This window comes from Hyperolius riggenbachi, chromosome 4, assembly GCF_040937935.1.
Source record: "Hyperolius riggenbachi isolate aHypRig1 chromosome 4, aHypRig1.pri, whole genome shotgun sequence".
In the NCBI taxonomy this organism is placed as follows: domain Eukaryota; kingdom Metazoa; phylum Chordata; class Amphibia; order Anura; family Hyperoliidae; genus Hyperolius; species Hyperolius riggenbachi.
Genome location: NC_090649.1, coordinates 476,113,222 through 476,178,771, shown reverse-complemented (window position 1 = coordinate 476,178,771; position 65,550 = coordinate 476,113,222). Strand labels below are relative to the sequence as shown.

General features: G+C 45.4%; 1 protein-coding gene across 1 annotated transcript; it reads right to left on the bottom strand.

Annotated features, from left to right (window-relative positions):
• Positions 1 to 7,456: 7,456 nt before the first annotated feature.
• Positions 7,457 to 35,118, bottom strand: FLVCR1 (FLVCR choline and heme transporter 1). Its single transcript, XM_068279699.1, has 3 exons — positions 34,467 to 35,118; positions 18,206 to 18,347; positions 7,457 to 7,532 (listed from the first exon to the last, which is right to left on the bottom strand). The coding sequence occupies exons 1-3, from the start codon at positions 35,058 to 35,060 to the stop codon at positions 7,528 to 7,530; spliced, it is 741 nt and encodes a 246-aa protein (XP_068135800.1). The 5' UTR covers positions 35,061 to 35,118; the 3' UTR covers positions 7,457 to 7,527.
• Positions 35,119 to 65,550: the final 30,432 nt, after the last annotated feature.

The window sequence follows — 65,550 nt, the reverse complement described above, 5'->3', positions numbered from 1 at the left end:
CACACACACACACACACACCTCCACACACACACACACCTCCACACACACCTCCACACACACACACACACCTCCACACACACACACACACCTCCACACACACACACACACCTCCACACACACACACACACCTCCACACACACACACACACACACACACCTCCACACACACACACACACACACACACACACCTCCACACACACACACACCTCCACACACACACACACCTCCCACACACACACACACACACCTCCACACACACACACCTCCACACACACACACACCTCCACACACACCACTACCTCCACACACACACACCTCCACACACACACACACACACACCTCCACACACACCTCCACACACACACACACACACACACACCTCCACACACACACACCTCCACACACACACACACACCTCCACACACACCTCCTACACACACACACACACACCTCCACACACACACACACACCTCCACACACACACACACACCTCCACACACACACACACACCTCCACACACACACACACACCTCCACACACACCTCCACACACACACACCAACCACCTCCACACACACACACACACCTCCACACACACACACACACCTCCACACACACACACCCACACACACACACACACACACACACACACACACACACACACACACCTCCACACACACACACACACACACACCTCCACACACACACACACACACACACCTCCACACACACACACACACACACACCTCCACACACACACACCACACACCTCCACACACACACACACCTCCACACACCTCCACACACACACACACCTCCACACACCTCCACACACACACACACCTCCACACACCTCCACACACACACACACCTACACACACCTCCACACACCTCCACACACACACACACCTCCACACACACACACACACCTCCACACACACACACACACCTCCACACACACACACACCTCCACACACACACACACCTCCACACACACACACACACACACACACACCTCCACACACACACACACACACTCCACACACACACACACACACCTCCACACACACACACACACACCTCCACACACACACACACCTCCACACACACAACACACACACACACACACACACACACACACACACACCTCCACACACACACACACCTCCACACACACACACCTCCACACACACACACCTCCACACACACACACACACACCTCCACACACACACACACACCTCCACACACACACACACACCTCCACACACACACACACACACCTCCACACACACACACACCTCCACACACACACACACCTCCACACACACACACACACCTCCACACACACACACACACACCTCCACACACACACACACACACCTCCACACACACACCTCCACACACAATAATGAAATACTAAAAGAAGAAAAAAAAATTATAAAATAATTATGTATAAATGATTTAGTCAGTGTTTGCTCATTGTAAAATCTTTCCTTTCCCTGATTTACAGTGACATTTATCACATGGTGGCAGTTGATGCTGCTTGCTTTTTTTGGCAGTTGGAAAGGGCTGTAAAAAGCGATTTCCCACAATGCAACAAGATTCACAGACCGGAAACTGCCAGGACCCTGGTCCTGACATCCGATTGTGGGAGGGGTTTCACCACAATATCAGTCATACAGAGCCCCCTTTGAGAAAAGGAATAGATTTCTCATGGGAAAGGGGGTATCGGCTACCGATTGGGATGAAGTTCAATTCTTAGTTATGGTTTCTCTTAAACGGTTTCCCCCCCTCCCCCCAAAAAAAGATAAATATTGGCACGGTCACAGGTGCCCATACTAAATCTGGCTAAAGAGATAAAATAGCGGAAGAAGTCAGGGCCATCCGCTATGCAAACGGCAGCTACAAACCGAATTTAGTATGGCGGTGCCCACAGTTCCTGCATCTAGCGGGGCATGGCATAGGCAGGAGCGAGTAGAGAAATTCAGGCAGCTGCCAGGGCTCAATAGAGCATAGACCTTCTCATATCTCGTCTGCTAGGAACCCTGCAGAATGTATATTACATGCTAACAGGTAACAGGCTGGAATAAGGCTTTCCACTAATCTCTGCAATGCAAACAGCTGAAGGCAAGAAATTCCTAGCTCAGCATTAGCAGAGTCTCCCTTTAAGACAAGCCTGCATCGCCCTCTTCATTGGATACTATCACTTCCTCTTTGCGATCTTGTTAGAAATACCGTCACTTATTCTGAAGCGCACAGATCACTCGCAGCTGTTGAAGCTGCCCAGAGGAGTAATCCAGATTCACTCATCCGACCACAGATTAACCCAAATACACGGATTATAGACACCTGTCAAGATTCCTTGAGAGAAGAGTTTATAGCAACCCCCCAAGCAAACTCTGGTAGCAAGAAAGAAACAACCCACTGAACTGTGTGCTAGTGCCAGAGGAGGCCAATGAGATTGTAACAGTCATGGTGTGGATGCAAGTTTAATGCCAGCTCTATGCAGCTTGATATTAGGCCAATAAAATACACTTCCTGCCAGTTTTGATTGGCTAAAGGCCAAGTTGTGTACTATTTGCATGCAAGTCTTAAGGCTCATACACAGACTGTAGTCTTTGGAAAATGAAAGATCACAGACCAATCTTACCCCCCTTCAGGGCTGGAACCCACAGGAGCGCTTTTGGCAGCGTTTTGGCAGTGCTGCGATACGCTTGTGCTGCCAAAACGCTGGGCTCATGTTAATGGATGGGGCAACTTCCACAGGAGCGTTTGCGTTTTCCAGAAACGCAAACGCAGGACCTGCAGCATTTTGGGAGCGTTAACGCTTCAATGTAAAGTATTGAAACGCTAGCGGAAACGCTCAGCAAAACCTAAACTAAACGGTTTTGCTAGCGTTTTGCGGTTCAGCACACTAACAAAATGAAAAATAATTCACAGGACCAATCAGGATAAAAACGCGAAACGCAAAATGCTACGCAACCGCTGAGCAAAAAAATACAATGTTGCAAAACGCGGCCGAAAACGCGCATTAATCCACTTGCAAACCGCTCAGACAAAACGCTAGCGATAGCGTTTCGCGTTTGCTGATTTCAGTGGGTTCCAGGCCTCATGTAGTATGAGAGCCATACCTTCTCAGTCTATTCTATGGAGCTGAACTCCCCATCAGATAGAAATCTTTGCAAGATGCTGCACACACAGATGCTGTACAGACACAAAAGATCAGTATCTGCAAAAGATCTGTTCCTGCCAAAAATCCATTCCTGCAAATTGCAATGATAGTCTATGAGATCTGCAGATCATCATACACACATGATTTAACTGACATTCATCTGCAGATCAAGCAATCATCTGCAGATCTGAAAATCCATCCTGGTGGATCTGTTCTGCAGATGAATGCCAGTTAAATCGTGTGTATGATGATCTGCAGATCTCATAGACTATCATTGCAATTTGCAGGAATGGATCTTTGGCAGGAACAGATCTTTTGCAGATACTGATCTTTTGTGTCTGTACAGCATCTGTGTGTGCAGCACCTTGCAAAGATTTTATCCTGATGTGGAGTTCAGCTCCATAGAAAAGACTGTGTAGAGTATGGCTCTCATACTACATGAAGGGTGGTAAGATTGGTCTGTGATCTTTCATTTTCCAAAGACTATAGTCTGATGTGTGTATGAGCCTTTATAATCAGCATGTCTAGCGAGGAGACTAGGCAGGGGATGTATGCTAGGCATGGTTTAGATAGAATCTTACAGTGAAAATTTGCACAATTTAGGCTTCTTGCACACCAAGACGTTGCATTAGGTGGCACGTTAAGGTCGCATAACGTGCACCTAACACAACGTATGGTGCTGCAAGAGCCGACGGTAGAGTGAGCCGCGTTAGGCGGCTCGAGTCCTATAATGTCTCCCAGAGTGGCGCTGATTGGCCAGCGGGACCACGTGATGCGGAGCGAGACACTCCGCATCACGTGGTCCCGCCGGCCAATCAGTGCCCGCCAGTGCAGTGAATATTAAGTAGCCATGTGCGCGGCTACTGTAGCTGGCTCTCCCCGCCTCCTCTCCGCCCCCCACTGCGCATGTGCAAACAGTCTAACGCGGCTATAGCCGCTCTAATGCCGTAGCATGCTGCACTTTGCACAGAACGTGCAGCGTTACATGTAACGCAACGTGGGCTGTGTGAACAGCCCACTTGTGTTACATTGCTGTGCGTTGGGGGAGCGTTACAGTAACGTCTTGGTGTGTAAGCAGCCTTAAAGTACAAATTTGTTAGTTGTACATTTGTCCACAAGTAAAATGCACTACAAAAATGTCATACTCCTACGGTCACTTCCAGTAGGAAATTAAAAGTCCAACAGATCTGACATTTTGTACTAGCTGACACAGCAGCCGGAAGGTTCTATATACTCTGACGAAGGACTATTTCCGAAACAACGCGCTGTCAGGGTATATATCAGGCATTATGGGGATATCATTATGACTGTTTGCACTAGCTACTTTCTCATGCATTTCCTTGCTGTATCAAACATGTATGCTGATACTTTGAACTGATTTCCCTAATGTGCATTTGCTGCTAATTTCACTTGCTGTGGTGTTTGCCTATGTTACAATTGCTGTTAACTTTTTATGACATTTTTGTATGGGCTGATTTATCATCTATAAATTATCTTTGCATATATCTTTGCGCTGGTGTGCGAGTTATTTGTATATATATAGTGGCAGTGTATGGCCTATTTACTGACTCAGCACCCTTTATTGTAAGTCTTTAGTGTTATTGAATCTATTAGGTGTGCATACCTTATTTGTAAATATTGATGTCATACATGCGCCCTTACTAGGTAACCATGTGGGGTGCGCATGTATGTAGAGCGGAGTGCACCTGGAGCCATCGGAGGACAAGCGGAGGCCGGACAGGTAATGTATAACATGTACGGGGCACATTTATTAGGAGGGACAGCGCCGAGGGTTTCGTCACATTTGTCGCTCGACCCAAAATCGCACACTTACCACGGCGCACCCCATCGAGCAAGTCGGCCCTACATCTTGCATGTGTGATCAACTAATTGTCAGTCATGCACTTGAAGGCAGAGATTTTCATCCGATTCAATTATAATAATCAAATCGGATAGTCAATCGGCTGCCAAGTCCCCTGATATATGGTTACTTTTACAGTTTAATAGTTGTCCTTTAAAGAGAACCTGAACTGAAAATAAAAAAAGTCAAAACATACACAGGTCATACTTGACTTCCATGTAGTCTGCTCATCAATCTCTTTCTCCTCTCCTGCGTCCTGGTTGTCCACTTTGATCAATGGAATTTTCTCTCCTCCATTTTGAAAATGGCCATTACCCCATAACAGCTTCCTGGTAAGCACACTGTTAAACTGTAATATCACGAACTTGAGCCATAGGGAAACATGGACACTACCTTGCACATTCAGTTGTAACTGACAGCTGCTGTGATATATGTTATAATTTTAGTAGGCCTCAGTTACTTGGCCTGAGTTTTATGTAAAAGGCTTGTCCGCAGTGTATGCCTTTAAAATCAATAGAGGTTTTGTGATGCAGGCAGAGGCATCTCAGGGTCTGCGTGTAGCAGAGGATACACGCAGATACTGAGAACATGTTCCTAAAAGAAGGCCATCGGCCTTCTCTGACCTCCACGTACACCACAGGAACAGTAAACATCGGCCATATTTACTAAACATCCACGTTCCTGCATTTAGGTCAAATGCCTCATTAATTATTAATCAAGTAGGTGGGTATGATGACACCACGAGTGGGTCCACCAATAATCTGATCTAGGGGGTGGCGAAGATGATGTCATATTTAACTCTTTCCTAGTCGGTATTAAACCCGGAGTGAGCGATGGAGAGAGCATTCTGCTTCTTCCTTCCGCACTAGCTCGCAAGGCCGACTGGGACCTCTAAGCATGTTCTTCCTTTCTGTAATCTGATATAATGTATGCTGTACATAGGTAGTTTAGTGTAACGTAGTTAGGAAGAAGGTACCTGATTGACTTCAGCAGGGAGTCTAATCACGAGCTTGTAACGCAACATGAAGATTGGCATGGCTAGGATATGATGAATGTATCTATCTGTATTCCTGTTTCCTGAATAAATAACATAAACATAGGAGATAGACTTTCTCAGGCTTCTTCAGTTTGCTGTGTGTAGAGTCAAGTGATCTCACAGTCTGAGACGTAACGGTAAGAAGTTACTGGTGTCGAAGCAAGGTGATATAAGAACAGTTTATAACAATATATAACTGACAGCAACTGGTATATTTCAGTACTGACAAAATCTTGTCAGAACTGGAAGGGATCATTGTAAGAAGAAAATGGTGAGCTTCTGAGGGGAACGGATGGTGAGGTAAGTATGTAATTTGCAGCTACATCATGTTTTCATTTTAAATAAATTTTACTCAGTTCAGGTTCCCTTTAAAGTGTGAACTCACACTAGAGACTCTCGACCCAAACGATTGTCTGATGCCAGTCAGGCCTCTTTTCCATGGACTGTTGAGCTGTGTGCTCAGCAAACAGTTGCCAGGCAGCAGTGAGCAGTTATTAGGCTGCAGCAAACAGTTACCAGGCAGCAGCAAGCAGCTGTGAGAGTTTGAGGCATTTCACTGCCTAGCAACTGTCCGTGGAAAAGAGGCCTCAGTGATATGACACACACTCCGCTCACTGCCCACCCTCTCCTCTCCACAGAACAGTGTTCTCAAAAAATGACACTTAAAACAACCCTTAAAAACACAAAGGTCTCTTTCCACGGACTGTTGAACTGAGTGAGCAGTTACCAGGCATCAGCAGGCAGTTGTGAGTTTGAGAGGCAGTGAAATGCCTCTCAATCAACAGTCCGTGGAAAAGAGGCTTTACAAGGAAATCAAAGGCGAGAGGGAAATGCCCCTTTTCCATGGACTGTTGATTGAATGGCATTTCACTGCCTCTCAAACTCTAACTGCCTGCTGCTGCCTAGTAACTGCTCACTGCTGCCCGATAACCGCTTGCTGAGCACACAGTTCAACTGTTCGCGATAGAAGCCTTACTGATGCTGACGTTTGTTTCCTTTTGAACAATGCAAATTGCCTGGCTGTCCTGCTGATCCATCGCTGCTAATACTTTGACCCTGAACAATCATGCAGATCAGCTGCTCTGACTAAATTTGGTGCATGCTCGTTTCTGGTGTGTGATTCAGACAATGGATGCATTAAAAAGGGTCAGCAGGATGCCAGGGAACTGGTATTGTTCAAAATGGAAATAAATATGGCAGCCTCAATATCCCCCTCAGTTCAGGTTCCTTTTAACAGGGATCAGGGCCGTATTTACCATAAGGTACTGTAGGCACGTGCCTACAGGCACCTGATCATGGAAAGGCGGCTCAGTCCCCCTCCCAGAGTGTCTCCCTCCCTCCTTCTGTATGCAGAGTCCTGATAAGAGCGTATGAGCGGTTACTCACCTGGGTCTTTGCATTCCAATGACGAGATCTCCCTTCAATCAGGGGCACCTCTAGCTACTTAAAGGGGAACGTCAGCCTAAACAAACATACTGTCAAGTTACATTAGTTATGTTAATTAAAATATAGGTAATATAATCTCTTACCCACCCTGTTTAAAAAGAACAGGCAAATGTTTGGGATTTCATGGGGGCAGCCATCATTTTGGTTAAAAGAAAGTGAGAGGGAGCATGAGAGTTCCAACTGTCCTGTGTCCTGATCACCCCTCCCAGTTGTGCACGCTAGGCTTCAAATCTCAAAGAAAAAATTTGCACCAAAACAGCAGAATGAGAACATCAGAAATCCCATCATGCTTTGCACAGCATCAGGGGGAAAATGTCCAGGCAGTTTTCTTCTGTGCAGCTATAAAGGAGGCTTGGGTAAGAAAAACAAAGTTCTGATGCTGTGAAACTGTAAGGCTTGAAACCCACTGCAAAACGCTATCGCTAATCGCAAGCGCTAGCATTTTGTATGAGCAGTTTCATGAGCGTTTTAGGAAGCGATTTTCCAAAGCGTATCAATTTGCCAGCGATTGTGTAGCGATTAGCATTTTAAAGTCTGATTGGTTCTTTCAATTAATTTTAATTTTGTTACAGTGTGTTGTAAGGTTAACACGCTAGCAAAATCGCTCCATGCAGGTTTTAATGAGCGATTAAGCAAGCGTTGTTATACTTTACATTGAAGCGCTGACGCTCCCAAAATGCTGCATGTCCTGCGTTTGCGATTTGAGGAATGGAAGTTTCCCCATCCATTAACATTAGCTGAGCGTTTTGGCAAAACGCTAGCATTTTGAATCGTTCCAGAAATTCTCACAAAACCGCTCTTGTGGGTTCCAGCCCTTAAACACCAAGCCTTTTCAGGGCCCGTTTCCACTAGCGCGAATCCGCATGCAGACAACGCATGCGGATTCGCATAGGCCATACAAGTGGATGGGACTGTTTCCACTTGACAGTTTTCATTTGCGTTTTTATGTGCAGGATTTTTCTGCACAGTAGACCCTGCAGAATTCGCCTGCGTCTGGAATGCAGGCGAATCACAGGCAATGTATTTAATAGGGAAATCGCATGCGTTTTTTCCCGCGATTTCGCATTGAAAGTAATGTAAATTGACACAGGCAGGGACATGGTTAAAATCGCATATACCCTGCCTATTGCATGCGAAATCGCGGCAAAATCCGCATGCGGAATCGCATCCGCATGCGATTTCATCAGCGGTGATATGCGGCGATTCCGCACCGCAATAGTGGAAACGTGCCCTCAGTATTAGGTAGCCAAAAGTTCACTCAGTATTTAAAGTGAACCTCCAGACTAAAAATCTACTCAGCAGCACTAAGGGACACCTGTAGGTACCTATGACAGGCAAGGAAAGTAAGGGAGAATTGACAGCTGGGACAGCCAACACACTTGCAGTGCGGTTTGGAAGGTGCTTGTAGGTTCATGGAGGGTGAAGTCTAGGGTGCCAGGAGATCTGTGCCTATAGGCTCCTGTGATGTAAATCCGGGCCCGACGGATAATTTTGTGTCTGTACAGGGCTTTACATAATGTGTAGGGACATTCAAGGAGAGACTGAGGAGGTTAGTGAATGCATGAACATTTGCCACAAGACATAAGCAATAAAATACATATATAAAAGACGTAATACTAATAAATAAAAAAATAAAAAGTACACAAAAACAAGGTATAGGAAAACCACCTATATTATCTCCAAACAACTCAAAAAGGCTGCTGAAATCTACTCCCTCTTCAGAAACCTCTATAGCTAGAGATGGAAATTTCCGCTTACCTACAGCAGAATAAATCCACGTTTATCATGAGTGGTAACTACAGCTTAGCGCACATAGACCAGCATTCATCAGGGCTGCCTCAGTGTGTCTCTGGCAATCTTACCATTCACCACAGGACTGGTGTGAGGAACATGACAAGAACCACACCCTAAAAGCCATCTTACCAGTCCAATAAAGCGCGCTTCTGATTGGCTCCTGAGGGACATGAGAAACCTCAATCTTTGCTCTAGTCACACAAGAACCACACGACACGGATATAAACGGTTTTATTCATTGGCACAAGCTGGTCTCTGCATAAAAGGGACAGTGTTACTAGCTATGGAAAGCCTCCATGCTACCTCACCCCTGACACTGCAGTGGGATCGCGCTGGGCATTCACCTGCTATAGAGACCACCAGAAGAGGCCACAGCATGTTACACGGTTTACATTGGGCCGGTTACAAGCAGAATAGCTGCATGGCCTCATTTAACTGAGCGAATTACTACTCTGTGTTAGCATGAGACAGCGATCTCTGCAGAACCCACTGCCAGCAATTAGCAGCTGTGCTGCAGGCATGCGTGCTGGGAGCGCTTAATCACGTTATAAGGACAGCGGGATGCGGAATCCTCTGTAACCAACACCCAAGGCTTCCAGCGGGAAGGCAGGTCCCATGTAAAGAAACAGATGTTCATTCCCAAACCCAGGAGGGGACCGAGGGGGAGAGAGGGACACTAAACTACTAAGGTACAAACTATAAAGGACCAAATCCACGCTTACCGCTGGACCGCACAACCAATGCCTGTATGAGGCTTAAAGGTCTAAAATTGGCCCTAGACTTCAATGGATGACTATGGTTGGGATAAGTCAAATCAGCCTAAAGCTACGTACAGACATGCGATAACGATCGTTCGTAAGCAACGACGAACGATCAATTAAGGAGAGAAATGAAAAGGTCGTTAGTAAAGAGGTGTTGAAAGTGGGAAACGATCAGATCGTTTCCGAACGAACGATGCGGAAGTGACGAAGGTATGATACAGCGCATCTAGTATGCTAAACGTTATTCAGATCAATGAACCCGGAACGAACGTCATTGTTAATGGCCAGTAGGAAAGAGGAAGTTGCATATATATATATATATATATATATATATATATATATATATATATATATATATATATATATATATATATATATATATATATATATATATATATATATATATATATATATATATATATATATATATATATATATATATATATATATATATATATATATATATATATATATATATATATATATATATATATATATACATATACACACACACAGGGAGAGAGAGATATAGATAGATATATCTCTATCTATGTCAACATATATCTATATATCTCTATACATCTATCTACATCTATATATATATATATATATATATATATATATATATATATATATATATATATATATATATATATATATATATATATATATATATATATATATATATATATATATATATATATATATATATATATATATCTATATACATCTCTCTGTCTCTCTCTCTCTGTCTGCGCATGTACGGTACTTAACGAACGATCGTTTTTGTAACGATCAGCATACACACGTACTTTTGCTAACGATCGTCGTTACAAAAAATCCGCCAGGACGGATTTCCAGTTTGCAACGACTTCAGTCGCTGATCGTTACCCTTAACGATCGTTAGCGGTTATTTTGTAACGATCGTCGTTATAAACGATCGTTAGTCGTTCGTTACCAACGACTTTAGTCGCATGTCTGTATGCCCCTTTACACATGCCATGTCTTTTGTTTGTAAACCCTGCATAAAACTGGCAATTACAAGCCAGGATTGCAGCAGGGAGTGGCAGAAACAGCACAGAGGGGACCAGGAGAACATCATGAATAGAATGGTATGCTTTTTATTGTAAGAGTTTTACAGTACAGATTCTCTTTAATGAAAATAGTCAAAATGAAATACAATACGCATAATATTAACACAGCATCTCTTACCTCAGTCATTTTCTGATTGGTGAAAATTCGTATGTAAATTTTTATGCAAATTTTCACACACACACACACACACGATAATTTACATTACTTAACTATAACATAATCTGCCTAGTAACAGCTTACTCTTGACTGCTGACAACTTCCTGTAATCCTGATCTAATGCTAATTTTTGGGCAAATTCGCATTGCCTGTACAAAGCATTGTACGCGAAGTCCAAGAAAAGGATGCAGGAACTCATTTCGAATGCATATGAAAATTCGCATTGAATGGAAACAGCCCCATTCACTACCATTAGTTGCAAAATCAATGCAAATTTTCTGAGAGAAAAATCTGACACAAAACACACAAGTTGAAACCAGGCCTGAATAGCCCTGCCTTCCTAGTGACGTTTAGCCTAGGCTGTTTAGCTATGCAGAATCCAAACCCCTTTCCAGCATTCTGAGAGACCAGGTGTATTTTGTGCTGGCTTCAGAACTCTCAGTAACCAACCACCACCTGACAAGACAGGGTATACAAGTTTTATACATACCTGGGGCTTCCTCCAGGCCCCTCCACACTGATCGCTCCCTCGTGCCATCCTCCGCCTCCTGGATTGCTCAGCAGATGCCCCGTTAGATTCACCAGTCGGGAGTCAGTCAGCACAGGCACAGTCCGCTGACACGGGCTCCGCCTTCTGTGGCTGCGCAGTATTACGGTAGCACGGCAGAGGGAGTGCGCTGCCAGGCTGCGCATGCGCACTGGCGAATCTACGCTGGCGAATCTACTGAGCAATCCAGTAGGCAGCGATCGGCATGGAGAGGGCTGGAGGAAGCCCCAAGTATGTATCCCTTCTCAGGTTTACTTTAAGAGTGACCTTAAACCAGTGAAATGTCAGAATGTAAATCAGGGAGAGGAAAGATTTTAAACACCACACAACACTATTCTAGCATTTTTTAGAGCAATTTTCCACTTTCCAATACTTAATGAGGCTGAATTGCCTGAGAAATGCTGTGGGACCCACCAAAAAAAATCCACATTGCTCTGGTTTTTAAACCTTTAAAAATAGAGCTCAGAAGCACTCTAGGTGTGCACCAGTCCTAAATCATTTATAAATTAATATCTTTAAAAAAAAAATAAAAAAACGTGACTACATTTTAACTACAGTTCCTCTTTAAAGAGAAACCGTAACCAAGAACTTCTCTTCCCAGTCAGTAGCTGATACACCCCCAAACCCCCCCCCCCCAACCCCCCTCCTTTCCATGAGAAACCTTTATCTTTTCACAAAAACGGATCAGGGGGCTCTGTATGGCTGATATTGTGGTGAAACCCCTCCCACAGACTGATGTCATGACCATGGTCACCATGTCACCATGTGATAAATGTCAGAATGTAAATCAGGGATTTAAAAGATTTTACAACGGGCAAACACTGACTAAATCATTTATACATAATTGTAAAAATGAAGCACTTTTTATTACATTTTCATTTGAGTTCCTCTTTAAGGTAGACACGAGACTAATCGCCTGGATCTCTCAGTGAGCTGAACGCAGAGCTCAGGGATGTATGATGAGCTCTGTGAGAGTCAGCATCCCGTGGTAAACCGCATCAGGACATCCAGGGACACAGCCAGGCTTAAGAGGCAACTGACTGTCCCATTACCTGTAATGTCTGCTACCTGAAAAATGCCTATTATGCAGATAAGGGAGGATTTATCCTGGCAGATTCTCAGGGACACCATTGCTGACCTCATTCCAAAAATCTCCATATCTGTGAGGACTGACACAGAGCTTTGGAATCATGCCCAAAGAGTATGGCCGGCGTCCCAGATTCCTCCACCCCTGCTTCCCTCCCACACCACACAAGGTAAACACAGCATAACTGAGGAAGGAAAGTTCTGAAGATCTGTGTGGCAGTGTACCAACTCCAGATTCATTTCTGTAAGCCCAAAGGACTTATCACAGGCACAGTAGGAAAGAGGCAAAAAAACTTCTTTAGAGAAAAACACACCACTGGTAAGCCAACAGTGCATTGCTCTGATCGTGCCATTTCTAGTGGAGCATAGACAGAAACTGGTTTGCCCGGGAGAAACAAAGAAGGTATATGCTACCAAACCAGGTATCACCTGACTTATGACTGACCCTGTAAGGGCAAGCGCAAAACAGTAGCTCTTACATTACAGAACTCGTCACGCCGCATTCAGTAAAAACGCCTTCACTTGTGTGCAGCCATCTGTAGCCTGAGGTGATATGAACATTTATGAGCAATTAGTCACCTCATGAAAGGATTATTCTCGTGTATGTTCAGGCAAAATCCTGCGCTCGCTATACAAAAAGGTACGAACGCCCAACCATCTGCAGGAAGAAATCTCTACATGTCACTATGTGCGGCCGTGTCTGTCTGTACCTGTGGTATGAACATGGGAGAGGCCCTTCAGGCAATCACCAAGGAGTGGCCTACAGAGTAAGCCAGGAGCCTTCAAACAGCTCTGAGGTGAGGCAAACAAATGAGGGAGCACAGATAGTTACAGTAATATTTAAACCTATCTCTTTCCAGCATCATACTCATTCCACCTACAGTGATACAGTATATAGAAGACCGCAGTTAAAGGGAACCTGTACTGAGTAAAATTATTTAAAAACAAACATGACGTAGCTGCAAATGAATATTACACACTAACCTCACCGTCAGTTCCTCTCAGGAGCTCACCATTTTCTTCTTGTCAGAAATAGAAGGGATCACTGTAAGATTTTGTCAGAACTGAAATATACCAGTTGCTGTCAGTTATATATCAGCAGCTGTCAGTTACAACTGAATGTGCAAGTAGTGTCCATGTTTCCCTATGGCTCAAGTGGGTGATATTACAGTTTAACAGTGTGCTGATCAGGAAGCTGTTAGGGGGTAATGGCCATTTTCAAAATGGAGGAGGACAGAGATTTCCATCGATTACAGTGGACAAACAGGACGCAGGAGAGGAGAAAGATTGATGAGCAGACTACATGGGAGGCAAGTATGACCTGTGTATGTTTATTTTGACTTTTTATCTTCAGTTCAGGTTCTCTTTAACCACTTCAGCCCTTTTCACTTTATACATCCGAGCAACGTTCACCTCCCATTCATTAGCCTATAACTTTATCACTACTTATCACAATGAACTAATCTATATCTTGTTTTTTCGCCACCAATTAGGCTTTCTTTGGGTGGTACATTTTGCTAAGAGCCACTTTACTGCAAATGCATTTTAACAGGAAGAATAAGAATAAGAAAAAAAAAATAAAAAAAAAAACTGAAAAAATTCATTTCTCAGTTTTCAGCCATTATAGTTTTTAAATAATACATGCCTCCATAATTAAAGTACACGTATTGTATTTGCCCATTTGTCCCGGTTAGTACACCGTTTAAATTATGTCCCTATCACAATGTATGGCGACAATATTTTATTTGGAAATAAAAAAAAGGTGCATTTTTTTTCCGTTTTGCATCCATCACTATTTAAAAGTTTAAAATTGAAAAAAAATTTCATCTTTACATTGATATTTAAAAAGTTTAATATATTAAACATTTTATTTGGGTATTTTTGGGAGGGTGGGATGTAAACAGTAATTTTTTTCTGTAAAGGTGTTGATTTTTATTTTTTTGCATTTAGTTGTAGTTTTACTTTTTGGTCACAAGATGGCAGCCTTGTTTACATGACCTCACTAAGCGTAACAGATGCGCTTAGAGGGACGCAAGAGCCAGAAAAAGCGAAGCTTCCGAGAGAAGCTGACGCTTTTTCTGCGGGAGAGAAGAATCAGTGATCAGGCACCATAGCCCGATCCATTGATTCCTGGGCTACCGAACCGCGGGTCCGGAGCGCGCGGACATGCACATGGCCTCCTGGACGTAGCTACTACGTCCAGGAGGCAAAAGTGGTTAAAGAGACACTGAAGCGGAAAAAAAATTATGATATAATGAATTGGTTGTGTAGTACGGATAATAACTAGAACATTAGTAGCAAAGAAAATATTCTCATTTTTATTTTCAGTTAGAGGTTTTTTTTATATAACATTGCATCATTCTATAATATTTGCAGTTTACACACTACTCAGCATTCTAAATGATTTTACAGAGCAGGCTTGTGCACTTTTGAACTGTCCTCTGCAGAAAAAAAAAAGTGACTGACACTTGAGATAAGAAGCTTCAGAAGACAGAGCTCTCTGCGACTTTGAAAGTGGTGGTGCTCAATGACTCTTTTGCATAGATAACTGGCGTTTCTTAACTCTTCCTGTACTGGAAACAACATTAGGCTTAGGTCTCTCCTAATGTTAAATTTCTTAGCTGTACTACACATACAAGTCATTGTCTTTTTTCCCACTTCAGTGTCTATTCATGGTGGCCATACATCAAGTGACTTGGCGGCCGATCGACCACGCAATTGAATTTATCGAATCGGATAAAAATCAATGCCGCCAAGTGCATGCCCGACCGATGATGCGACCAATTTCGGGCTGAGCAGGTTGACTGGACATGCTGTAAGACAGTGCTGTCCAACTTCATGGGCATGGAGGGCCATTTTTTTTTCAGACCCCATGGTGGAGGGCCGAAGGTTCTTGCTAGAGCCGCAGACCCCCCCCCCCCCCCCGGAAAAAAATGCGATTAAAGGACAGTTAGATTGGCAGCACTTTTCACAAAATGCAATTTAAAATAATGGTTAAGTTACGCGCGCCAGAAATCACAAGGGTTCCGTTGAGCGGCGCGCATAGCGCGCCGCGCCGAAAAATGGGTTTGGCCATGGACCAGAATGCGGGTGTGGCCACGGGTGGAGGGAAATTTACATGAACTTAGCAATAGATTAGGACAGTGGTGGTAAACCTTTTGGAGGCCGAGTGTCCGAACTGCAACTTAAAAGTCACTTATCGCAAAGTGGCAACAGCAATTTAAACTACATACAAACGTTTTAACTCATACATGAACATTATGGAAAATCCAAGTTGAAAATAAACTCTGAAGATAAACAATTTCATCCATCCTACTCCTGAAAAATGTATTTTTTTTTATTTATTTTTTTAGAACCTCCTATTTTCCGTTTTAAAAAGCTAAAAAAGGTTTAATGCTATTGTCTCATGAGGATGATTCAGCTTTTCCATAGTCTCGCAGTTCGCAATCATGTGACCCCCAACAAGACAAATTCAGCAATCATGAGGCCCCCAACAAGACAAATTCAGCAATCATGAGGCCCCCAACAAGGCACATTCAGCAATCATGAGGCCCCCAACAAGGCACATTCAGCAATCATGAGGCCCCCAACAAGGCACATTCAGCAATCATGATGCCCCCAACAAATGAGGCCCCCAACAAGACAAATTCAGCAGTCATGAGGCACATAAATAGAGAACATTTCACATAAATAGGCAGAATGCCCCTTTAATATGGTAGACACCTCTTACCTGGCTTCTGTATTCTCCTCTACTGGCTGCTGTGCCTGGCTGGCCTGGCAATAGCGTTTTCGGCCAGATTGGTGATGATGTGTGGGCTGAAAGGCCTTGCGGTGCTGCTGTGGCCGGGCTGGCGGTGATGCTGTGGTGTGACCGGATGAGGTAGTGACAGGTGTCCCCCCAGTTAGATAGTGACAGGTGTCCCCCCAGTTAGATAGTGACAGGTGCCCCCCCAGTTAGATAGTGACAGGTGCCCCCCCAGTTAGATAGTGACAGGTGCCCCCCCAGTTAGATAGTGACAGGTGCCCCCCCAGTTAGATAGTGACAGGTGTCCCCCCAGCTAGATAGTGACAGGTGCCCCCCCAGTTAGATAGTGACAGGTGCCCCCCCCCCCCGGTCACATAGTGACAGGTGCCCCCCTCCCAGTTAGAGTGACAGGTTCCCCCCCCAGTTAGTGACAGGTTCCCCCCCAGTTAGAGTGACAGGTTCCCCCCCCCCAGTTATAGTGACAGGTTCCCCCCCCCCAGTTATAGTGACAGGTTCCCCCCACCCCCAGTTAGATAGTGACAGGTGCCCCCCAGTAAGTGACCGTTGCCCCCCAGTCAGCGTCCATTACCTCGCTCCTGTGCCCCGCTGCCTCACAGCTCAGACCTCACAGATCGCGGCGACTGAAACAAGCAGAGCGCGCGCATAACACCCGCGCGGCAGAACGTCACATGGGGAAGTGATTGATTTCACTTCCGCATGTGACGTACTCCGTGCGGGTGTTATGCGCGCGCAGTGCGCTCTGTCTGCCTCCTGTCGCCGTGATCTGTGAGGTCTGAGCTGAGCTGTGAGGCAGCGGGGACACAGGAGAGGCCACACAAGAGAGAGCAGGCATGGCGCCCATAGCGCACGCCATGCCTGCATCTCGGGGAGAGGAGCGGGCCGCAACAGGAGGCCTGGCGGGCCGGATGCGGCCCGCGGGCCGCCAGTTGGACAGCACTGCTGTAAGATATCGGGCCATCGTGGTGGGTCAGATGTGCAGCGGTAACAGCGCATGATTTTTCAGGGCAAGCGACAAACGCAACAAACCCCCTGGCGCTGTTCCTGCAGTGTATAAATGTGCATTTATACATTACCTGGCCTGTGTTCGAGCCAAATACATACCCGGGCAACACCGGGCCATCAGCTAGTGCATAGATAAAAAACAGTTTGTCATCACACCCCTAAAACAAGCATGCAGCTTTTCTTGTCAGAAATATCTGATCTGCATGCCTGTTTAGGGTCTGTACAATGAACGGGTTGGTGAAGGGAGCCAAACTAAGCATTTGGGGGCATGTGAGCCTTTGAGACAAAGGGAGTGGAGAGTTCTGGGGATCTTTAATGCAAAGCTATATAGGGTTGCCATGGCAGCCAGCAACTTTTCTTACACAAAGTAATCACCGCTACAGACAATACACCACAAAATGGCTTGTGTATGACCTGGTTATATAGATTTTTATAATAAAATGGAACAATCTCCCTCCTGGGATAGCACACGGTATACTCACCTGCAATAGTCAGTAGGAAAAGTAGTGTAGACACGGCTGCGGTGCCATAGAACATGATGCTGATGTTGTGTCCTGTCTCTGCCATGTCATCGGATCTGGGGACCAACACCGGCGGGAGGAGGAAGCCCACTGCAGTGCCCAGCTGTGACAGGAAGACAAATTAAGGTGATTTTTTTTTACACACACACACACACACACAAAATCGTTTTATTGGCATGACATACAGGCACTGCCAAAGCAAGCTGAAATGGGGACAGGAAAGGGGCAGAGTCCTGCTGGGGGTACAATTAGTAAGTAGTCAGTGGACATTTTTAGGTTTGCAGTTCAATAATGCACCTCTGCGATATAGTGTACAGCGAATGTCCCTGTGGATTCCTCCTCTCAAGTCTGTGGCATGCTGTGACATAGTGCAGTGTTCTCCCCAGAAAGGTTTTCCAGCCGGGTGGCATGAAAAAGCAGCCGGGTGGGGCGAGATGTGAGAATGCAGGGCCGGCGCTTCTCTGCACAACTCTGCTTACAGAATAGGGGGGAGGTTAGCCGATGACAGCCAGGTGCTCACCAAAACTAGCCGGGTGCAGCACGCGGCTGAAAGAGCCTGGAGAGAACACTGCAGTGTGCAGCGATTGTCACTGTGGATTCCTCCTCTCCCTGTAGAATGAGTTTTCCCTTATCCTCTTGTGAGTGAAAGTCTGCAATCAGGTCCAGCACATTTCTGGTCCAGTCCTGTCAGTTTTCTATCAGTTTTACCTGACTGGACCGGAAAGGTACACATTTTATGTGTGAACACAGCTATAGAAACGTACAAAAAAAATAAATAAACACTGATGCAAACTGTCAAAAACTGACCAGGACTGGAGGACCTTTTAATGTGCGAACAAAAACTTAGTCTGGTTTTTCAGTCACAGTGGTACTCCTTTCTATTGGTCTCCTTTTTTAGCACTAAAAGGGGCATTAATCAGGTGTGAGATGGGCAAGCTAACTTCACACTAAAATCTGGAGGCTTAAATCGGGTCAGGTACCCGCGGGTTACCCGAAATGCAGGTCGGGTTTGGGTAGCAGTTTTGATTTAATCGGGTTGCGGGTCGGGTTACCAGATTCACCAGAAAGCGGTGCAGGTAGCGGGGCTGCGGGTCTGAAAAATAAGACCTGCGCAGGCCTCTACTAAAAACACTTCTTTAAAAATTAAGCTGACGAACCCTCCCACTCTAAGAATGTCTTTAATGTAATATTGTGCAATAGAAGAAGGGGTAGAGCTGCCGGCAGCTTGTTACAACACCTAGCAGCACTTTGGGGCATAGAAACTAGTCAGGAGATGAAACCTTTTGGTAAAACGTGACTAAGGCCGGCCTTGTAGAAGGTCAGTGTTTGTTCTCGCAGTAAGCGACTTGAAAGGAATTCTACTTGAGGAGCAATCTTCAGAAGAGGAACTAATAATTAAAGAGGAACTGTAGCGAAAATCTTAAAATTTAAAACACATACAAATAAAAGTATGTTTCCTTCTGAGTAAAATGAGCTATAAATTACTTCTCTCCTATGTTGCTGGCATTTACAGTAAGTAGTAGAAATCTGACATTGCCGACAGGTTTTGGGCTAGTCCATCTCTCCATGGGGGATTCTCAGCATGGCCTTTATCCTTTATAAAAGACACTCCCTGAAAAAGATTTATACAGAGATGCTGGCCAGCCTCCCTGCTCACCATACATCTTTTTTGGCAGTTGGATAGAGCAACTGCCATTCGCTAAGTGCATTTTGAAAATAAAGAAATCCCTGTGAACCCCCCATGAGGAGATGGGCTAATCCAAACCTGTCGGTTCTGTAAGATGATTTCTACTACCTACTGTAAGTGACAGCAACATAGGGTAAAAATAATTTATGGCTCATTTTACTCTGGAAGAAACATACTTCTTAATTGTACAAGTTTACTTATATTTTAATATTTTCACGACAAAGGTCCTTTAAAAACCTCTCAAAGCCAGGCCACTCTGTGCCACACAAAGCAGATTGGGGGGGGGGGGGGGGGGATAATTTGTAGTGCCATCAGTAGCCACATCTTTATAGGCATGCTGCCACACCACTGTAGTGTGAACCAATCTTTACCCTGTAGGAATATGGATAGTAAACTAGTATCTGTGTGTGCTGATCTGTGCTTGAATGGTCAGCTTCTGTTGCCTTTCTTCCCTTCACTCTTGCAGTTGTGTTTGCACTGTTAATCTTCTCTGTGCACAGCGCACACCAAGTACTGACCTACTTCTGAGTCATCTTTCTGTGTACACAGTGTCACTAACGTGCCAGTAATTTACCATTATCTTAAAAACGGAGGTGGAAATCTATAACTCAAGTCCATTGCGTTATTGATGAGAGCGATCAATGAATGCAAGCAACGCTAATCAACTATATGCAGCCAGCAAGGAGTGGACCCCCATGCTACTTCCAATGTCAAGAAGTGTTTGTGAACAAGATAAAGTTATTAAAAAAAAAAAAAAAAAAAAAAGGTTTTCTGTGTTCCAGATGCAGCTAAAAAAAATTAAAACAAATTTAAGAGAATCCTTGGATTTCTGCATTTGCTACTGCCCTCTGCTGACGAACAGAGCAGGTAGTCCCGGACTTACAACCGACCCGCATGGATTCTGTGTTTCCATAGGAACAAAGTCAAAAATTGTAGTGGAATGCTGAGAGTTGGGTGAGTAACTTCTCAGTTACACTCCACTTGGAATTATACACAGGGAAGGAGAGGGAGGCACTTGGGAGGGGCGTGAGCCGCCTTTCCATCATCAGGTGCCTGTAGGCACGAGCCTACAGTGCCTTATGGTAAATCCGGCCCTGGTGCCTGGTCTCCCAGGATGCTGTGGGCGGAGAATTCCGCATAGCTAAATAGTCTAGGCTGTGACATCCCTAGGAGGGCGGGTCTTCAAACCAATATATAGATATCGGAAGTGTGTTTCTAATGCTGAAACCAAGATTTCTGTAGAAGTATCCTGAGAATTTACTGCATTCTTCTGTATGTCACTACAGGACATACAGAACTCAATTCTCTTGCAGTAAAAATACTCTACCACTCTTCTAATAACAGTCTGAATGTTTTTTTTCAGTCACAGTGGTGTTCTGACTACTATTCAGTCTTCAGTTTGTTAAGCTGACAACATTTCCCTCTGACTCTGAATCTAATGTAATATTGTGCAATAGAAGGAGGGGTAGAGCTACCGGCAGCTTATTACAACACCTAGCAGCACTTTGGAGCACAGAAACTAGTTAGGAAATAAAAGTGGCGATCACGGATTGTACTTTTGGGAAAACTTGATGCTGGCCTTGAAGAGGGTCAGTGTTTGTCCTCACAGTAAGTGATTAGAAAGGAATTCTACTTCTAGGAGCAATCTGCAGAAGAGGCACAAATAAATCATCAATACGTCACAAGCTCTCAAAGCCAAGCCGCTCTCTGTGCCAAACAAAACTAATGATAAGAGAATGCAGCGCGCTCCTCAGCCGCCAGTACTCTTCCACACGGCGACCATGAACGCAGCGCTCCCAGCACACCGGCGACCATGAACGCAGCGCTCCCAGCACACCGGCGACCATGAACGCAGCGCTCCCAGCACACCGGCGACCATGAACGCAGCGCTCCCAGCACACCGGCGACCATGAACGCAGCGCTCCCAGCACACCGGCGACCATGAACGCAGCGCTCCCAGCACACCAGCGACCATGAACGCAGCGCTCCCAGCACACCAGCGACCATGAACGCAGCGCTCCCAGCACACCAGCGACCATGAACGCAGCGCTCCCAGCACACCAGCGACCATGAACGCAGCGCTCCCAGCACACCGGCGACCATGAACGCAGCGCTCCCAGCACACCGGCGACCATGAACGCAGCGCTCCCAGCACACCAGCGACCATGAACGCAGCGCTCCCAGCACACCAGCGACCATGAACGCAGCGCTCCCAGCACACCAGCGACCATGAACGCAGCCCGCTCCCAGCACACCAGCGACCATGAACGCAGCCCGCTCCCCAGCACACAGCGACCATGAACGCAGCGCTCCCAGCACACCAGCGACCATGAACGCAGCCCGCTCCCCAGCACACAGCGACCATGAACGCAGCGAGCTCCCCAGCACACAGCGACCATGAACGCAGCGAGCTCCCCAGCACACAGCGACCATGAACGCAGCGAGCTCCCCAGCACACAGCGACCATGAACGCAGCGAGCTCCCCAGCACACAGCGACCATGAGCGCAGCGAGCTCCCCAGCACACAGCGACCATGAACGCAGCGAGCTCCCCAGCACACAGCGACCATGAACGCAGCGAGCTCCCCAGCACACAGCGACCATGAACGCAGCGAGCTCCCCAGCACACAGCGACCATGAACGCAGCGAGCTCCCCAGCACACAGCGACCATGAACACAGCGTGCTCCCAGCTGCAGGTACTCTTCAAAGATGCATTTGCCTATGCACTGTGTGGAATAGAGCAGCAGCGCATGTACAGAGCACGGAGCAGCTCTGGGGAAAATAGAGTCAGGTATGAGCACAACCCTTTGCCCTGCTGTGTGACTGCTTCACTTTCCCCTTCAGCGCGTACTCACTCCTCCACACAGTGACCATGTACACAGCGCGCTCCCCAGCCTCCAGTACTCCTCCACACAGTGACCATGTACGCAGCACGCTCCCCAGCCTCCGGTACTCCTCCACACAGTGACCTTGTATGCAGCGCGCTCCCCAGCACACAGTGACCTTGTATGCAGCCCGCTCCCCAGCCCCCGGTACTCCTCCACACAGTGACCACATACGCAGCCCGCTCCCCAGCCCCGGTACTCCTCCACACAGTGACCACATACGCAGCGCACTCCCGCAGCCCCCCGGTACTCCTCCACAGTGACCACGTACGCAGCGCACCCTCCCGGTACTCTTCCACAGCACCTATTCAGTAAGTAGTTAGTTGGGCGAGACTCCCTAACACTGCTACTACCCACTGAGTGCACTCTAGTGGCTGCCTCAAGCGCTTTGAATCCGACAGGAGACAAACACGATACAAAATACATAATAATTTATTAAAAAAAAAATTCCACGAAGCTGGCACCACCAAATGTAGTAAAATAGCTCTTTATTCAAACGCCATTAAAATGACATTCAGTCAATGATCAAAAATGTAGCAATGGCGACAGCCCGCTGTTTCGAACTTGACGTCCTTTGTCAAGCCATACTGCTATCACTAAACATAAAACACACCTCCTTTAAATAGTGGTCAGTTACACAATCAACCAATGAGTTTGAAATCGCAACATCCAATGAGAATGCCTGACAGGGGGTGAGGACCTGATGGGGAACTGCTCTAAATGAATCTCGGCTCTGCCTGTTCAGTAAGCCAGCACCTATTCAGTAAGGAGTTTCTTGGGCAAGTCTCCTTAACACTGCTACTGCCTACTGAGTGCGCTCTAGTGGCTGCCTCACAAGCGCTTTGAGTCCGACAGGAGAAAGGCGCTATACAAATACTGCCATTATTATTATTAAATCATGTGATCCATGGTAGACCAATAGGAACGCTGGTCGCGTAACCGAAATACGCATGCGGACAAAAATACGCATGAAAATACGCATAAAAGCTTCCGGAACGCAAAAATGACGTCAACGCGTGTCGTACGCGTAAAAATTTACGCATGCATCACCGGATGCGTAAATTTACCAAAAAAGTATCCTAGGCCTCTCCCCAGTGTGGCCAGCTTAAAAAGTCCTAAAGCCTCACAAAGGAAGCATGTGATTAATCATAAAGACAAGCCCAGTTAAGGCCACATCAAAGAGGAAACAGTCGGCCCACACTGTGGAGAGCACCAAATTTTGGCAAAAGAGGGGGAAGGAAAGAAAGGGATGGAAGGCAAGGAAAAAGGGAGAGGGAGGGGGGGGGAAGAGGGAGGGGGGAGGAGAGGAAGGGGAAGGAGAAGGGAGGGAGACGGAAAGGCAGGGAGGGGAAGGAACCGGTCTCACCATAGATCATAAAAAAGCCAAAATAAATAAAAACATCAGGTAAAAACAACAACCCCTGACGGCATCGCCAATGGTTTACAAAGACAGAAGCATAGGCCAACAAGATCACGGCCAACACCCTTGAAGCATCAAAATTAAACACAAAAACTCAAATCATAATCTCGATTCAAACCCCCTCGACCCATGACCCCCAGGCGTTTAATCCACCAAGCTTCTCTACGTGCTAGTTCTTGTTTGCGGCTCAATTTACCTCGCCAATCAAGGGGAACACTATCGATTACTTGGACTCTCATTTGTGAAATGTTATGCCGTGCCTCTGTGAAATGACTAGACACTGTCTGGGTAGAATCCTTGTTACGGATGGCAGTCTTGTGACCCGACATCCTAACTTTAAGAGGTTTGGTCGTCATCCCAACATACCCAAGACCACATGGGCATACAATCAAGTAAACTACATAACTCGAGTCACAAGAGTACCGTCCCCTAACAACAAATCTTGTACCTCTAGAAGGGTGAGTGAAAGTACCACCTCTAGTGATATGACTGCATAAATGACAACTAAGGCAGGGATAGGTACCTTTCTTAGCATTATCAGGAAGCCTGTCCCTTGACACCCGGTGATGAAAAACCTTATCCCTGACAGTGGGGGCTCTCTTAAAAGACAAGAGAGGAGGGTAACGGAACTCGGGAATACGTGGGAAGGCCCCTTGTAAGAGGTGCCAATGTTTACGAATGGCCTTACCTATAGCTTCACTACAAGTATTAAAGGTAGACACAAATGGCATACGATGTTGTTTTGGTTGTCTCTTACCACGTCTACGCTGATCAGAAAGAGTATCAGAGGGGTATCCTCTTGCTCTAAATTTAGATCTAAGGGCCTCTTGTTGTTCCTCTCGTTTGATAGGGTCGGATACAATCCTCGAAACACGGGTCATCTGGCCAGAAGGAATAGCATTCTTGATGCCAATTGGATGAAAGCTATTAAAGTGTAAAAGAGAGTTTCTATCAGTAGGTTTTACGTAAAGTGTTGACTCTACCTTACCCGATGTACAGGTAATCCGGGTATCAAGGAACACAGCCTCCTCCTTACTGCTATGCTCAGTAAATTTAATGGTTGGACATTTAGAATGAAGAGAACCAATAAATTCAATTAGGGTCGAATGTGGCCCCCTCCCACAAACAAAAAATATCATCTATATAACGCCACCAGCACTTAGCGTGCTGGTGGAAGAGTGGGTGGGTATAAACAAAACTTACTTCGTATAAACCCATAAATAAACCAGCATAGGAAGGGGCCACATTCGACCCCATGGCTGTCCCCCGTTGTATGTAGAAGGAACCCTGAAAGGAAAAATAGTTAAATCTCAGATTCTCAAATCTTGAGATTTAACTATTTTTCCTTTCAGGGTTCCTTCTACATACAACAACGGGGGACAGCCATGGGGTCGAATGTGGCCCCTTCCTATGCTGGTTTATTTATGGGTTTATACGAAGTAAGTTTTGTTTATACCCACCCACTCTTCCACCAGCACGCTAAGTGCTGGTGGCGTTATATAGATGATATTTTTTGTTTGTGGGAGGGGCCACATTCGACCCTAATTGAATTTATTGGTTCTCTTCATTCTAAATGTCCAACCATTAAATTTACTGAGCATAGCAGTAAGGAGGAGGCTGTGTTCCTTGATACCCGGATTACCTGTACATCGGGTAAGGTAGAGTCAACACTTTACGTAAAACCTACTGATAGAAACTCTCTTTTACACTTTAATAGCTTTCATCCAATTGGCATCAAGAATGCTATTCCTTCTGGCCAGATGACCCGTGTTTCGAGGATTGTATCCGACCCTATCAAACGAGAGGAACAACAAGAGGCCCTTAGATCTAAATTTAGAGCAAGAGGATACCCCTCTGATACTCTTTCTGATCAGCGTAGACGTGGTAAGAGACAACCAAAACAACATCGTATGCCATTTGTGTCTACCTTTAATACTTGTAGTGAAGCTATAGGTAAGGCCATTCGTAAACATTGGCACCTCTTACAAGGGGCCTTCCCACGTATTCCCGAGTTCCGTTACCCTCCTCTCTTGTCTTTTAAGAGAGCCCCCACTGTCAGGGATAAGGTTTTTCATCACCGGGTGTCAAGGGACAGGCTTCCTGATAATGCTAAGAAAGGTACCTATCCCTGCCTTAGTTGTCATTTATGCAGTCATATCACTAGAGGTGGTACTTTTCACTCACCCTTCTAGAGGTACAAGATTTGTTGTTAGGGGACGGTACTCTTGTGACTCGAGTTATGTAGTTTACTTGATTGTATGCCCATGTGGTCTTGGGTATGTTGGGGATGACGACCAAACCTCTTAAGTTAGGATGTCGGGTCACAAGACTGCCATCCGTAACAAGGATTCTACCCAGACAGTGTCTAGTCATTTCCACAGAGGCACGGCATAACATTTCACAAATGAGAGTCCAAGTAATCGATAGTGTTCCCCTTGATTGGCGAGGTAAATTGAGCCGCAAACAAGAACTAGCACGTAGAGAAGCTTGGTGGATTAAACGCCTGGGGGTCATGGGTCGAGGGGGTTTGAATCGAGATTATGATTTGAGTTTTTGTGTTTAATTTGATGCTTCAAGGGTGGTTGGCCGTGATCTTGTTGGCCTATGCTTCTGTCTTTGTAAACCATTGGCGATGCCGTCAGGGGTTGTTATTTTACCTGATGTTTTTATTATTTTGGCTTTTTTATGATCTATGGTGAGACCGGTTCCTTCCCCTCCCTGCCTTTCCGTCTCCCTCCCTTCTCCTTCCCCTTCCTCTCCTCACCCCCCCCCCCACTCCCTCTTCTCCCCCCCTCCCTCACCCCTCCCTCTCCCTTTTTCCTTGCCTTCCATCCCTTTCTTTCCTTCCCCCTCTTTTGCCAAAATTTGGTGCTCTCCACAGTGTGGGCCGACTGTTTCCTCTTTGATGTGGCCTTAACTGGGCTTGTCTTTATGATTAATCACATGCTTCCTTTGTGAGGCTTTAGGACTTTTTAAGCTGGCCACACTGGGGAGAGGCCTAGGATACTTTTTTGGTAAATTTACGCATCCGGTGACGCATGCGTAAATTTTTACGCGTACGACACGCGTTGACGTCATTTTTGCGTTCCGGAAGCTTTTATGCGTATTTTCATGCGTATTTTTGTCCGCATGCGTATTTCGGTTACGCGACCAGCGTTCCTATTGGTCTACCATGGATCACATGATTTAGAGCAGTTCCCCATCAGGTCCTCACCCCCTGTCAGGCATTCTCATTGGATGTTGCGATTTCAAACTCATTGGTTGATTGTGTAACTGACCACTATTTAAAGGAGGTGTGTTTTATGTTTAGTGATAGCAGTATGGCTTGACAAAGGACGTCAAGTTCGAAACAGCGGGCTGTCGCCATTGCTACATTTTTGATCATTGACTGAATGTCATTTTAATGACGTTTGAATAAAGAGCTATTTTACTACATTTGGTGGTGCCAGCTTTGTGGAATTTTTTGTTACTGGGTCACCTGGTACTGTGACCATGAGCTAAGGCACACAGAGGTCTTCTTGCATGGGTGCTTCTCCATTTTTGTGAATAATAATTTATTATTATTATTCTTCTGTAAAGTGCTGCAGAAGATGTCAGTGCTATGAAACTACATACTAGACATTAGACTTTGGTAGTATTAGATTGCGAGCTCCTCTGAGGACAGTCAGTGACATGACTGTACTCTGTAATGTGTTGCAGGAGAGGTCAGTGCTATATAAGTACATATTATTGCCACACCTGATGCCTCAGTTTCCTTCTCTGAGGTACAAAGGTAAATGTACATGATACACTAAACGCATGACAAGGGGACACCTGCATCCGATGCACATTCTATACATACTCTGAGACATGGAAGGTCACCGTCACAGTGGAGGGGCTAAGGACAAGTTCAGGGTCATGTGACGTGTCACTTCCAGTCAGGAGCAGCGTGGGACATGTAAACACTCAGTACAACAGGAACTGCCAGCGTCAGGTAACTGGTCCTCAGGCATGTTGGGAATCCGCTAACATAGCAGGTTCAAGAAGTCTCACTTGACCTTCACTGATCAGAACAGAATGCCATGTACAAATCATCATGGGCTTACAGTACAATCTCGTTATAGTAAACTCAGTGTTCAGGTCCCAGCAAAGGAGTCTGTATAAATATACAATGTACGACCAATTCTGAAATAGTAAACTACTTTTCCTGGTCCCTTGGCGAGTACTACAAAAGGGATTCTACTGTACCTCAGCTTTATAAATGCATTCATAGAAAACAGATTCAAAAGCGTGCATTTCAAATGACAGCAAAAATATCTTGTTTTGGCTGCACATCAGGTAGGTGGTTGTGTTTATATAGCGCTAAAATCTCTTGCATGCAGTGGCATAGCTAAGGAGCTTTTGGCCAAGCGCAAGTTTTACATTGGTCCCCCTTAAAAAGGGAAGGTCAGAGCAATTTAAAAATAAAAATCCACTTACCTGGGTCTTCCTCCAGCCCCCTGCATCCGTCCTGTGCCCTCACCACAGCTCCCAGTCCCCTCCAGTGGAGATGCCAACCTCGCCAAGTCGGCTTCTCCTGCGCTCCAGCATGTGTCATCCAGACTGTACAGCGCAGAACTACGGCACCTGCGCAGTACAGTGCGGATGATGTCAGTGTGACTGCCTGAAAACTGCTTGCGCAAGCACAGTGTACATCCTGCGCCGGAGGGGACCCCGGGACACCGGCGGTGTGCATAGCTGCAGCGAGGGCATGGGATGGCTAGCAGGGGCTGGAGGAAGCCGCAGGTAAATGGAGAATGAGTGAGTAACAAAAAACCCTGCCCCTAATGAGGCTTTCCCTGTCCTCCTGTACAGCCCAGATCCAGAGCTGACAAAAAAAAAAAAAAAAAATAAAAAAAAAAAAAAATCTGACAAGCTTCTCGGCAGATGCACGCAGGTAGAATAGCGACAGCAGCACACAGCAATATTTACCTTTGGATTCCAGCGCAGGCGCAGTACCAGTTTCCACCTCTGGCTCTGGCGGACACCGCAGTAAAGATCATTAGGACTTGGTGGCTTCCCCCTTCTGGGGCAAATACCACCCAGGGGCTCTTTTCTTACAGGTTCTCTTTAATCATAATTTCTATGCAGCACCAAAACCTGCCAAGATCATCCATAGTATGAGAGGTAAGCAGAGGAGGGGGACAGAGTGTTAAATGATTACCACTATTCATAGTATAACATACACTACCAGCAGAACACCATTGAAGTGCTAATACTGCAACTCTGGGTAGATCATGCACTCTTGAGTGACAACCCGCATGAGCTTTCTGACTGATGAGATTAGTGTGATATGCTGGCCTGATGTTCTGTGCAACAGTGTAGGGGATTAGGAGCCATACATTTAGAGATTTTAACCCAGGATTGATCTTCATCCCAATCAGTAGCTGATACCCCCTTTCCCACAAGAAATCTTTTCCTTTTCCCTAATAGGTCATCAGGGGGCGCTGTATGGCTGATATTGTGGTGAAACCCCTCCCACAGTGTGATGTCATGACCATGCTCCTGACAGTTTGCTGTCTGTGAACCTCATTACATTGTGGAAAATAACAGCTGTTTCCAACTGCCAAGCAAGCAATACCTCACTCTGTGCATAGAACTCGAACACTCTGTACAGATCACCTGACAGAACTAAAGAGGTCACCACTAGTGATAAATGTCAGAATGTAAATCAGGGAGAGGATAAGACTTTACAATGGGCAAATAGTGACTAAATCTATAAATGAAGATTGTAAAAAATAAGCAACAGTATTCATTACGTTATGTTCACTAGAATCCCTCTTTAAAAGCATTACGTGCTTCTGCTGATTACAGTTTTGCTGCAGGCGGACGCTGGGATATGCATCTTATTGCCTGGCGGCTTGTAGGAATCAGAGTACTGTTGTGCTGCTGCTGTGTACGTGCTTCAGCTGCAAACAGAATCTATCCGATAGATCATTTTGTCTCTGTAATTTTCCACTTAGCTCGCAAGCTGAGACAGTTTAGGCACCTTGGTTTAGAGCATACATGTCAAACTCCAGCCCGCAGGCCAAACCTGGCCCTCAGAGCCATTCAATTTGGCCCTCATGTGGTTTCCCCACTTTGCATTATATTTAGCCCATTCTAAACCACCAGAGAAGCTATATTGGAGGTGAAGCCCTAGAACAGTGATGGCTAACCTTGGCAATCCAGCTGTGGTGGAACTACAAGTCCCATGAGGCATTGCAATACACTGACAGCTCTAAGCATACATCAGGGAGTCAGAGGCATGATGGGATTTGTAGTTTTGTCAGTTGGGAGTGCCAAGGTTAGCCATCACTGCCCTAGAACATGAGGGTAGCCATATGGGGAGGTAGGGGAAATGCATTAAACCCTAGGGAACTGTACAGGGGCCATAAGACACCTGGGAACTTTATAAGGGAGAAAGGTGGCCATTAGATATTGAGGTTGGCCCGCGACTATGTCCTAGTGTACAATTTTGGCCCACTTTGTATTAGCATTGACACCCCCGGTTTAGAGGTTCCATTTATTGCAACAATATAAAAAAATGGATCTTTCACAATGCTGCTTATTGATGGATTGTAATCATTCTGTAACCAAGTCACAGAAGAGAAATATTGTCCTTTTAGAGACTAATCAATGTGTCAAAGTACAAATGACGGTTCTTTTACCGTGGCCAAAGGCCTCTGAGTGACAGTAGCAGATAACTGTCAGTGGCCCCAACAACAGGCAATCAATGGCTGATAAATGATGGGATCTCCAGTAAACCCGGATGATCCACTGAGTGGTTATAATCAGACAGACAACATTTATATCGCACTTTTCTCCTGGCAGACTCAAAGCGCCAGAGCTGCAACCAGCAGGACGCGCTCGACAGTAGCAGTGTTAGGGAGTCTTGCCCAAGGTCTTCTTACTGAATCGGTGCTGGCTTACTGAACAGGAGGAGCCGAGATACAGATCCGGATCTGAACTGTCACCAGAGATAATCGATTCCCGACCGCTGCCAGGCAACAGTTATCGTATACGTAGCGTTAGGGCTGGAATCCACAAGAGCAGTTTCTGCTGCGTTTTGGAATCCTCGGCGATTCCAAAAACTCTAGGCTACAGAAAGGCAATTGGGGTGATATCCCCGGAGCGATTGCCATTCCCCCAAATTGCAATTGTGGGTCCTGCTGCATTTTATTTAAAGCATTTGTGCTTTTCAATGGCTGTATAAAGCATTGAATTTAAAAGCGCAGAATAAAATAAATGGTTTAGGGATTGCAATTTGTGAAGTCTGAAAAAACAATCCGAAACCAGATCAGACCTGTTGGAGGGGAATAGATTCAGCCCACCTGACAGGGAATTTCATGGTGTGTAACAGGCATGAGAGAAACACTAGATCAGCCAGGAAATCAGCATAGTTTAAAAGGAGATGAATATGGCAGCCTTCACATCCTCGTGCACACGGACGCTCCCGGTTTGCAGTTCTGCTGTTTACACAACAATGTAACCATAATATTGCTGAACACAAAACACTGAAATGACACAAGGAACCGTTTAGTTTCTCCAGTGAAAGCTCCTATGTTTTCTGACTAAGCAATCCACCCATTCCACTAGCACATGTCCTGCTCTGAACAGGTTACACAGCATTCAGTCACACTAAGTACTGCGTCTGCTTTCAGCAAAGACATGCAAGTAACGCATCAGCTGCACTGTGCCATGTGGGTGCTATTAATAATTAGAAGTCACATGACAGGAAGGAGTCATGACAGGAAGGCTTAGTGCTCCCCTCCGCACACTCCTGGGCCGGACCCAAATGAATGAATGCAGGATATGAATTCTATTAATACATGTTATACACCACTAGTCATTATGCCGGTGTAGTGCCGAGTTGTCCTGCTTTGTCGAAATGTACTACCTGGTCTAATCTGGTAGTGTCAATCGATAGACAAGGTGTCTAAATATGCAATTTTATCGAGATATGCTACTGGTCTGCCTAACTTACTCACCCTTCTCCACTCGTAACCCTAACTCTACACCCTCTCCTATCCTAACGCTAACCCTCCCATCTGTTCTAACGCTAACCTCCCTTTTCACTCCTAACACTAACCTACAACCTCTCCTAACCTGCTCCTATGGGATGCTTAGTAGTAGTTAGTATCGACAAGCCGGCGGAAGGATATCAGGCAAACTGAGCTCAAGTGCTGCTGCACATGCCCAGATCGGATTTCAGCATGTCTCGATGGGAAGCATAAATCGGCATTACACCGGTTCTATTAATTAGCACTAGTTGCCCTCCCGCCACATTGCACGTCCACGCACACACCAGCGCTCGACTGCGCAGCCACGAGGGGTCCGAAACTAAATCTACAAGGCCCAAGGCACTTGCCTAGTGTATGATCCTGCCCTGACCGTTCATACTATACATGTACTACATTGAGCTGCCCGGGATACAATAGTCAGGGGGCAGACGTTCCAGCATGGGGCTTGGCACAATCCAAACACAGGATGCCATAGTAATGCAAAGTTCAGTCCGTTTTTGTACTCAGTTTTTTTTTTTCTTCCCTTTGTGAGATTGGGGGGGGGGGGGGGGCAGAAGTTTAGTTTTATTGCCAGTTATTGAAAGGTCAGGGGCCGGGGTCAATAAGGAGGGTTAGAAGTCAGTAAGAACAAATAGGGAGATAGCCAAAAACTATGTCAGAGCCAATACCACAAAATACGGTCAATGGTCAAGTATCAAAGCACAAGGCGTTGCAAACTGGAAAACAGCTGGTGATTTAACTTTAAAGGGGACCTGAACTCTTGCACAGGACAGAAGGAAAAACAGAGAGAAATGCACCCTGAATATTTACAAAGTTCCCCCACTCTTGCTAATGCAATGCTATGGGGGATTTTTATAAAATCACATCACTCCAGTGTGAACACACCCATAGGATTGCATTAGCCAGAGCTTTTCAAATCAAAGTGCTCAGAAAAGCGCTCCTATATATAGCAATGATATCACGCAAACTGCACACAACTTGCAATTGGGACAGTCACAAGCATTCCTCGATACAGACTGGCCCAAATCGGAGAGGCATACAATTTGCACGCAAGTTAGAGCTACAGTATAATCTCAGGTATAACAAACAGGTATAGTAAACTACCTGGCCAATCTCCATTATAAGTCTATGGGAGCAAAGCCTGGTATAGGAAAACTTGTTATAGTAAACAGGTTTTTAGGCCCCTACGTGATGCTGACTCTGCATATAGAGAACAGTGGGCGGTGCTGGTTGTAAGCGAGTTGATGCCTGATAACATTTGTAAGACCAGAAAAATGGCCTCAGCACTGGATATACAGTGCTGTAACAAATAAGCAGCCTGGGGAAAAATGAGTAATGTGAATGCAAACAAAAGAGGATGCAGCATTACTTCCACTTTGCACTTATGGGCATATGAGATATTTATGATCAGACACATGGCACATCTCCCATCTCCCATACATGGACATATTTTTGGGCATATGGGATACTTGGGTACCTGGTTGCCCAGCACAGCCATGGCACCCCTATACATGACATATAATGGGTATATTAGATAGATCAAGATATATATGACCAGACACATGGCACACCTCCCATACAGAGACACATGATGGGCACATGGGGATATTTGGGTACCTGGTTGCCCAGCACAGCCATGGCACATAATGGGCATATGGAATATACACAGACACATGCCACATCCCCTACACATGACAGGCATATGTATGACCAGACACAAGGCACACCTCCCATACAGAGACACGTGATGGGCACATGGGATATGTATGATCACACACACAAGGCACACCTCCCATACAGAGACACATGATGGGTATATGGGGATATTTGGGTACCTGGTTGCCCAGCACAGCCATGGCACATGACAGGCACATGGGATATGTATGATCAGACACATGGCACACCTCCCATACAGAGACACGTGATGGGTATATGGGATATGTAGGATCAGACACATGGCACACTTCCCATACATGACATATGACAGGCATATGGGATATGTATGACCAGACACATGGCACACCTCCCATACAGAGACACATGATGGGCACATGGGGATATTTGGGTACCTGGTTGCCCAGCACAGCCATGGCACCCCTATACATGACATATAATGGGTATATTGGATAGATAGAGATATATATTATCAGACACATGGCACACCTCCCATACAGAGACACATGATGGGCACATGGGGATATGTGGGTACCTGGTTGCCCAGCACAGCCGTGGCACACGCCGTGGACACCTCCTTGGGGCCGAACCAGACAGAGGCCACCCGGGAGGGCAGCCCCAGGATGAAGACTTGCGCGATGGAGCAGATGATCTGGGCCAGCATGGTGACCGGGAAGAGGTCGGGCCGGGCGCTGGCACACTTCACCCAGGCGCCCAGGCAGTTGAGTCCGGAGCCCAGCAGGGCGGTGAGCCGCAGCCCCCGGGTGTCCAGCAGCCAGGTGGCCGGGAAGATGAGCGGCACATAGGCCACCATGTACACCATAGACAGCCAATCCACCTCCGGGTTGGTGAGGCCGTAGAAGCGGGTGAAGATGGAGGCCAGGATGCTGTAGTGGATCCACTGGAAGGCGTTCACCAGCGAGTAGAGCGAGAAGACGCCGAGCACCAGGAACCTCCTCCGGTACAGCCGGGTCTCCAGCGGCGGCGGCGGGAGCAGCAGCGGGGGGAGCATCGCCTGGCGCTCATCCTGCCCAGGGCTGCTCACTAACACCACCGCCTCGCCGTTACTGCTGGGGCTGGCCAGCCCGTCCCCGGCCTCCTTCACCTGGCTCAGCTCCGTGCTCACCATGACGAGCGGCAACGTCCCCCCTCCTTCCTGCGCCGGCCGAGCGACCGACTGACAGCTAGCCGGCTGCTGCCTCCGCATATACACAGCAAAAAAAAAATCAATTAACCCTTCGCACACTCACATGCAAATGTTCAAACAAATGCATTCACAGATTTACTCATCCAGGCACAACTGTTATCCCTACAGCTAAATTAAAAGCCAGGGTTTTAGTTCACAGAAGAATGCATTCTTATGCTTAATCACCTATACTGCGTAGAAGTACCCAGGTAAACATAGGTGTCCTAACTCTGGCCCTGTAACATGCATAGTGCAGACACATTCATTGCATCAAACCTATCAATGGATTAGGAGCACACATCCTAACTTCCTCTCCTGGGAAAGACAGTGCATCTTACCAATCGCACAAGGGAGCTAACATTATGTGTCCATGTGCACCATGCGCATACACCAGCATAAGCTGTCTGCATGCTGACAAACATACAGGGGAAGGGGGAGTGCACCGAATTGGACCCTAGCCACAGGGGTCAATGATAAGAATAAACATACATATATCCAGGCACATCGCCTCTAGTTAGGACATTAAATAAATTATTAGGGAAAGGGAGGTGCTGAAGGGGGTGTGGCTAGAAACAGAAAAAATCAATTAACCCTTCGCACACTCACATGCAAATGTTCAAACAAATGCATTCACAGATTTACTCATCCAGGCACAACTGTTATCCCTACAGCTAAATTAAAAGCCAGGGTTTTAGTTCACAGAAGAATGCATTCTTATGCTTAATCACCTATACTGCGTAGAAGTACCCAGGTAAACATAGGTGTCCTAACTCTGGCCCTGTAACATGCATAGTGCAGACACATTCATTGCATCAAACCTATCAATGGATTAGGAGCACACATCCTAACTTCCTCTCCTGGGAAAGACAGTGCATCTTACCAATCGCACAAGGGAGCTAACATTATGTGTCCATGTGCACCATGCGCATACACCAGCATAAGCTGTCTGCATGCTGACAAACATACAGGGGAAGGGGGAGTGCACCGAATTGGACCCTAGCCACAGGGGTCAATGATAAGAATAAACATACATATATCCAGGCACATCGCCTCTAGTTAGGACATTAAATAAATTATTAGGGAAAGGGAGGTGCTGAAGGGGGTGTGGCTAGAAACAGAAAAAATCAATTAACCCTTCGCACACTCACATGCAAATGTTCAAACAAATGCATTCACAGGGTCCAATTCGGTGCACTCCCCCTTCCCCTGTATGTTTGTCAGCATGCAGACAGCTTATGCTGGTGTATGCGCATTGTGCACATGGACACATAACATTAACTCCCTTGTGCGATTGGTAAGATGCACTGTCTTTCCCAGGAGAGGAAGTTAGGATGTGTGCTCCTAATCCATTGATAGGTTTGATGCAATGAATGTGTCTGCACTATGCATGTTACAGGGCCAGAGTTAGGACACCTATGTTTACCTGGGTACTTCTACGCAGTATAGGTGATTAAGCATAAGAATGCATTCTTCTGTGAACTAAAACCCTGGCTTTTAATTTAGCTGTAGGGATAACAGTTGTGCCTGGATGAGTAAATCTGTGAATGCATTTGTTTGAACATTTGCATGTGAGTGTGCGAAGGGTTAATTGATTTTTTCTGTTTCTAGCCACACCCCCTTCAGCACCTCCCTTTCCCTAATAATTTATTTAATGTCCTAACTAGAGGCGATGTGCCTGGATATATGTATGTTTATTCTTATCATTGACCCCTGTGGCTAGGGTCCAATTCGGTGCACTCCCCCTTCCCCTGTATGTTTGTCAGCATGCAGACAGCTTATGCTGGTGTATGCGCATGGTGCACATGGACACATAATGTTAGCTCCCTTGTGCGATTGGTAAGATGCACTGTCTTTCCCAGGAGAGGAAGTTAGGATGTGTGCTCCTAATCCATTGATAGGTTTGATGCAATGAATGTGTCTGCACTATGCATGTTACAGGGCCAGAGTTAGGACACCTATGTTTACCTGGGTACTTCTACGCAGTATAGGTGATTAAGCATAAGAATGCATTCTTCTGTGAACTAAAACCCTGGCTTTTAATTTAGCTGTAGGGATAACAGTTGTGCCTGGATGAGTAAATCTGTGAATGCATTTGTTTGAACATTTGCATGTGAGTGTGCGAAGGGTTAATTGATTTTTTCTGTTTCTAGCCACACCCCCTTCAGCACCTCCCTTTCCCTAATAATTTATTTAATGTCCTAACTAGAGGCGATGTGCCTGGATATATGTATGTTTATTCTTATCATTGACCCCTGTGGCTAGGGTCCAATTCGGTGCACTCCCCCTTCCCCTGTATGTTTGTCAGCATGCAGACAGCTTATGCTGGTGTATGCGCATGGTGCACATGGACACATAATGTTAGCTCCCTTGTGCGATTGGTAAGATGCACTGTCTTTCCCAGGAGAGGAAGTTAGGATGTGTGCTCCTAATCCATTGATAGGTTTGATGCAATGAATGTGTCTGCACTATGCATGTTACAGGGCCAGAGTTAGGACACCTATGTTTACCTGGGTACTTCTACGCAGTATAGGTGATTAAGCATAAGAATGCATTCTTCTGTGAACTAAAACCCTGGCTTTTAATTTAGCTGTAGGGATAACAGTTGTGCCTGGATGAGTAAATCTGTGAATGCATTTGTTTGAACATTTGCATGTGAGTGTGCGAAGGGTTAATTGATTTTTTCTGTTTCTAGCCACACCCCCTTCAGCACCTCCCTTTCCCTAATAATTTATTTAATGTCCTAACTAGAGGCGATGTGCCTGGATATATGTATGTTTATTCTTATCATTGACCCCTGTGGCTAGGGTCCAATTCGGTGCACTCCCCCTTCCCCTGTATGTTTGTCAGCATGCAGACAGCTTATGCTGGTGTATGCGCATGGTGCACATGGACACATAATGTTAGCTCCCTTGTGCGATTGGTAAGATGCACTGTCTTTCCCAGGAGAGGAAGTTAGGATGTGTGCTCCTAATCCATTGATAGGTTTGATGCAATGAATGTGTCTGCACTATGCATGTTACAGGGCCAGAGTTAGGACACCTATGTTTACCTGGGTACTTCTACGCAGTATAGGTGATTAAGCATAAGAATGCATTCTTCTGTGAACTAAAACCCTGGCTTTTAATTTAGCTGTAGGGATAACAGTTGTGCCTGGATGAGTAAATCTGTGAATGCATTTGTTTGAACATTTGCATGTGAGTGTGCGAAGGGTTAATTGATTTTTTCTGTTTCTAGCCACACCCCCTTCAGCACCTCCCTTTCCCTAATAATTTATTTAATGTCCTAACTAGAGGCGATGTGCCTGGATATATGTATGTTTATTCCGCATATACACAGCGGCACGAGGCACCGGCACCTGCCAGCCAATCCGCGGGAGCTCGCCCCACCGGCCTAGCCAATCAGCGGAGAGCGCTGGCGGCCCGCCCCCTCCCCTTCAGCGCTCAGACAAGGCGAGGTGTGACAGATGCTGCTGCTGCTGCTAGAAGGGGCGTGGCTACAGTGCCATTGTGAGACAGGGATGTGATGGTAGCGGACTGGTCGCATTGTGGCGAACTAGATCAGTCATTGAGGGCTCATTCACACTAGAAGCGCTTTTCTGAGCGCTTTGCGATTGATTATCGTTTTTTAAAATCGCCCCCATTCACTTTCATTAAAATCGCAGTAAAAATCATCGAAAAATCACAATTGTCGCAAGCACGATCACAAAATAGCAGCGATTTTTCCACGATTCGGGCCCTTTTCCACTAGCGCGATTGCTGAATCGCAAAATCGCAAACCAATGATTTTCAAACCGCTACGGTTTGCTATTTAACATAGGAATCGCGGTAGGTCATTTCCACTACCGCGATTTGTTTTTTACTTAATCGTGATCGCGCCGCGGAACGATTATTGCCACGATTTTGCTATGCAATGCATAGCATAGCAAAATCGCGATCACAAACATCGAGTAATCGCCGCAAAATTTTGCACTTTTGCTGAATCGCAATCGCTAGCGTTTAGCGCAAAAACTAGCGATTGCTAGTGGAAAAGGGCCCTTCATGAAAGTGAATGGGAGCAATTTAAAAAAAAACACTAATTAATCGGAAAACGCTCAGGGCCTGAGTCCACTAATGCAGTTGTACGCAGTTGAGTCCGCTTTTCAGCATCTGTAACATTGATGTGTGAAAAGCGGATACAACTGCACACAACTGCGTTAGTGGGCTCAGGCCCTCAGAAAAGCTCTTCTAGTGCGAATGGGCTGAGGCATTCCATCATTTCAGCATAACCATCAAAATAGCATACAAATAAGCCCAGTTCCAGGAATATCTAGGAAATCGGTGCATACGGCACAAATACACAAACAGTACAGGCAATGGCGTAGCAATAGGGGGTGCAGAGGTTACGACTGTATCAGGGCCCTTGGGGACACTCCCTGTACTGCAGTGTTAGCTCTCTATTGGTCCTGTGCTCATAATAATCACCTCTATGGATACTTGGAATAGTGGTAATCATTAACAAACTGTTCCCCATCCCCTTCTTACACCTCTGACACTGTAGTTGGCATTGGCAGGTATCAATTGTTATGTATAGAGTGCTTGGGGGGCCCAATGTAAAACTTGCATCGGGGCCCACAGCTCCTTAGCTACGCCACTGAGTACAGTTTGCTGGACAGATACACAGTTAGGCCTAGTGCACACCAGAGCGGTTCGGCTGCGTTTTGCAATCAGCTTGCGGCTGCGGATACGCTTGGGTAATGTATTTCAATGGGCTGGTGCACACCAGAGCGGGAGGCGTTTTGCAGAAACGCATACTCCCGGGGTGAGGCATTTTTTGGATTGCGGAGGCGTTTCTGCCTCAATGTTAAGTATAGGAAAAACGCAAACCGCTCTGAAAAATGCCAGTTCAGAGCGGTTTTGCCGGCATTTTTGTTACAGAAGCTGTTCAGTAACAGCTTTACTGTAACAATATATTAAATCTACTACACCAAAACCGCTACACAAAACCACAAAACGCTAGCTGAAATGCTACAGAAAAAGAAGAAAAAGCGTTTCAAAATCTGCTAGCATTATGCGGATCTGCTAGCGGTTTTTGGTGTGCACCAGGCCTTATAGGTGACTAGTTGACGTAATCTTGTTTAAAAACAGGCTGTAGGTCTCTTCACGCCACCGTCGCCAGTCAGTGCGCATGTGCACCCGTCCGCCCTGCTCCCTGGTCCATCATCCTGTCCCAACAGTCTGTACTGTGCACATGCGCAGTACAAAAAAAACCACAGACACACAGCCAGGGACAGGAAGGATGACGCAGGGACAGTTAGGGATTATTATAGAGGATGGCCAGAAGCATGCAGAATAAAGGTAGTCCTCTGTTAACGAACGAGTTAGGGACTAAATGCTTATTCTCCAAGCAACTCCAGCAGTGGCTGGATAGTGTAATGGATAAGGGCTCCGAAGCAGGCAAAAAGGGGCGTCAGACATTTGGGCGCTGCTAGGTGCCGCCATAAACTGTAATGGGAATCACGTCTATAGTGGCGCTCACCACTTAGAGGGTAATTTGGGCGCCAGCAAAAGACGGAGCCCACATTACAAAAAAAAAAAAAACAGTGCAATTTAGCTGCCAGCAACAGCTGCCACTCAATTGAATGTCATCTTACCCCTTTGCCCATGGCAGCCTGGAGGGTGAACAGTTATCTACATCGCCGGGAAATTTGCAATAGCAGGGGAGCCGTTTTTCGGCTTTACCCAGCACCCAAATTTCCAGGCGTTCTTTATGCATGTTTGTTAGGGCTCTGCCTCCGATGCTATTCAGAAAGGAGACCTTGGGCAAAGCTCGCTAACACTGCTACTGCCTACAGAGCGCGCCCTAGTGGCTGCCGCTCTGCGTCTGCCAGGAGAAAAGCGCCAAGTAAATGTTCTGCGTCTGTCTGTAATGTTTTGGGGTTTTCCATTCCTTTCACGGTCCCCACGTTCCAGCGCTGTCTCTCTCATTCAAATTTGTCACCACAGGAGGCGTTGGAAGCACTTGTGTCCCTGAGTGCTCCAGAAGATGGGGGGCTCTGTACTGTGCAGGCATGAGAGCTCGCTCACGCATGCGCAATACGAAGCAGCCCATCTTCGGCAGCACTTGGAGATACTAGTCCTTCCAAGGGTTCCCGATGGCTGGCAGAGCTGTTTTCGACCAGTCAGTGGAAGACAGCTAGCGAGGGTGACAGCGCTGGAACATGGGGACCGTGGGAGGAAAGGGAAGACTCTTTAGGATATATCGACCCTTGACATTTTTTCAAAGTTTTTTCAATCATTTTTTTAATAAGTGGGTAAAAATGTAACATGTGTGCGATACATACATTGGTGAGATTTTTGAAATGTTACTACTAGAGTTGGGCCGCACCTCTGATTTTAGGTTAGCGAACCGGGTTCGCGAACTTCCGCGGAAGGTTCGGTTCGCGTAAAAGTTCGCGAACCGCCATAGACTTCAATGGGGATGCGAACTTTGAAAAAAAAAAATTATGCAGGCCACAAAAGTGATGGAAAAGATGTTTCAAGGGGTCTAACACCTGGACCCCCAGGTGGAGGAGTGGGATACATGCCAAAAGTCCCCGGGAAAAATCTGGATTTGACGCAAAGCAGCGTTTTAAGGGCAGAAATCACATTGAATGCTAAATGACAGGCCTAAAGTGCTTTAAAACATCTTGCATGTGTATACATCAATCAGGTAGTGTAATTAAGGTACTGCTTCACACTGACACACCAAACTCACCGTGTAACGCACCGCAAACAGCTGTTTGTGTAGTGACGGCCGTGCTGGACTGGTGCGCACCATGGCAAGAACAGGTATGCAGTGGCGGGTTCACTGAACAGAACAGGTATGCAGTGGCGGGTTCACTGAACAGAACAGGTATACAGTGGCAGGTTCACTGAACAGGTATGCAGTGATGGGTTCACTGAACAGGTATGCAGTGGTGGGTTCACTGAACAGGTATGCAGTGGTGAGTTCACAGAACAGGTATGCAGTGGTGGGTTCACAGAACAGGTATGCAGTGGCAGGTTCAGTGAACAGGTATGCAGTGGTGGGTTCACTGAACAGGTATGCAGTGATGGGTTCACAGAACAGGTATGCAGTGGTGGGTTCACAGAACAGGTATGCAGTGGCAGGTTCACTGAACAGGTATGCAGTGGTGGGTTCACTGAACAGGTATGCAGTGGCAGGTTCACTGAACAGGTATGCAGTGGTGGGTTCACAGAACAGGTATGCAGTGGTGGGTTCACAGAACAGGTATGCAGTGGTGGGTTCACAGAACAGGTATGCAGTGGCAGGTTCACTGAACAGGTATGCAGTGGCAGGTTCAGTGAACAGGTATGCAGTGGTGGGTTCACAGTACAGGTATGCAGTGGTGGGTTCACAGAACAGATATGCAGCCAGGAACAAGCTAAGCCTAACTAATCTTTCCCTATGAGAGACAGTCTGCAGCAGCTCGCCCTACTCTCACTAACGCAGGCACACGAGTGACCGTAATGGCCGCCGCTGCCTGCCTTATATAAGGGGGGTGGGGCTCCAGGGGCTAGTGTAGCCTAATTGGCTACACTGGGCCTGCTGACTGTGATGTAGAGGGTCAAAGTTGACCCTCCATGGTGCATTATGGGGCGAACCGAACTTCTGCAAACGTTCCCCTGCGGGACGCGAACGCGAACCACGGAAGATCGCATGGAACCGTTCGCAGGCAAACCGTTCGGCCCAACTCTAGTTACTACCAATCAGGAAAACAAATGGTTGTACTCGAATTCCTAAATTGAAAATAAATTTAAAAATATTGTATGGTGTGTGGTCCCCTTTACAGTATTTACAGTACAGCAACCAAAAGCTCTGAACACCGCCATAATAAAGCAGATCAATTTTTTTTAATAAATATCTGCTGGTAGTAGTGAATAAAGAAGTACAGTACATACCCGTGTTTTCCTGAAAATAAGACACTGGGCTTGATTCACGAAAAAACCATGCTAATTCATAGCACGGCCACGCTAGTGTTTTTACGCATGTTTTCGTGCGCAATCACAAATTTTTGCATGCAAAATTTGCAATTGCAGATGGGAATCTGCAATTGCGCGCAAAAACGCTAGCGCAGCCGTGCTATGAGTTAGCACGGTTTAGTGAATCAAGCCCAGTGTCTTATAATAATTTTTGCATCAAAAGATGTGCTAGGGCTTATTTTCAGGGGATGTCTTATATTTCTATGAACACACGAGTTCCTGTGCTGTGTGTCCTCCTGCCTTCCCCACTGTGCAGCCTCTTCCTCTGCTGGATCCACCACTTGTGTGCCCCTGTGTACCCCTTGTACCTAAGGCAGGGATCACACTTGTCTTCCAGTTTTCTACACTTTTCACAAAACTGAAAGACAAGTGTGACCCCTGCACTACAGCAGCTAATGTAATTTATAGACAAAGCTAACAAAATGTGCAGGATGTCAGTTGTTTTTTTTCTGCCCACGAAATCTGAATTCAATTGTGACCAAGCCCATTGATTAACATGAGTTCTCAGTTGAAATCAGAGAACAAGATGAAGAGGTAATCGTTGGGGAAAAGCAGCTTGTTGTGCTGTGTGAGGAGTCTGACAGTGAGTGAGGAGGGAGGAGGCAGGAGAGCAGCAGTGTTTTACATGACTTGCACAGCAGAAGGGAGGAGGTGGCAATGCTGTCCTGACTGAGGAGGAATGGAGTGGCTGATGGTGAGCAGTTTGTTTGTCAAAGACTCACAGCCAACCAGTGTGCTAGTATGTTGAGCCGCAGCATGTCATGTGAGAACATTAACTAAAGCAGAGTAAATTGTCGGTGCTGTATGATCATTCCAAATCGGGAAAAGGGGGGGGGGGTGTCGGGGGTCATCCTCATAAGTTTGCCTCAGGCAGCAAAAAGTTTAGAACCGGCCCTGAGTGTGATCCCTGCCTTAGTGTCCTCCTGGCATACCTTTTTGTACCCCTGTCCTCCTCTATCCCCTGTTCTTCTGTGTCCCATTGTCCTTCTATGTCCTTCATTGTCCCCATGCCCACCTGGTGTTCCCTGTGTCCTCCGATATCCCCTTGCATCCTCTTCTTACCCCCAGCTCCATGCCGCTGTGTACCCAAACTTCAGCCTATGGGGACTACTCGTGGAGTAGCAGCAAGTGCAGTGATTGGCCCAATGACAGAGCCATGGTCCTGCCCGCGAGATCATCGGCTCCAGTAATAACACAAGTTGCCATACTTTTTTCACTTCCTGCCACTAGGGCTTACTTTTGGTAGGGCTTATATTTCATGCATGCTCTAAATTTCTGCTAGGGCTTACTTTTGGGGGTTGCCTTAATTTTGGGGAAACGAGGTATCTGCAACAATCCTACGTATTCTTTACAAATAGGCCCCAATATGTTTCATGTATTGTTGTTCTTGTTTTATTTTGGCTGCCTTTGTACCACCTGCACTTTAGCAATCTCTTAGGAAATCCACATTTCAGTCTCACACACCCCCAGATATCTCACCTGTCTTTATTATAATATGGTGGTATGTATTGTTGGATGCATGACTCTTCCTGTAATGTACTATTGCATAACACTGATGGGTTGTATTCAGGTGTTTTTCACAGTACAAGGGACTCTGTGTACTTTCTCTGAGGATACAGGCAGGGGTATAGAGATGAGATACCACTGAATAAAGAGCTGCCTATAAGCAAGAGAAATAGTTGTAAGCTGTATAAAACATTTGGAGGAGGTGGATTTGACACCCTCTCCCCCCCCCCCCCCCACCCCTCCCATCACGGCAAGAAACCTACCTAAAGTCAAGCTATGGGTCCTTGTTCACATTATAGGCGTTTGGAATGATTCTCTATGAGAGAGTTCATATCTGAGCGGTTCGTTTGCGATTCGCTTAGATAAAGCGGTACTTGGGCCATTTTTGAGGCGATTTACCTCAATGGAAGCTATAGGAAAGCGGAAAATTGAATACTCACCTAACGGTAATTTTCCTTTCCTGATGCACCATGGCAGCACAACGGGTATTGGCCCCACCCCCGTTACCCCACAGGACAAATATCTATAAAGGTGTAACTGACCCTCCCATCCCTGTCTTGTAACTAGTACCTCACCGAACTAACTGGGTGGGTCCCTTGTGCTGCCATGGATGCATCGGGAAAGGAAAATTACTGTTAGGTGAGTATTCAATTTTCCACTTTCCCTATGCCTCTATGGCAGCACAACGGGATTTAACTAGAACAATAAAAGAGACGGGAGGGCAACTGGAGCAGGAAAATAAATTCAATTCTTTAATTATGTAAATCATTTAACAGAAGGTGAGACACAAGAAGATAATACTGCTCTTCCAAATTCTAAACTAGTTAAACTAGAAGTGTCCACTCGATAATGTTTGATAAACGTATTTATAGTGCTCCAATTAGCAGCCTGGCATATCTTGGCTGCAGAAACATTTGCATGTGCCGCCCACGAGGTCGCCACCCCCCTTGTGGAGTGTGCGTTGATACTCTTCGGGGGCTCCTGCTGTTTTGCCTTATACGCACTCTGAATAGTTCTGGTTAGCCATGAGGCTATCGTCCTTGCGGAGGCTGCTTCTCCCTTACGATAGCCTGCTGGCACTATGAACAGTTTATCAGTTTTTCTGATGTCTTTAGTTGCCTCGATGCACCGGCGTACCTACCGGGGATGCGACCCCCTCAGCCGCAGGGGGGCCCGGGGCTGCTCTGGGGCCCGCTCACTGTGCGTGGGGGGAGCGCTGCTCTGGACCCCCCAGCAAGGTGCTCAACTGGCCGCAGCGTCTAATAGACGCTGCGCCAGTTCATTCCCCGCTCCAGCAGCCTGCATAGTCTCCGGCAGGCAGAGCAGGGCTACGGCAAGATGGCCGCCGAAGAAGCCCTACACTGGAGACTATTTGTGTCTCTAGTACAGGGCTTCGGCAGCCATCTTGCCGTAGCCCTGCACTCTGCCTGTCAGCGCGGGAGATGTGCTGCAGGAGGACTCGGCGAGCTGCGAGCCAGATGCCGGGAGAGGAGAAGACTTCTGTCAGGTAAGTGAATTGTTTTTTTTTTCACAGGTGCAATTTTTTTCTAGTGTCTGCTGCCTACATTATGATTTTCTGGTGTCTGCTGCCCACATTACGATTTTCAGGTGTCTGCTGCCCACATTACGATTTTCTGGTCACTGCTGCCCTCATTGCGATTTTCTGGTCACTGCTGCCCACATTGCGATTTTCTGGTGTCTGCTGCCCACATTACGATTTTCTGGTGTCTGCTGCCCACATTACGATTTTCTGGTCACTGCTGCCCACATTGCGATTTTCTGGTGTCTGCTGCCCACATTGCGATTTTCAGGTGTCTGCTGCCCACATTACGATTTTCAGGTGTCTGCTGCCCACATTACGATTTTCTGGTCACTGCTGCCCTCATTGCGATTTTCTGGTCACTGCTGCCTACATTGTTGCTGCCTGGCTCCCACTGGGCCCTTCTGAACAAGCGATCTGTCAAAAAGACTTCTTGCCAGCCTGAGCTGGTTGCGGACCCTTTTGCTTCGTAAATTTATTAGATGAAGTCTGATTTGTTTGCCAGTTATTTCTATAGTTCCGGCCTGGGCGATAGGATCTAGCATTTCTATACCTTGAGCCCTGCAATCTTGGTTGAGATGCATTAGGTTGTTTCTTAGGACGCTTGTCTTGCGGAAGGAGACCCGACTTCCCTCCGGTTACTCTAGCTATTGCCGTCTCCAACTTGTCTCCGAAAACAGTTTTACCGTCAAACGGGATCTTACACCACAGTTGTCGAGAAGTAGGATCTGTCGCCCAGGATTTTAGCCATAACGCCCTTTTCCCGGTTACCGAGTATAGCATGGACCTCGCCGTTCTTCTTACTAAGTCTATCGCCGCCTCACCAACAAAGTCCGCTGAGACTTTAAGATCTTCCAACTTAAGGATCAACTCTTCTTTGTCCACATCTTCCACGATAGCTTGTTCAAGTTTTTCGACCCAGACCTTTATTGCCTTTCCCACAGCTGTCAGGGCTATGGCCGGTCTACAGGGCCCCCCGAGCTTGTATAAACTTTCTTGAGATCTTGATCCATTTTACGATCCAACGAGTCTATAAAGGTCACAGAGTCTTCGATTGGTAGGGTCACGTGTCTTGCTAATCTAGTGACTGCCGCATCCACGGTAGGAGCTGTATCTAACAACTTCGTTTGGACCAGAGGCAAAGGGTATAACTTGGAGAGTCTATTACCGAGGGGAGGCTTCTTTTCCACCTTTTGAAATTCTTCATGAATAATATTCATTATCTCTTCCATTACTGGAAAGGATGACTTTGACTTGTCTAAATGTTTGTAATAGGTTTTTTTCGTTTTTTTCTTAGGGTTATCCGATTCATCCTCCGAATCTTCCCAATCTAAAGCCTCCCTCACTGCTTTAATAAAGGGCTCCACAAGAGCGAAATCAAATCCGACCTCAATATCGTCAGAGACTGGTTTTGCTGTTGAGGTTGAAGGTTGATCCTGTGCGGTATGGGCCGGGAGACTGGCCATATAACTGGTGACCGATTCCTGGACCGCTTTTTGAATGATGTCCTTTACATCCATGGGCTCTGAACGCGGTTCCCTTCCAATTTCCTGAAAGCACTTAGAGCAGACCATCTTTCCAGGCATCACTGAATTCCCACACGCCCAGCAGAGCTTCTCCTTTCTATGATGCACAGGCGAGCGAGATCTTGATCTTCTATATGTTCTGTCGCGAGGAGATTTGCTTCTGGAATGTCTTCTGTACCGGTCTCGAGAAGCCGAGCGATAAGCCCTTCCGTCTCTCCTCCAAGCTGGGCTGAAAACACAGCAAAGGCAACAGTAAGCACCGTAAAGAAAAAATGCCTGCTTTTTTTTTTTTAAAGAACCTACCTGTACTCCCCCTTACCATGAAAGTGATCGCTGATCTATGAAATGAGGTGGCACATCCATAGTAGTAGCTAAAACAGCTACAAGCTGGAAATGAAAGAATAGAAAGTATAAGTAAATGAGCCCCACTCGCTTCCGTACTAAAGTCATTAGGTATATGCACTAAATGATCCCACCTGCCAGCAGAAAGGGAAAGTGTTCCCAGTAAATGATGCAGCTGGTCGTGGCTGAAATAGGTGGTGGGATCCCCAGTACGAGACAGTAGCCGCAGCATCCAGTACTGACCCTCCGAAATGACAGCCGGCGAACCCTCCGGCCGTCCCATCTAAATAGTGTCAGCGCGACCTGGCTCCGCCCACCCCCGCCGCTTCCGCGTTCCACTGCGACCGTGCAGAAAATTGCCGTAAAACGCTTAAAAAAAGCGGAAAAAAGCCCACCGCAGATGGACACACGAGCCGAACGTAATGTGAACAAGGCCTGAGGCTTTTTTTGTTGTTATTTTTATTAGATGAATAAGGGCTGGTTCAAATGGGCGTCTGCCCGGCTTTCTATGGCATCGCAGCAGCTACACGTTCGGGCTTTCAGCAGCCTTCACGTAGCTTTCGGATGCGGTCTGCGTTTTTTTTTCCCCTAGGGGAACATTACCTGTGGCGGTTAACTGCCCAGGATGCTACATGTAGCGTCCAGGGTCGCCTTGAACGGCAGGGAAAATCTGGACCTGAACGCCGCGTTTGAGTAAACGCCCGTAAAAGCCTGGTACAAACGCTCCCATTCACTTGAATGGGAGCGTTTAACGCTAAGACCAGAACACTGGCGGTAAACGCTCTGCAGATGCCTGTCTGAACCAGCCCTAATACAGTACATTTAATAAAATGCTAACTGTGGAATGTTTTTTCTACCTGATGAAGTTACTGAAACTGAAAGTATTAATAACAGTTTACAATTCTGACATTCTGCTACCCCTATATTCAGAGAAGGATTAAGATGCAATGGAGCCCTAGGCAAGGAAGTAGAACCCCTTGTGGTTCTTTGGGGAGCTGGAGTGGAGAGAGGTCAAAGAAGGTGCAGGTTAGTCCTGTGACAACCACCATGGCCCTAACAGATTGCCATCTGTAAATCTTGTTGCATTGTGGGAAATAACGGCTTGTTCTCACTGCCAAGCAAGCAGTATCCCCTTCTGTGCATAGAACTCTCAGTAATGAACACTCTGTACAGATCACCTGGCAGAACAAAGGGCAGCAACCCTTGCAACTTGTCACCTGGTGCCCCTGGAGTTGGAACAGGGCCCCCGGTGAACAAGGTGCAGAGCACTTGCGAAACGGGTGGCGTAACGACCAAGCGCGTAATCGAGAAAGAGCAGTAGCGCTCCAACAGGCTGAGTCTGGTACTGCAAAGACTCAGCCATCAGCCACCTTTCAAACCCCCCACCAGATCTTGTAGAGCAACTGCAGCAGAGCTTCATACTGTCCCTCGTTCCACCCGCAAGACAGGTCCTCTTCACTTCCTCTTAAGTGTATCCTGTATGCAGCCAATCACCTTGCGGCTCCTAACACTGCATGTCTTGTGACAGGCGCCAGGAGCTGCAAGGCGATTGGCTACCCGGCTGCTACACTAAAAAGGAAGTGAAGAGGACCTGTCTGTACAGTATGAAGCTCAGCTGTGGCTGCTCTGCACCCCAGGACCGGGCCCCCTATGTTGATGGGGGTCGCCAGGCTCTTGTTACAGTGTGTTGTAGTGTAATCATCAGGGATGCAGCCTTTGTTTCTTCTATTCATTGATTGTATGCTTTACTGTATGTGGGCCTTTATCCCTTGCACAGGACAGCCAGGAATAGGAGGCATAATCATAGCGCTTCTATTTCAGATGTGTTATATTTGTCCTTCCCTCCTATCCCCTGATATTATGGCTGCACCACGCTCACCCGCTGTGTCCAAAAACAAGCAGCCCATTGTCCTCCTTATTCCTCCGCACTTCAAAGTGTATCTCCGGTACAGACACTGGACAGCATTGCCTGAGATGAAATGCCATGGCTGGCTGCCATAACAGGTCGCTTTCATTGTATCCTGATTTTTTAATCTTCAATGCATAAAACCAAGTTTGTTTTATAAACTCACCTCAGATAATACTTTTTATTAATATTATTTAACCGGTTCAGCACCACAGTGTCGAAAACCTCATGCATCTGAGCCACGTTCACCTCCCATTCATTGCCAATAACTTTATCACTACTTATCACAATGAATTGATCTATATCTTTTTTTTTCCACCACTAATTAGGCTTTCTTTTGGTGGTACATTTTGCTAAGAATTATTTTTTTCAAAATCCAATTTAACAGGAAGATTAAGAAAGAAATGAAAAAAAATAATTTTTTCTCAGTTTTTGACCATTATAGCTTGAAATTAATATATGCTACCGTAATTAAAACTAATGTATTTTATTTGCACATTTGTCCCGCTTATTACACCATTTAAATTATGTCCCTATCACAGTTTATGGCACCAATATTTTATTTAGAAATAAAGGTGCATTTTTTCAATTTGAGTCCATCACTATTTACAAGCTTATAATTTAAAATAATATAATAATATACTCTCTTGACATGCATATTTAAAAAGTTCAGACCCTTAGGTAACTATTTATGTTGTTTTTGTTTTTTGTATTGTAATTTTTTTTATTTTTTTATTAAAAAATGTATTTGGGTAATTTTGGGTGTGGGAGGGAAACAGCTAATTTTAAATGAATAATAATGTAATTGTTTAGTAAAAAATGTGTGTGCGTGCAGTTTACTATTTGGCCACAAGATGGCCACAGTCAAAAAAGTCCTGGATGCGAACGATCTCGCATCCAGGAACTAAAAGAAGCCGGAGAAGTTTCCTGTGGGCAGAAATACCGCGCTCTCTGAATAGAAAGCGTCGGTTTTTCTGCGGGGAAGTTAGATCGGTGAATGGGAATTATATTCCCATTCACTGATCGGGGGGCTAATGGCGGGCACCATGCAGGAACAGCAGCGCCTATCTGGACGAGCATAGTCGTCCAGATAGGCTGAACTGGTTAAAGAGAATCTGAGGCGTATCAAGTAACAAAAAGTAAATACCCATAGCTCCCAACTGTCCCTCTTTGGGAACCCAATCCGTCTGTTTCTCTTTCTTTCTTATTTGTGCCTCTTTCAAGGCTGATGTACAGATCTGTGAAAATCTATTTATTTCTCAATTGAAAAAATGTGTTTAACTGACTCTGAACTTTATTCCCACCAATTAGATTGATATATTTCTTGTTTTCAAATGTTAAAATGGAGAAAAACGAATGACGATAGAAAGTACCACTGTGGTTTGAATGATAAAACTACCGTTACATCTTTTGCTTTTTAACCACTTTATTCACCACTATAGTACATCTACGTCCTCTGTGACTTTATCTAAGCCACGAGTCAGTAGATATACGTCTTGTAGCAGAAGCAGTGCTGTGCAGGATTGCGTTTGCTCCTGTGCACATTTCTGGCACTATCTGATGCAGCACTAATTGGTGAAGGGGAATATATGTTTCCTGAGCTAATGAGATTGATTTTTACCATTAAAAATACTTTTATTTTCTCAGTTCATAGTGAAAAATACACTCTGTAGCATAATTTTAGAATCAAATATCTTTACCATAAATTGTTACAGGAACATAATCTAAGTTTTGTGATAAGCTGTAAGCATAGCCAAACAAAATTTGTGTTTTTTTATCTACGGCAGCACTTTTTATTTTTAAACTGGAATTGGTAAAACTGAAAAATATTTTTTTTTCAATTTTTTTCCTTGTTTTCCCATTTAAAATTAATAGAAAACAAAATTGTTCGAGGGAAAACATGGCATACAATGAAAGCCTAGTTTGTCTTGAAAAAGACAAAGTATATATTTAATTTCTGTGCCATATAAGTAGGGATAAAGTTATTTCTGATTAAATAAGGACATGGCTAGACTGTCAAAACTGCTCTGGTCTATAAGTGGGAAACAAGGTCTGGATGCGAAGTGGTTAATTCTTTGTGATATGCATGGTAAGGGGTGTGTCAGGGGCGTGGTTAGAGGTGTAGTAGGGGCGTGTCTTAAAGTATCCCACTTTCTGCTCTCCAAAAGTTGGGATGTATGTACTTACCTAAGGAGAGGGAAGCCTGTGGATGCTAAGGAAGCTTCCCTCAGCAACCCCTGATGCCCCTTTGCCGCTTGCAGGCTCTCCAGCTGATTGGGGCCACTTTCCCCTTCTGGCATGTGCCTGTGCAGTGGCACGGTACCATGTGTGCATGCGCTGCTCTAGCTTAGTGTACAGGCGAGGCTGCGTGGGCACGGGGCAGTACGGCCTCACTGGTGTTTGAAGAGAAGCGCGGCCCGATCCAATCACTGACAAGCCTTTTTCAGTAAACTTTTGGAGGGTCCGCAAGCAGCAATGGGGGACTGGAGGAGGCAGCGAGAAGCTTCATCAGGAGCCAGAAACACAACCCTATGCCTTGTTCCCACGGGGATGGGACATGTACAAAAATGAATTGTCCATACACTTAGGCTTTTTTCCCACCAGGACGTTGCAGGTCGCATAACGTGCCCCTAACGCAACGCCTGGTGGTGCTGGACGAGGACGCTACCTAGAGCTGCATTATGCAGCTCTTGGTGCGCCTTTTTTGTGCTGTGCAATGCGGAGACCACGTGATCCGCATCATGTGGTCCCGCCGGCACAGAGCAGCCGCTCCAGGAAGTAACCACTGCACGTCACTGAGTGCAGTGAATATTAATTAGCCATGTGGCTGGCCGCGGAGGAGGAGGGGAGACCTCCTCCTCCAACATCACTGAGCATGTGCAAACAGTCTAACGCGGCTCAGCCGCGTTTAACGCACAGCATGCGCCATGCAGCACTTTTTTAAAACGTGCAGCGTTACAATATAACGCAACGTGTGAACTGTGAACAGCACATTGATTTTACAGTGCTGTGCGGTGGGCTGCGTTACAGGCTGCTCTAATGTGCGCCTGTAACGTCCTACTGTGAAAGCAGCCTAAAGGTGGGAACACACACGCAAGGCTGCACCCTTTTTGTCTGTTGCAGTTTCTGGTTACCTCTTAGCAATGAGCACAAACTAACCCAAAGGCAGACAAATGCTGCAGCCAAGATACAATAACAGCTCCAGAGAGAGAGAGCTGCAATTAAATCTGTTACATTTCAGTAATTACAGTTACAGAATGCTTGAGGTCTTTTTAAAGGCTTGACAACCACAACATTAAAACCACTGACAGGTGAAATGGCTAATACTGATGATCACGCTGGAATGGCGCTGTACACAGTGGGGGTGTTTAGAGGCATTGCAAAAATATTCCACTTTGCATTATCTAGGTCAGGGTTAGGGAACCTATGGCTCGGGAGCCAGATGTGGCTCTTTTGATGGCTACATCTGGCTCACAGAGAAATCGGTAGTGCTTGATTCACTGCTCAAGTAGTGTGGCAGAGCAAGTAACATTGTCTGAGTAGCCACGCCAATGCAGTAGCGCACACTACTAACTTACTTGCGCTCCCCCCAAAACTACCTAACGCTCTAATTGTCCCACCCTGGATCATTTCAGGTCCAATGACTTTGTTGGATAAGATGGCCGCACTTTAAAGAGACACCAATAGGCCGCTTGACACTTGACAGACAGTCTATTGTGCCAAAGTCTGGCCATATTGTCCTACAAAATGTTTCATCGCCCAAGTCTATGGTTCAAGCTGTTAGTCGGTATTTCTCCTCTCTGGCTCGGGGGGGAAATTGCTGATGTTGCTGAAACACAAGAGAAGCTGAAGACGTCTCTGACACTTCCGCTGCCCGGCGGATCAACTGTGTACACATCACCATGGCAACAGGGACAGCCCTCTGCTGGGCATGCGCACTGTCCCAGTTGAACACATATAGTATGGCTCTCACATAATTACATGTCAAAATATTTGGCGTTTATGGCTCTCTCTGGCAAAAAGGTTTCTCACCCGTGATCTAGGTAATGTGCACGATGCTAGTGTAGGGCACATCAAATCAAACCTGAAGCGAAAATAAACGCATGAGATAATGAACTCTATGTGTAGTACAGCATTGAAATAGAACATTAGTAGCAAAGAAAAGAGTCTCATATTGTTTTCCAGTATAGGAAGACTTAACCATTTCAGCTGCCCGGACGTGAACCTCACGTCCAGGCGGCTGTTCTACTGCGGTGCCGTGCTTCGGCACGCACCCGCGTGCGCCCTGTGCTGTCCCCCGGTAGCCCTGGGATCAGTGAACGCGAACATGGTTCCCGATCACCGATCCGTGTCCCCAGCAGAAAAACCGAAGTGCTCTTACTAGAGGCTTCAGTCTTTCTGCAAAAAAAAGTTTCCCAGTCCTCCTTGAGCTTCCGGTGATCGAGAAGCACAAGGAGAAAAAAAATAAACTCAAAATAGTAAAACTACATCTACATACATTTTACATTAAAATTTACACATATAATAACATTAAAAATTAACTGTTTATTTCCCACACCAAAATATTACTCAAATAAAATTTTTAATGTAAAAAAAAAAAATACAAAAAACAAAAAACAAAACATAAATAGTTACCTAAGGGTCTGAACTTTTTAAATATGCATGTGAAGGGGGAAAACTACGAACATTTTTTAAATTATAAGCTTGTAAATAGTGATGGAAGCAAAACGGAAAAAAATGCACCTTTATTTCCAAATAAAATATTGGCACCATACATTGTGATAGGGACAAAATTTAAATGGTGTCATAACCAAGACAAACGAGCAAATAAAATACATAGGTTTTAATTATGGTAGCGTGGATTATTTTAAAGCTATAATGGATGAAAACTGAAAAATAATGATTATTATTAATCCTGTTAAAATACATTTATAAAAAAATAATTCTTAGCAAAATGTACCACCCAAAGAAAGCCTAATTAGTGGTGGAAAAAAACAAGATATAGATCAATACATTTTAAGTAGTGATAAAGTTATTAGCAAATGAATGGGAGGTGAAAATTGCTCTGATGCAGAAGGTGAAAAATCCCCGCAGGCTGAAATGGTTAAAGAGGAACTGTCGCGAAAATTTTAAAATTTAAAACACATACAAATAAGAAGTACATTTCTTCCTGAGTAAAATTAGCCATAAATTACTTCTCTCCTATGTTGCTGTCACTTAGGCCCGGTGCACACCAAAAACCGCTAGCAGATCCGCAAAATGCTAGCAGATTTTGAAACGCTTTTTTTTTTATTTTTCTATGGCGTTTTGCTAGCGTTTTGCGGATTGCTGCTGCGGTTTTCAGTATAGTAGATTTCATATATTGTTACAGTAAAGCTGTTACTGAACAGCTTCTGTAACAAAAACGCCTGGGAAACCGCTCTGAAGTGCCGTTTTTCAGAGCGGTTTGCGGTTTTCCTATACTTAACATTGAGGCAGAAACGCATCTGCAATCCAAAATCTGCAGCAGCCCGGGAGTATGCGTTTCTGCAAAACGCCTCCCGCTTTGGTGTGCACCAGCCCATTGAAATACATTACCCTAGCGGATCCGCACCCGCAAGCAGATCGCAAACCGCAGCGGAAACGCTCCGGTGTGCACTAGGCCAGACAGTAGGGAGTAGAAATCTGACATTACCGACAGGTTTTGGGCTAGTCCATCTCTCCAATAGGGGATTCTCAGCACGGCCTTTATTCTTTATAAAGACACTCCTTGAAAAAGATTTATACAAAGTTGCTGGCCAGCCTCCCTGCTCACCATACACTTTTTTGGCAGTTGGACGGAGCAACTGCCATTCACTAAGTGCATTTTGAAAATAAAGAAATCACTGTGAACCCCCATGAGGAGATGGACTAGTCCAAAACCTGTCGGTTTTGTCAGATTTCTACTACCTACTGTAAGTGACAGCAACATGGGAGAAAAGTCATTTATGGCTCATTTTACTCTGGAAAAAACATACTTCTTAAATGTATGTGTTTACATATATTTTAAATTTTAAGATTTTCACGACATAGGTCCTTTAAGGTAGCCATACATCTAGAGATGATGGGCAGATTTGACCAAGAGACAAATCTCTCTCTAATCTAATCTGATTACTAGAGAGATCTGTCAGCTGCCCACACACCACAGGCCGATTCCCGATCCGTTTCATGCTGAAATTGAATCAGCCTGGTGATGCCGCATCAGACTGCCCCGACGCTGTCTGCACTGATGTTCATTGGCTGCTCCGAATAGTGACCATGTAAACAATTACCTTCCCGGCTCCAGTGCAATCAGGTGGAAATAGCCGATTCCAGTCAGGTGGCCTGTGTAGTAGAGCAGACCCTGGGATTGTCTATTTCTGCCTATCTCCGTGCTGAGAGCCGATAGTGAAAGGTAAATATTGCAGGCACTACTGCGCCACAGCCAGCCTCCGCCTGAGAAATTGCCGGCTGTGACTTACGAGGAGCACAGCGAAACCGCCGTGGGACGAAGGAGGACGGAGGAAGCCTCATTAGGATCCAGAGGCTTCCCCCTCCCGAGGTAAGTACCCCCAGGGGCAATTTTTAAAGTTACAGAGCCTCTTTAAACAAATAGGAGGAGATGAGCAAAGAGAGTTTCCCAAAATGCGAATCTGTCCAGGCCTGTGCATAGGGTGTGTGAGGGTGTCCCTGCTGCCATGTTTGCTGCTCTGCATCTTCCTGACACTTCCATCTTCACGGCCGCAAGTGAGGAAAATAGAGCCAATCGTGCAATACAGCGGCAAAGAGGCGGAGCCACGGGTAAGTTATCCCTCTGCTCTGCCATAATCCCTCTGTCACCATCGACACCCAACAAATACTCCAGTATAGTCTTACATTTCCCAAAACTGATTTCCCTCATCCCAAGCAATTAGCTTAACCAGTGGTGTAACCAAGGAGATTTGGACCCCAGTGCAAGTTTTACATGGGGCCCAAAAACTGTATTCATATGGAGCCCCAAAAACCTACCAAGGACAGTTGCAGTGTCAGAGAGGTATCAACATATAGAGGTGTTCATTATCAGCATAGCACCAATGAAAAGCTAATAATATCTATGAAGGAGGGCCCCTCTGGTCCAGGAGCCCCGGTGCGGTTGCATCCTCTGCATCGCCTATTGCTGCGCCACTGGGCATAACTAGTTATACAAGCTATGCACACATTACCCAACTAATACAAAGTCAGTCGCCAGTTGCGTAAATACCTGTTACCGTTGTTTTATGATCAGGACCCATGCTGTGTACTTCGCTTTATACAGCTATTTGTGCATCTATTTTTTTATAATTCAGTAATAATAAGGTTCTGAAAATCAGCATAGCCATGTGGAAAGTAATATTGCCCTATTTACATCAATGAAGATACAGTTTAAAGAGGAACTTTAACCAAGAATTAAATCTCATCTCAATCAGTAGCTGATGCCCCCTTTCCCATGAGAAATCTTTAGCTTTTCTCAAATAGATCATCAGAGGGGTCTGTATGGCTGATATTGTGGTGAAACCCTCCCACAGTGTGATGTCATGACCATGCTCCTGACAGTTTCCTGGTTGCATTGTGGGAAATAACTGCTTTTTCCAACGGCCAAGCAAGCAATATCTCCCTCTGTGCATACAAGATTCCGTACAGGTCACCTGGCAGAAGTACAGATGTCACCACTTCTGATACGTTTCAGAATGTAAATCAGGGAGAGGAAAGATTTTTCAGTGGACAAACACTGACTTAATTATCTATAAATGGATATTGTAAAAAATAAGCAATTTTATTCATTATGTTATTTTCACTACAATGAATTCCTATTTAAAGGACACTTGAAGTGAGAGGGATATGGAGGCTTACGTATTTATCTCATTTTAAAGGATACCCGAACTGACATGTGACATAATGGGATAGTCATGTGTATGTACAGTGCCTAGCACACAAATAACTAGGCTGAGTTCCTTTTTTTCTTTCTCTGCCTGAAAGAGTTAAATATTAAGTATGCAAGTGGCTGACTCAGTCCTGACTCAGACAGGAAGTGACTACAGTGTGACCCTCACTGATAAGAAATTCCAACTATAAAACACTTTCCTAGCAGAAAATGTCTTCTGAGAGCGAGAAAGAGGTAAAAAAGGGGCATTTCTTATCAGTGAGGGTCACACTGTAGTCACTTCCTGTCTGAGTCAGGACTGAGTCAGCCACTTGCATACCTGATATTTAACACTTTCAGGCAGAGAAAGAAAAAAAGGAACACAGCATAGTTATTTGTGTGCTAGGCACTGTACATACCCATGTCTATCTCATTATGTCACATGTCAGTTCGAGCATCCTTTAAATAATACACATTGCCTGGCTGACCTGCTGATCCTCTGCCTCAAATACTTTTAGTCATATACCCTGAACAAGCATGCCTATCAGATGTTTTACTAGAAGTCTGACTGGATTAGCTGCATGCTGGTTTCAGGTGTGTGATTTAGACTACAGATGCATGAAAGATCAGTAGGGCGGCCAGGCAACTGGTATTGTTTAAAAGGAAATAAATATGGCAGCCTCCATATTCCTCTCACTTTAAATATAAGAAACACATGCAATTTGTATACATTTTCATAGCTACTACAGTAGATGCGCCTTCATTGGTAAATTATTTTTTTTTAATTATTAATTAATTTTATTTTTTTTTAATTATTTCTGAACGTCTCTGACGTTGATGCTGCCGTATTGCTCTGCCTGAGAAGTTTGGGAATCCTGATAAAAGAGCTGCAGTCTCATTTCATCAGTTTATACCAGTGCAAAAAGCAGTTGCCGTGGCCAGGACTTATGTTTCACTGCCATGGTAACAGCAGCCATTGTCCACACAGGCCGGCTCTTGGTAACCCCAGCCTCATTATCTGCAGATGATCAGAGAGATGGGAGAGACAAGTGCTCAGATCCCAATGTCTGCAGAGAGATTGCAGGAGATCTATGAGAACCGGGAGAGCCATTGTATGGTGGAGAGACACCCCACGCAGTACTGGTGCAGGGCCGAGCGACGACACTTCCCCCAGCACCTCAGGAGCGCCCTGAATGAGAGCCCCGCCCCGATCGTCGAGTCCAGGAGCTCCTGGGCCGTTATCACCCCCAAACACAGGGAGAAAAAACATTTCATGGAGGCCGGTAAGTGTATGTTAATAGGCAACTTGCTTTCATATATGGAGGGTTCACCTTTGAAGGATAAGTCTGTAATAAGAGGGCTATGGAGGTTGCCATATTTATTTCCTTTTACCAGTTGTCTGGCAGCCCTGTTAGTATATTTGTACCTCCCAACTTTTTGAGAAAACAAAGAGGGAAATGTTAAGCCGCGCCCCTGTCACACTCCTAATTACGCCCCCACCACACCCTTAGCCATGCAAAATTCATAAGCAAAATATATAATTTAAGAATTCAATCAATGGCCCTTTTTTATCATCACTCTTTTTTTTCTTAACATGTACAATTAAGAAATATAACAATTTAACCACTTCCCATCCAGACCTTGTTTCTCACTTATGGACCAGAGCAGGTTTGACAGTTTAGCTATAGCCTTATTTAATCAGAAATAACTTTATCCCTACTTATATGACAGAGAAATGAAATACAGTATATATTGTTTTTTTTTCCAAGACAAACTAGGCTTTCGTTGTATGCCATTTTTTCACTCAAACAATTTTGTTTTCTATGAATTTTAATTGGAAAACATGGAAAAAAATAGAAAACACATTATTTCTCAGTTTTACCAATTCCAGTTTCAAAATTTAAGCCCAATCTACACAATACGATTCTTTGTACGATTCGATTACAATTCTATTTACGATTCAATTAAATCCGACATGTCCGATCGGGATTCTATTCGATTCAGTTCGATTTGCAATTGCAAAACAATGGCAAATCGAATTGTATCGAATCGAATCCCGATCGGACATGTCGGATTTAATCGAATCGTAAATAGAATCGTAATCAAATCATACAAAGAATCGTATCATGTAGATGGGGCTAAAAAGTGCTACTGTAGATAAAAACACAACTTTTGTTTGGCTATTCTTACTGCTTATCACAAAACTTAGATTATGTTCCAGTCACAATTTAAGGTGAAGATATTTGATTCTGAAATAATGCTACAGAGTGTATTTTTCACTATGAACTGAGAAAATAAAAGTATTTTTAATGGTAAAAATCAATCTCATTAGCTCAGGAAACATATATTCCCCTTCACCAATTAGTGCTGCATCAGATAGTGCCAGAAATGTGCACAGGAGCAAGCCCAATCCTGCACAGCACTGCTTCTGCTACAAGACGTATATCTACGGACTTGTGGCTTAGATGAAGTCACAGAGGACGTAGATATACTGCAGTGGTGGATAAAGTGGTTAAAGAAGGGGAGTAAAGTTTAGAGCCAATTTAACACATTTTTCAGTAGAAATATACATGTATTTACACAGATCTGTACATCAGTCCTGAAAGAGGGACACATGAGGGAGAAAGAGGGACAGAGGGATTGGGTTCCCTAAAGAGAGACTGTCCCTCCTAGGGACAGTTAGGAGCTATGGTCTATTTCGCTGCAGTAGTGTCTTTGGGCTGGAAGAAGCTGCTATTTAAAATGTCTCCAGTACACTTTAAAGGGAACCTAAACAGAGGGATATGGACGTTTCCTTTTAAACAATACCAGTTGCCTGGCAGACCTGCTGATCTCTTTGGCGGCAGTAGTAATTGAATCACACACCTGAAACAAGCATGCAGCTAATCCAGTCTGACTACAGTCAGAGCACCTGATCTGCATGCTTGTTGAGGGGCTGTGGCTAAAAGTATTAGAGACACAGGATCAGCAGGGGAGCCAGGCAACTGGTATTATTTTAAAAGGAAAAATCCATATCCTCAGTTTAAGTTCCCTTTAAAGGGAGTGAATGGGGCGGGGAAAAGGAGGGAATAGGAGGATGATAGGAGGGAAGATTGCAGCAAGCCCATCTCTTCCTGTCTGAAATTTCAACTTTAACCAAATGTCAACTCTTTCAAGGAGTGACTATGGGAACTGGAGGGAAGGAGGAGAGGAACGCACAACGCACAGGGGTATGTGGATCCAGCATTAACATACCTCTGTGCTTACCTTAGCTAGCTTTGCCTCAGATTGGGTGTCCTTTAATCAGGGCCTGTGTATAGCCTGCTTTCTAATAGGGATAGTTAACGAGTTGCAAATCATTTTGAATTATTAATTTTATGCAGCATTACATAGGCATATCATTTTCATCAACTTGCAATTATTAGCATCTTTTTTCCTTTTTTTTTTTAAAGGGTAAAGTAATTATTGGCATATTCCTCCCTAATGAGGCCTTGAGTGTAGGGATGGAAATGCTTAAAGTGGAATGAAACTCAGTATTACCTCTTTGTTCTAAAAGATTATATACAGCATAAAATATACTACCGCATTTTTTTTCTTTAGCAGAACAGCATTCAAACAGTTAAACATAGGACTTTGTTCTTCAGTGGAAAGCTTTTGGCTTCACCCAAAGAGGTGATAACATTATCTTTTGTTTACATTCCTTTGTTGGAAGCAATCCTTTGTTTGCTACAATTAGTATACAGCCAGCAGTGTGCTGACACTGAACTGCACACATTGTAGAACCAGAGAGAGCTGAGAAGTGATCACTGGACACATTATAATACATAAATACAGCAGCTATGCAGTAAAATGCAATGGCAGCTTTCAGAGCAAATAAACTGTACTTTGGAAGTTTGGAATTTGTGAACAGACAATATTAATTGTGCACAAAAGCAAATATGATAACTAATATGGGTAAGAAAAAGTAGGAAAGCACATTTTTATCCCACTTTAAAGAGGTTCTGTGTGTGTGTGTGTGTGTGTGTGGGGGGGGGGGGGTTGAAGTTAAAAACACAGACACTTACCTGGGGTTTCTATCTGTCCCCTGTAGCAGTAATGTCCCACGCCGCCCTCCTCCGATCCGCCGTCAGCCCCGGTCTAGCGCGGCATGCCATCCAACTACGGCTGCGTGCTCACTCCCGCGTGTGTCATCGGAAGCTTACTGCGTGGACGCAGTACAAGAAAACTTTGTACAGCGCCTGCGCAATAAGCTTCGGATGACGCGAGTGCGCATTATTCGTCTTGTTGGACGAATAATTGCCCGGTGCCGGCAGCAGAGAACGCCGGAGCGGAGGAGGACGGTGTGGGACATTACTTCTACAGGGGGCTGATAGAAACCCCAGGTAAGTGTCTGTTTTTATCTTCAACACCCCCCCCCCCCCCCCCCCCACAGACCCCCTTTAAGAGAACACGTGGAGAAGCATGTGATCAGTTTGATCAGCTGATAGATATGTAAGGCTCCGATTTGCTGGTCGTGATCTCGTGTCATCACAGCAAATCAGAGCCTTACAAATCTATCAGCTGATCAAACTGATCACACGCTTCTCCATGAGATCTCCTAAGCATGGTCATCCCTACTTGAGAGCATCACTACATGAACTGAGTCATGAGAGTTAATTTATTCAGTACAGTATTAGATCTCCTGAGTACCACTACCAGCCAATCCGAAGCTCTGCATTTCCTGCGTGTCAGCCTATGAATATCCAGACAACTGATCACATGTCTGTGTTTGATTGCAGGTAGAGCACATCTGGTGTGATCAGTATTAGAAGCTGAGCGAGAGATGCTGGAGATATGGGCACTGCCATCATCACCTGTACTTATCTTCCGCTGACCTCCTCTGTCTCTTATCACCTCAGCAATGAGTTAATAATCCATCTTTGTTATCAATGTCTCACATAATAAAAACTGTATGCACTAGTCACCTGCTGTCTTCATTCAAAATAAACACACTAAGTACCTGCAAATGAAAATGACATACTTAACTCCTTCCTCTCAGAAGCTCACCATTTTATCCTAACAACGATTCCTTCCAGTTCTGACTAGAAGCTGAAAGCCTTCTTAAAGGGGAACTGAAGTAAGAGGTATATGGAGGCTGCCATATTTATTTCCTTTTAATCAATACCAGTTGCCTGGCAGCCCTGCTGGTCTATTTCTCTGCAGTAGTATCTGAATAACACCAGAAACAAGCATGCAGCTAGTCTTGTCAGATCTGACTTTAAAGTCTGAAACACCTGATCTGCTGCATGCTTGTTCAGGGGCTATGGCTAATAGTATTAGAGGCAGAGGATCAGCAGGGCTGCCAGGCAACTGGTATCGCTTAAAAGGAAATAAACATGGCAGCCTCCATATACCTCTCTCTTCAGTTCCCCTTTAAAGTGGATCTGAACTCTTGCACAGGACAGAAGGAAAACAGAGAGAACTTCACCCTGTATGTATTTAAAGAATTTAGCCTTTCTAATCCCCCCTCATCTGTGACTAATCACCACTGTAATTTTATCTCTCAGCGGTGTCAGCACAGCAATTTTGGCTAAACTGTAAACACAGGATGTTAAACCGATGTTTGCTTTCATGAAAGCAGGAAGTAGACACACTGCAAATTTATTGCAGGATTTGTATCAGCTGTAACAAAGAAATGTTTTTCTTTCAAGGGCCTTTCATACTGCACGGTGCGGTGGATATAACGTTTTTGCCGCATCCTCGACGCAAGGACAGATCAACGTTACCGTGCATTTCTGCGTCGAACCAGAAGTCATGTAAGTCTATGGTGACGCGTGTGTGAAAACCAGCTGCACGTTTTACGCTTTGCGCATGCGTTTTTTAGCAATACGCTTCCGCAAACGTGATCACATCGGCCACAGGAAGTGAGCGCCACTTCCTGCTTGGCTGGCTGCCAGACGGGGATTACCGCATACTATCCCGGTAATCCCCGAAGGCCTGTTTTTGGCGGTACAGCCCTTGGGCGCACCACACCGCTGACGCCAATTTGCAGTGCGAAACCGGCCTATTATGCTGTTGCTCATGTTTTAGAGCAGAGAACAATTTCTGATTTTAGGTCCGCTTTAAAGAGAAACCGTAACCAAGAACTGAAATTCATCCCAATCAGTAGCTGATACCCCCTTTCCCATGAGAAATCTATTCCTTTTCTCTAATAGATCATCAGGGGGCTCTGTATGACTGATATTGTGGTGAAACCCCTCCCACAGTGTGATGTCATCACCATGGTCCTGACATCACACTGTGGGAACCTTGTTGTATTGTGGGAAATAAAAGCTGTCTCCAACTGCCAAAAAAGCAAGCAGCATCTCCTTCCACTGACATCACCTGCCAGCAGTAAAAATGTCACCATGTGATAAATGTCAGAATGTAAATCAGGGAGAGGAAAGATTTTACAATGAGCAAACCACTGACTAAATCATTTATACATAATTATTGTAAAAATCAAGCACTTTTTTATTAAATTATTTTCACTGGAGTTCCTCTTTAAGTCGGCAAGTATCCATAGCAACATGTCTATTTCCTCTGGCTAATGGCTGTGACCTTATAGTGAAGGGCAATAAGGACAAGGGACTGTTTGTTTGTGGACGCAGCAGGTGAGCGTGGTGCAGCCACAATATCAGGGAATAGGAGAGAAGGACAATGGTGAAACCTCCTATAATTATGCTGCATGTCTTTCCTGGCCGTCCTGTGCAGGGGATAGAGGCACACAATAAAGCAATCACTATAGCAAGCAAAGGCTGCCCCCCTGCAGAAGTAACACAACACGGTATTAAAGCTCCACTCCGGACAGAAAGGATTCCATAGTTGTGTACAGCGCTCAGCTGCAAAGCCGGAAAGACCAGAGTTATCTGTATAGGAGCTGCTGTTGGTTCAGCTGGCAGGTAAATGAAGCCCATCAGCTACCTAAGGGCTCATTCAAATAAACAGGGTCGGTTCTAATTACACCTGGGGGCCCCACTGACAGACCCTCCTCTTCCCTACAGTGGCATTAGGGGACCCTTGGTTGATGCTAAATTCTTCTCCAGGGCTCCAAGCCTGCTGCCAACCCCCTCCCCGGGTCTAAGCACAACTTAACCACTTGAGCCCCAGAGGTTAATACCCCCCAGTGACTAGGCCATTTTGTAAAATTCAGCACTTCACAACTTTAACGGTTTATTGCTTGGTCATACAACTTAGCACCCAAATTAATTTCCCCCCCTTTTCTTCTCACAAATAGAGCTTTCTTTTGGAGGTATTTGATTGTTGCTGCTGTTTTTTGTCTTTTTTTTTATTAATAAAAAAAAGCCCTAAATGTTATATATAAAAAAAACAACAACATACAGATAAGTTAATTGGCTTCCCCCTTAATTGGCCCTAGACTACGATACATACACTACACTATACATACATGACATGTGGCTATGGCAGGGATTAGATTGTGAGCTCCTCCGAGGGACAGTTACGTGACAACACAATATACTCTGTACAGCGATGCATAAGATGTCAGCGCTATATAGATATTTAATTAAATATCTACTTAAAGAGAACCTGTAACAAAAAAAATTCCCCTGGGGGGGGGGGTACTCACCTCGGGAGGGGGAAGCCTCATTGTTACTGCAGGCAGTCCATCGCTGGCTCCCCCGAAGAGTCCCTGAATTCTCTCGACAAGCCTGACAAGCACTGATTTATTTACCTCTCCTGGCTCCAGCGGGGGCGCTGTTGTGGCTCTCCGCACGGAGA

What these genes read in the sequence shown, in the direction of transcription:
- FLVCR1 (XM_068279699.1), bottom strand. Translation starts at nt 35,060, where the DNA reads ATGGTGAGCACGGAGCTGAGCCAGGTGAAGGAGGCCGGGGACGGGCTG. An exon ending in CGGCTGTGCTGGGCAACCAG is followed by an intron (nt 18,348 to 34,466) that starts GTACCCACATAT and finishes TTCCTGTCACAG; the next exon opens with CTGGGCACTGCAGTGGGCTT.